The sequence below is a fragment of the Cenococcum geophilum genome (assembly GCF_001692895.1).
Source record: "Cenococcum geophilum 1.58 unplaced genomic scaffold K441scaffold_71, whole genome shotgun sequence".
In the NCBI taxonomy this organism is placed as follows: domain Eukaryota; kingdom Fungi; phylum Ascomycota; class Dothideomycetes; order Gloniales; family Gloniaceae; genus Cenococcum; species Cenococcum geophilum.
This window is the reverse complement of record NW_027137629.1, coordinates 825,818-897,906: the sequence shown is the minus strand read 5'-3', so window position 1 is coordinate 897,906 and position 72,089 is coordinate 825,818. Positions and strand designations below refer to the sequence as shown.

Here is a 72,089-nt window from a genome sequence, read left to right as displayed (position 1 = left end):
TGGGAGCATTAGTGATAGCCGGAGCTGGGGGCTTGATCTGGTATTTACGTTCGCCAGTGTTTTTATCAGTATTGAGTACTGATTACGCTCATTGAAATATTTAATATTCAATATCAATACGATATGTTCAATACTAAAAGATATTAAATATTAAATATTTTTGGAGTTAAGGTTGTAGAAATACGACCAAGGGCTTGGTAAATGACTTTTAAGCCTCTTAATACGTATATATTTTAAATTTAGAATAACCTTATATAAAGTTAAAGTTACTAAATATTAAAGTTAATTCCATATATTATTATATATGGTATCTTTAAAATTTATATTCTTATATTTTATAATTAATACTATATTTTCTTTACTTTCTACTGTTGCTAATAATAATAGAATCTTATCTACCCTCTTTCAGCTTAATTCTAATTAGTTTACTTAGTTTACTAAGGATAATATATTAAGTGACTTTTAACTAAATATATAAGGTAGCACTACTTCCTAAACGCCTCTGCGGAACCCATTGAGATCGGGCAAAATGAATTGTCTGGGGCTGCCCCAAAGGCTGAACTTTCGGCTTGAATATATTTGGAAAAACGGGTGAGACTTGTATTCGTTGAAAAAAGGAAAAAAAAACCTTTTAAGGAAAATTATTAATATTTACTTTCAAAAAGGTTCTAGATTTAGCAGCACGGTCAATGATGATAAAAATAGCTGCTTGTGATAATCGCCATCATCAAACCTAGAGGTGAGATTTAAGAGCGATGGAGATAACAGGATACTAAACTTAGCGTCTTTTCTCTTGATATATACCCCTATACGCTATTTAGTAAGAATGAGTCAATGATCTGAATGATTATCTTGTTTCGTATTACTACTACTCATAATATTAGCTTAAACGGATTGATCGTTCTAGAATTGTTGACGCTGCTTAGAAGCTACACGGCATCTTGGCGCGGGTAAATTATTTAAACACTAGTTTAAGTACGCATAGCTCACATCAAGCAGTTGTTTGCTAAGTCGCAACATATCACTTATTCAAAGCTTGCCAAGCAACTCTAACTCTCTTCAGCTTCGGTACAGTGGCTCTCCCCGCCTTTACCTCGTAATCCTCCTGCCTGAGTGCACGCCCAATTTCCATATAGCTTTCTACTGCCACCCTCATTGCACCTCGAACTTCATCGGGCAAATCTTCGATGGTCCCTCGAGCTTCTTCATATATTTCGAAAGCTCTGTCAAGAAGGCGGGAGCGCAGTTTTTCAATCCGTGTGCCCTGCGGGTTTTTGATGACAGCTTCTAGCGTCAGGCCCTCTCCATGCAACCAAGTGAGAGGTAAGTATGCCCGACCGATCTTTGCGTCTACGCTAATATCTCGAGCAATGTTAACATATTGTAGTGCCACTCCCATGCGGCCACCCGCTTGAAGGAAGAGTTGTTCCTCTTCATTTGAAATGCTACTACGGTAGTGGTAGAATACCAATTCCAAGTAAAGCTCTGCAACCGTTCCAGCGACACGGCGCGCATATAGGTCAAGATCGAACTCTGCCTCGATAGGAGAGATACATCCCCCTATCTGCAATTTGGAGAAAGCTAGGTCCATTTCAAATCCTCTAAGCAAATCATTGAACGGTTCCGGAGAGAGATATTCAGTTGGTAGTTGAAGTAGCGCAGATTGCGCATCCGGTGGAAACTGAGCTTCGACATACTCCTTTGCCACTATCTTCGCCTGTGATGGTTCGTACGAGATGTCAAGAAAATACCGAAATTTTTCAATCCAGATTCTCGCCTCCGCTGCAGATGTAGCATTATCTATTAAGTCATCTGCTACGCGGCAAAATGAGTACCTGTGTGATTTAGCGAAAGGTAAAAAGTCCTGTGCGTTTAGCTTACAGCAAAAGCAGATCAATCCGCAATCTGCCTTGAAATGCTGCACTGGCTAGATAAAAGCTGCGGCTTTTCCGTCTCAACCTATCCACCGCATCCTGCAACCCATTAATCCGCTCTTCATCATATCTAGAGGCAGGATTTATCAGGGCTTTTACGAGCATGAGTGGTGATGGCAAAGACGGAACATTAGGAAACATATCTGGGAAGGCATGGAGAATGGCGCAAGCGTTGTCAAAGGCAACCAAGCCAAACACTATTAACGTGTTCGTGACCAAAAAGAATAAGGCTTCCCTTTAGAGTGTTAGAAAACCAAGGGCTGTGGAAGTTCAATAAACATACTCTATCTCAAGGCCATCCCACAAATGGAAGCCTATCTTCGTGCCGCCCTCTATAACCCATGTGCCCCTTTTTAGTGCAAATGTATCCACAACGCAGAGGTACAGAGTCGGGAGAATTATTGGAATTATGGTGTTAGAGAGTGGAAGACCAATGATGAACTGATATGCAAGGCTCCTGCAGATACGTCAATAAATATCTGGACAGGATTAATTTTATTCGGTAATACCAAAGAAGCATCAAGAACGACCCTGCCCATATCATTATTAGACCCATGTACATAGTTCGTCCTCTTCCTCTTACCATATCAAGGCCAGCCTTGATTATCATGGCCAGTAACAATTGTCCAAGAAGCTTATAAAACCGCCATTGAGCATTCCTGGGGCCCCGGGGGTGAGCTGGCGGCCTCTCAGTTCGTATGTATATTGGATGAAACGTAGGTTTGCTGAATAGCAGGTAGAGCAGCGACGTATTGTAGGTCTGTATGACAAAAAAGAACAGCTCCTCGGCGGGGATATCGAAAAGTTTGGGGCCAATAACAACGTTGGGAGGGTAAGTCCACACTCGATTGCGGATTAAATACGAGTCCCATGGTATAGTTGATACGACAGCAACCTGGCTGTATTAGTACAAGGCCATTCCTCTCTTCGGTACATGCTTACAGTGATAAGGAATGCAATCTTGTAGATATCGAGCTTCGTCGATAGTGGTCTATAAATGAGGGAGAGTATTATCCCGGGCGGTATAGTATATTTTACATGTCTGCGTAGAGTTAGCAGAGTCCCTACTAAGCAGGTCGCAAATAATAGTCGTACACAAGCGCATACTCGAAACCCATTGCGCGCAAGGAGAGAGTGCGGAGTCGCTATAAGCCCATACCACGGTTTCAACTGCCGCGGTTCGTGGTGCTCCAAAAGAGAAAAATAGGGGGCGGTGAGCCGAAGATCGCTAGGTCCAAGTGGACAAGAGGTACCGGGATAAACAGAATCATGGTGTTGAGCAGCGTGGCTGGCATTTTTCGGTCTTGTTCGGTGGGATGGATGATGACGGCAGTTCGACGCGATGTCAAGAAACCATGGCGCGCCACTGCCTAAGTGAGTAATGCACGATCTTATCCCAGCTAGCGTGTGGTAGATGCCGCTTTGACCATTTTACAGATTGCATGGATCCCTCACGTAAACCAACATCATTGCAAACTACGGAGAAGATGGCATGATGGCAATGCCACTTAATCCCATCATGCCAGGCTGTTCTGGTGTTCCCATCCGCGGACGAGAATCTCTTGAATCATCTCCTTCAACTGCCCGCCCGGAGTCTGTCGGCTGACTATTGCTTGATCCAAAACTCTGCTACAATTGCGTCATACGACGTGAAGACAACAATGCCCGGAATTACTTGAGTAGAGTAGTCTTATCGGATGATTCCCAGTTCATACCATAAACCCCAATCTCTGAGATACCCGCCATTTGCCCTTGTGGACGTAAAAGAAAGAGAGGAGACAAACACCCGTATGCAGCTCCTTCTCTAGTGCAAACCTCTTAACTTCTCAACTCTCCAGTCCCTGGATTTCTGGCACCAAGATTGCACGACTTCGGCGTTTCTAGGACTTATACTATTATTATGGATCTTCCGCTATCACTTGACCCTTTCAACTTGATCAAGAACAATCTTGTTGTTTCTTACGATTCTTCGAAACCGTGTTGCTTTGGAGCTTTCCCTCGCCGCGACCCATGTAAAGCTCGCTGGCTCGAGACCTCGGCATGCTGCATCTTTTACACGGCAAACACCTGGGACACGGAAGATGTCTAGGGAAATACAACTGCTGTGAACCTCCTCGCCTGTCGGCTGACGTCAGATTCTCTGGTATTTAGTGCGGGCAACATTCCAGCACCTCCAAGGACCTCGCAGAATTTGAAGGATAAGAGCGAGCCCGTCTCGTTCTTCGCTAAGTACGACTGACGAAACTGAAAACAAAAAACGTTGGCAATGCTGGATCCTCCAGATCTTGACTTGGAAAAGCTTCCTAGCTCAGAACATTCCCCGCTTCTTGCCGTGCCTCAAGTTAACCACCAAGCCTTTCAAATATCTGAAGCGGAAGATCAATGCCGTCTCTACTATTACTGTTTCCTCTTTGAGTCTCCCGCAACGACAATAACTGCGCAATATGCGCTCTCTGCGGTCGCCTTCGAATTCCCCACTGTAAATCCATCCCGCGAGATGTCTTATGCGCGTTACGTCTATGGATGCAGTACAAGTGCGTCCTCTTTTGGCGCTGCCCTTGGTCGTACTGTCAAGATTGATGTTCTTGTTAAGATGAACGTTCATAAATTGATCCAGGGTGGCCAGGATAACCCTCCCAGGAGCGTAACCGGGTGCATTGATCAGCGCAGCGTGGACGAGATCATGATGAGCTCAGATCCAGATGATCCAATAAAGTATTTCAAAATGCCAGAGGGACGGTATGCGCAGGAGGCGCGATTTGTGCAGTGGATCGACGCAACGTATTCCCGTCCCTTTAATCCTTCCGCTAGCGACAGTGAGGATGACGGATTTCTTCTCTTCTACGCTTTCGGTGAGTCGCAGCCTGACGAAGTGTGCAATTGTCCTGAAACAGCTACTTCAGAACTCTGGATTTTGGATGCGGGGAACTTTACAGATGCGTTGGCGAGCGCAATTACCACAATGGGTGCCGTGCGGCTTACACAGAAACTGGTTTTCGGAGATTAAGACTCAAAGGACTGTCCAGGCTTTTCAGACAGCTCCTGAAATGAAGTTTCAAAATCACAGAATTTGGCCTTGGGTAAAAAGGGAGTTTAGTAAAAGCTGTAGGTTGAGTGTATGGCCGTATGAAGCCGGTGAGGAAAGTGTTCCATGAGTTCAAGTTGTCAACTCGAGAGTTTCAAAGCTGGTCCAGGATTCTTGAGAGCCTGAAGAAACAGCTAATTAGTAATAAGCGAATGAACGGCGCCTCATATTTACTTAAGACACGGATGAGGCTTCCCATGTATTGAGTTATCGGGGCTTTTGGCGAGACATTGGCAATGGCTTGCTATATGAATGTAACACAGAATGTAAGATCCAGAAGAACCATAATATGCTTAATTCAGCGACCTAAGCCGCGGTTACTCGCAAGTTGGCCAAACACGAACTTTCCGTCCTTGGAAAGGTCGAAATCACATGCTGTGGGTACTTGCTCTCATTTCGCGGAAGTCTGATGTGACTTCACCTCATCAGTACCTCTGCTTTCATGGGCTCAGCTATCTGCCGTACAATTCAGAATGCTAAATTCCTATGTGTACCCTGAAGTGATGACGGTGCGTAAGATGAACAATGACTAGCGAATGAGCCCACCAGACAAGCAAAAAGATTTTATGGAGTTAACTTTTATTGGTGAGGCGCGAAGGTTTACGTATTTTCTTTTTGATTATTGATGCTTACGGTAAGCAAGTAGATATTCGGCTGCCTTATTTCTTGGCGTGATAGGCTACACTTGCCGGGCGCTCGTTTTTCGCTCGTCCTAGCCTCGCAACAATCACTTCAGCTTCTCCGGCGAGAGCCAATTCGTTAAAAACTTCTGCTTTTAAAGTGAGGCGTGAAACACCCTACCAGAAAATGAGCTGGATGCTATTCTCCGCAAATGCCTGAAGTCTCATTGCCAATGTGGTGGCTTGTGGTTGCCTTGAATTGAGGCAGTGCAATGACTCTAACGCACCCTTCAAGGTTTCTCTCCCAATACTTCTTCAGTGCTTTCTTTCTCAGGGCTACTGAAGATTCATACGTCGCTCAATTGAACACGGCTCCTTTCCAGTCTCCAGCATTATCGAAGCTGGGGGCTCATCTTCCTTCCCTGTCAGCCTTACGAGGCCAATCTTTCAACCGGACCGCGGCATTGCCAATGCTGAAGATATCCAGCTCACCTCACCGCCAAAAATTCGAGAGTCATTCACCACGCGATACACAGGACAATCGTAACTATTGGATAAAATTTCAACCCGGATTCGCGGTATGACATTGGAGTCAGCCAGTGGTCTTAAACTCGTATTCGCATTTCCTATCTGGGGGTGAGCCCAGCCCGGCAAAATGGGCATTATTACGAATAGTACCCATGCTTCCATCAAATCTACCCTCGTTGAGGAAATGCAATGTTACACGCTACCGTACGGGGGTATCGGATTTGTGTTTCATCTCCTCATCTACTGGACGCTTTACCGGCTATCGATAGGGAAATGCCCCTGGCGGTTAACAAGATTGAAGTGTTCTGATCTGGATTTCTGGTTCGCTTTCGCTGGCTTGATCGGTGGTGTCACCCTTGCGATTTACAGTGCGGTTCGCTGCCGTCATCACTGGCCGCTTGTCTTGTTGGCTGTCTGGAGAATCATATTTACTCTGACTCTATGTATCGCCGCTTTGATCACCGCTGACGGTATTCCTAATGCCGCCTTAGAATTTGATGATATCTTTGTTGTTCTCTTGTTCTATTTGCTGGGCATGGTTATCCAGTTTGCTGGACTCGGATTCCTTGCCCGAATATCCTGGGCGGATCGACGAGTTCGTATTATTACGGCTTTCCTAGGTAAGATATTGCTGGAATTATAGTAGCATGTCAATCAATTCTCACTAATTTTGCAGGTGGTGTGCTAATATTTCTCTTCGTCGTGATCCGCTTCTGTGTTCCCTGGGGTCATAGCGATCAATCCTGGCGCAAGAAAGCAAACGATTGGATTTGGTGTGGCCTACTCGCATTTTCCTTGGTGGCTGGCCCGTATAGTGACTGGCTTCTCGGATGCGTAGCCGATAATCTCGGCGGTGTCCCGCAGGGTGACAATATCTTGCCCTATTCTTATTATATGCTTGCAAATCTGTTTACGTTCCTTTCTGCATAGTGTAATAGAGCTCTTGTAAACGAGAAGGAGCACTTTTTTGGGATTTTTTGAGGAAGATCTATTTATTGAAAGGCGCTATTTCGTAGAGTATAATCAGACGCAGGTCTTAGATTATCTCCATCCTAACTATATCAGATCCACAGTATCGCACCCAGTGACCCTCTTGATATCCTCAAACACAAGGCTAATTGGCACCACGTAGCCCCGATCAAGTCCATCTCCCGCATTTAGAAGGCCAACCCACGTCCCTGTCTAATTCTCCTTGGTCTCCTCCTCGTCGAAGACTACTGTAGACTACATCTTGTCAAATGGTAACAACCCTCCAAAACACAGGAAGAAATTCGCTCACATAAATCAGTCTCTCAAGCAATTTTGGAGACCGCGAAACTACAGCGTCACCGGCTTGCGGAGTTGACGGGTGTAGCTGAACCGCCAGTGGACGACCTAACGGCATTAGAAGACGTCCGCGTGGCCGGCTCCTGCGAATGGCTGACGTCCAAGCATCTCTATATCTCCTGGCGGACACCGTAGTCAGTGATGCAATTGGACCGGTTCTATTTTGGATTGGTTCGGTTTTCCAATATTCAAATCTTGAACCGGTTTGGAGCTTTAATTGGTCTAATCTGGATCGGTTTAATCTGGATCGGTTTTGAGCTTTAGCGCGAACCGGTTTAACCAGTAAAACTAGATCTAGAGGTAGTATAGAGCCTTGGTAGTAAGCGGGTGAACGCCACCTAAGGAGCCAAGCCTATTAAATCCGCTATACACTTACCAAGCTGTATATTAAGGATTGTTCTGTGGTGTAGCAACACCCGATTTAATCCGCTGAAGCCTTATAAATAGCCCTTATCGCGTTACCCTTATTATTACCCTTATTACTACCCTCATTGCTACCCTTATGTTTTAATGCCGCCAATTTTATAGAGAGCTCCATTACTATAACCGGCCGAACAACGCGTGGAGGTGGTAGTAGTTATACTAGTAGTAGCCGTGCTACGGGTAAGGCTCCTGCTGTTCCTTAAAAGCGCGTTAGTAAGGCCTCTAGTGGTAGAAAGTAGAAGCGCTAGAAGATAAAGACAAATACAGTTAAACCGGAATCTCTTACCTATTACAAATCTAAATCCGAATCTAAGCCAGAGCCTCTGCTATTACGCCTAGCGACTAAGCCAAAATAAATTAAACTCTATAGCTAGTAGTACCAAAGAACTAATAAAATTGCTAGACAGAAGCGTAGTAAAAAGAAGTCCTCGCATATATAGGGTAAGGGAAAAGGCTTCGCGATTGTTTGTAAGACTATAGGATATTACAGACCTTATATCGGCAGTAGTACGACTACTAAGAATGGACATAAACGGGTTGATTAAGATAGCACGGGAGGCGCTAGAACCGATCAAGCCATAAGACAAGGGGTAGCCGAGTTACGTGGCCAGTCACGTTACAAGTTCGGAACGTGGGAACGTAGGAACATAGGAACTGTTACGGACGCTTTAAGTACAATATTACGACTACTTAAAGAAGAGTCGGCAGAAGCTAGTTAGTTAATTCAGGTACAGTCCAGGATGGAGCCGGTAGAACTATATAACGAGGAATAGTAACTAAGGTCACATAATATAATCTATATAATCTATATAATCTATATAATCCGCAATAGAGCAGGTAGAGTATACGTTTATTATATATAAGAAGGGTTTTATAGGAGTACGGTTATGTATTTAAAGGACTATAGTCCCTACCTAGATAGTTCCTTCCTTATAGTAATTCTTAGAATATAATTAGAGTTAATCTATTAGGTAACCACTCTACTAGTTATTATTACGTTATTAACTTTAACTTACTTTACCTATACACCTAGCCTATTAATAAGCCTATTGTAGTACCTGCTATAAGGTTCTATTATACAATTACTACCTAGTTATAGTAATAAATGTAAAAAGTTAAATAATATGCTACTAAAAACAGCCACTATAATACCATTAACAGTAGCAACTACTTTAAGGTTAGGTAATACTAGTATAGCAAATACTAACTTATAGCAACCTATAATGGTTAGATAGCTATAAGAGATAGTTAACTAGTTAATAGCTAACAATGCAGCAATAGAAGAAAGGATTAATAGGATAGGTGCAGCAAGGATTAAGTTACTATTAATTAAGAGATTTTTAGAAGAGAGATTAAAGCTTAAAGGATTCCTTATATAAATGCACTTTAAAGTCATATAGGAAGGGGTAAAACTACTAATACCTATAGATCGAATAGCCTACGCAGGACTATTCCTATTAAAAAGAGTACTTAAGTAGTTTAAGCCTTACTTTACGGAAATATAGGCAAATAGAATAATAACCACTAATTAAGAGGTGCAATTTATGTTCTTAAGCTAGGAAGGATTTATAAAGTAACTTATATAAATATTTAGAGACCTAGAGGCGGAAACTATAATGGAAAGAAAACTCTAAGACATTACGTAGCGGACCTTAGTAATTAAGTACACTACGTAGTTTTAGACGCTAGTAATATAAGTAGAGTAGAATAATAAGGCGCTTATAGTACAGTATAAATAGGGACTTAAGGCTAAAGTCTAGGACGTAATTATCCTAATAGAAGATGCGGACACCCTAAGAGATTTAATAGATTAAGCAATTAAGATTAATAATTAGATCTACTAAAGGGAACAAGCTAAGAAAGGTTAGGATAGAGTTTTATAGTTATATAAGGCGTAAAGTATACATTAACTAAAGCTAAGTTAAAAACTATAGTATAGCGTAGAGCTAATAGACCTAAGTAGTACTAAAGAAGCCTATAAAAGATAGAGTAAAAAACTATAAAAACCTAGAGGTTAAGGATCTAGTAATTATAGGACTAAGGAGTAGAGGCTAAACTAGGGATCTTAATAGCAGAAGACGTTTAGGCGGACTCTATAGCAAAGTTAATAGTTTAAAGACAGAGCTTATATAAATTATAGAAAATAAGGTTATTTCGCAAAGAATTATAAAGATAGTTAGAGTTACTATATAATAAAGGGAACCTAACTAGTAGAAGATATATATATATAGAGAGATAATAGTATACTATAAGGAACAAAAGAATGTTTAATTAGAAGTTTTGCGTTTTGCTATAACAATATATACCAAATTTATAAAGACGCTAAGTACGGCGTAAGCTATTAGCTATAGGAGCTAAAATTTATAAAGTATAGAGGAACTAATAAACTAGTTCGTAGATCGGATATTAAAGATAATAATTTTAATATAGGCGAAGCATTTTATAACAATAAGGTAATAAAGGCGGCTTACTAAAAGTACGTAGACCTTAGAGATATTATAATAAAGGTAGAGGATAATTCTACTTGTCACGGAGTGAGTATAAGCGACGATAATATATAGCAAGGTAGATATTATTAAGCTATGTACATGAACTGTATAAGGAGGTTAAGATATTGCGTAAGGAAAGAAGGTAGGGAAACGGGAAAAAAGGGCATATATCGTTGACTTGGTTGCTTGGTTAATACGTGCATGGGTAGAATAGGGTTTAGGTCGTGGTCCTGGCAGAACTTAGCAGAATTTAGTAGAACTTAGCAGAATATAGCAGAATGCCGTAAATTGCCGTTAGATTGCCATTAGATTGCCGTTAGATTGCTATTTCGCGGTTAGTCTTTAATTGCTAAGTTAGTAGAAACAGGTAGACGTGTATAAAGTGTTACGGGGGTATCCTATAACAGTACCCCCCCTTTAAACTTAAGCTTCTGCGAGATGGGGCTATAGTAGTTCTAGGTAGAGTTCGTGAAAGTCTTTTACGGCTTATATAAGTCCTATAGAGTTAACGGGTTCCTATAAGGACTTAGTAAAGCCTCTCTATTTTATAAGATATATATATTAGCGTTTCCGTTTATTATACTTAATATTATTAATTCTTTTAATAAAGTACTCGTTCTTACTATCCACTTCGACTAGTAGGGGAGGGTCTTATATTTATCTAGGTAGGGCGTCTAATACGGGGGCAGTAGGGCGGAGGACTAACGTATAAAATATAGGGTGGATTTTAACCGTATTAGGGAGCTTTAATTAGTAGGTATAAGGAGAGATAACCTTTTTAACCTTATAAGGGCCAGCGTTCTTCTAATTAAGTTTCTTAGTAGGTTATTTTATGTTTAGATTTCTTATATCTAGCTAGATAAAATTACTAATTTAGTAAACCGGTGCTAGGGTTTATTTCTTATTCGCTGCGGCTTTATAGACAGATTAAGCCCATATTATCTTATTAGTAAGGAACTATTATAGTTCTTCCATCTTCTCTATAAATTTATTTGCTTCTATAACTTATAAGGCGTAATAAGCGGGGTAAGGAATATTACTAAAGGGTTTAAAACCCATTCGTGGGTACTAGCCGTAATTGGCCAGAAATAGGGAGACTTTTGTGGTTTCCGAGACGGAGTTATTTATAGTAAACTCGGCGAATACGAGCTAGTTAATCTAGTTATCCTATAAATACGACGTGTATATCCGAATATACTGTTCTATTATAGCATTTACGCGTTCTATTTGGCTATCCGTTTCTAGGTAATACGTAGTAGACAATAGTGCTTTAATGTAGAGTTAAGTAGTTAGTTCTTTTTAGAATGCTGAGATAAACTAGCTACCTCTATCGGAGATAATTGTTTTAGGGAGTCTGTAGAGTTTCTATACGTAATCTAGGAATAGTTAGGCGATAGTAGGCGTTAATATATTAGGGCAGGCGATTAAGTATCTTATTTTAGATAGTTGGTCTATAACTACTATAATATTTATATAGCCTCTACTCTTAGGAAGGTTAACAATAAAGTTAATTAAGATATCCTTCTATCTTCGGTCTAAAACAGGCAGCGGCTTTAAAAGACCGTTATACGTCTTATGCGAGGCTTTAGCTCGTCGGTAGGTATAGCAGCTAGAGATATACCTTCGTGTTATATTATATATGTTCGGCTAATAATACTCCTATTAAAGTAGTTCTAGGGTTTTTCCTTAGCCCGGGTAGCTGGCGACAGGTAGATTATATACGTGTTTAAGGAGTTTAAGCTTAAGCTTATTATAATTAGGGATAACTAGACGGTTTTGGTAATATAAGCGGTTTCTATAGGCTTTATATTTATTTAGAGAAATCTTTTTAGAGTGTCTAATGCCATTTTATATTAGCTTAAGCGTTTCTTAGATAAACTCGTTATTTAGGTATTTAATAACTATAATTTGTTCAATTAATTAATTAGTTATTTTAAGGATGTATACTATAAGATCTTTAGTAGGAGGGTTAAATAGTTTAGGGCGAAGTAGGGTCTGATTTTAGTAAGAGCGCGCTTCTTCTAAGGCTAGCGCATCTTGTAAGCGTTGGGTTAAGGCATTAGGCTTTTAGCCTTAAACGCCTAGGTAGTATATAATTAAGAATTGGAAATAAGATAGATATTCTAACCAGCGGGCCTAATAATAACTTAGCTGTTTTGTGGTTGTAAAGTACTGTAGGTTCTTATAGTCGCTAAGGACCTTAATTAGAAATCCAGCGCCTTCTAGTTCGGGTCGCTATTATTTAAAATATTTAATAATAGCTAACAATTCCTTATCGTAGATCTTGTAGTTGCATTCGGCTAAGCTTAGTCGTTTTAAGAAGTATACTATAGGGTGCAATACTCCATCCTCATTATATTAAGACAGGATGCCTCCAATAATATAGTTAGACGAATCGGCTTCTATAACACTTATTTGGTTTAGGTTAAAGTGTTAGAGTATAGGCGCAGTAGTAAATATAACCTTTAGATAGGTAAAGGCCTTCTTATATTCCTTATTAAAGATAAAGACTTTATCCTTTTGGGTTAGAGCTATAAGGGGTAAAACTAGGGCAGAGAAGTTATTAATAAACCGTTAGTAGAAATTAGCAAATCCTATAAAGGCTCTTATGTCCTTAACATTCTTAGGTTCTTACTAGTTTATAATTACTTTAACTTTCTTTAGGTCTATTTATATACCGTTTATAGAAATAAGGAGTCTAAGGTATAGGACTTTTATTTTATAAAACTCGTATTTATCTATATCTAATTATAGACTAGCTCTATACAGGGCTTATAAGACAAGGTCAACGTATTTCTAATATTCGGTTAGGTTATTACTATATATTAGGATATCGTCGATATAAGTAGTATAGAAGATGTCCAGGTAGGGGCGCAGGGTGTTATTCACATAATGTTAAAACGAGCTTAGAGCGTTTATAAGGCCAAAGGGTATTACTAAGTACTCAAATAGTCTATATCGGGTACGAAATGCAGTAAGCTATTTATCCCCTTTTATAATGCGGAGACAGTTAAATACAGAGATAATATTAAGCTTTATGTAGTAACGAGCCTTACTTAGTCGGTTTAGCGTCTCTTATATTAACGGGATTAGATATCGGTTCTTAATAGTAACGGCGTTAAGAGCTCGGTAGTCTATATAGAAGCGCAGACCGCCGCTAGGTTTCTTAATAAAGATTACTAATACGGCTATAGGCGACGAGCTTACTCTAATAAATCCTTTACTTAGGTTCTCATCTAAATACTTTTATAGCACTTAGAGTTTATTTTAGGATATCCCGTATAAGGGTCCAAATCCAGGCTGCTTTCCTTCTTCGAGTATAATTTTATAGTCGTATAGTCGGTGTTCTAGTAGCTTATCGGCTTCCTTTTATAAGAATGCATCTAGGCGATAATAATACTCTATTAGTACCTTCGTAGCAGGGTTAGTATACTTCTTTAGTGCCAAGGCCTTCTTAATATCGGCCATTGTAACAGCGAAGATCGTATACTCAGGTTTTTTAGCAAGTTACGCTAGCGGGGTAGCTCCAATTATGCGGATATCTAGGGTGCCGAGCTTGCTTGGATTGTCCATAGTTTCTTATTTAGGTTTAGGTTTAGTATTAGGTACGGAGTTAGTATTAGATTTAGGTTCGGGTTCTTTAAGAATCCTTTTTATAGTGGAATACCAGTCCTTCTAGTATTTTTGTGTATGGAGCTTTTACTTAGCTCGGGGCGGTATAGTACTTAGTAATAACTTATGGAATTTAGTAGAGTTTTTAGATCCTTAGTGGATGTCAGTAGAATTCTTACGTTAGTGGAATTCAGTAGAATTCCTAGGTTAGTGGATTATAGTAGATTTTTTAGATTTTAGTTCTAGGTCTAAGCAGTAAGTAGTAAGGCACTTCTGCTTATAATAGGAGGCGGTAAATAGAAGCTTAAGGTTATCCTAATTAATAGTTACCTTATATAGCTTTATTTAGGGTTATTTAAGGATCACCAAGTAACCTAGGGTGGTAACGAAAAGTTTAATTAATTCTTTATAGTTTAGGTATTAGAGTCTTAGGAATACTACGTAGGTAATACGGCCTAAGACAGTGCGTTTGCTATTAAATCCAAATACGTTAATATGCCGGTTAAGGAGAGTTAGGGTAAAACCATTATCTTACGCAAAGATCTTATTAATAAATCCTATGCCGCTAGCTCCTATATTAATTAGGATTTAAGTATTAGCCTATTAACTATTCTGCCGAAGACGGCAGTTAATAGTTATGCTATAGTCCTAAGAGTTAGAGTTCGTAACATTAAATGCGTTTAATAAGATCCTATAGTAGAGCCGTCCTGGAGAGCGACTTAGCTCCAGGACCTTCTTTTTAGAGGCAATTAGGGTAGGGTTCTTATAGGACGTCGGCTATAGCTTCGTCCTTATAAATGGTACTTACTAGATGTAGGACTGAAACTAGGTAGAAATCGGGGACGGTAACCGGAAGATCGATGCGGTAAATGGCTGCTAGTGTTAGCTATTTATAATTTATGTTTAGGCATAGGGACAGAGCAGTAGTTGGAGAGGTAAGAGCTACTTCTATATTTAAAGTAGAGGCCTAGCTTAATGCGTCGTTCTCGTTTAGAGGACCCTAGTAGGGCGTACCCTAGGGTCCCAGTGTCAATATCCATAGCGTTAGGGTGCTTAGGCTAAGACGATAACTTAGTAGACATTCGTGGGGTTGCCGTATTATATTGTAGAGTAGGCTTCGGTGTCAGGCGTAGTATATTATTATATCGTTTATTAATAACGTTTACGCAGGCATTAAGGGCTCCCGGTAGGTCTACGCCTATTAGGGAGGTTTTTAATTTAGGGCTTAGAGATTTAATAAGGCTATTAATTAGTGCGGAGTCGTTCTAGCCTGTTTTCTTTACGTAACGGTTAAATTCGGAGAAGTATACTAGGAAACTTTTTGTTCCTTAAGTTATGTAGTTTATCTTTCTTTAAGTAGTAGCTTAACAGTTTAGGTCACTATATATAGCTTTAAGAAGTACAACTAGGCTTTATACTAAGTTTGGCTAAAGCGGTTTAATAAGGTTAGCTACATCTCCTTTTAGTCAACTTAGGGCGTAATAGAGTTGGTTAGCTTTAGTTAGGTAACAGTTAGCGTTACTAGTTAGCTTATTTTTAAGCTAGCTTAAAAATAATTAGAGCTCTTGTTGTTTACTAGTAAATACTAGGGGATTTAGTAGTCGTTTAGATTATTTTAGTGTAGTAGTTGGCTTAGGGTAAGTAGCTATTATAGGTTCGGGGCTCGCGTTCCGCGTGTTTATCTCTAGAGATAGCGTTTAGTCTTAAGGTCCTAGCGTGGGCATCTTAAGGGCGCGGACTTCTTTTTGGAGGTCCTTAATTAATTACTAGTATTATGCTTCTTATTCGGCTTATTATTGGTTTAAAGTGGCTTAGTTCTGTTTAAGGGCGTCTATAAAAGACTTCTATATTCCTACCAATTGTTCTTAGAATGCGGATATAATGCCGGCGGCCGTTATAGGGGCTTCGGGTTCGTTCTGCATGTCGACGGTAGTATAGGTGGTTAATACAACGTAGTATCACGGAGTAAGTATAAGCGACGATAATATATAGCAAGGTAGATATTATTAAGCTATGTATATAAACTATATAAGGAGGTTAAGACGTTACGTAAGGAAAGAAGGTAGGGAAACGGGAAGAAAGGGCATATATTGTTAACTTGGTTGCTTAGTTAATACGTATATAGGTAGAATAGGGTTTAGGTCGTGGTCCTAGCAGAACTTAGCAGAATTTAGTAGAACTTGGCATAATATAGTAGAATACCGTAGATTGCCGTTAGATTGCCATCAGATTGCCGTTAAATTGCCATTTCACGGTTGGTCTTTAATTACTGAGTCGGTAGAAACAGGTAGACGTGTGTAAGGTGTTACAGGGGTGTCCCGTAACACTACTATAAAATAGGGAACATTAGTAGGGATTAAAACCCCACTAGATATAATGTCTATCGCTTTATAAGATATAAGAGAAGTAGAATAATAAACCACTTTGGCACTTAATAAAGGTAAAAGGCTAAAGGCTTAAGATTCTTAAGATGAGATAAGAGATAACTAAGATTCTTAAGACGAGATAAGGTATACCTAAGGACCTATAATAGACAAAAACCGATAAAGTAGGGCAGTAGCTTAGTTTAAAGACATAAAAATAAGCTTAGGATAGAGTTTTCCACAAGCATAAGACTCTTAAGATAAAATAAGTAAGATTTAAGACTTTTAAGACGAGATAAGAACACCTAAGCCTAGTTAGACTAAGGCTAGAGTAAAGCTTAAGTTAGAAGTAAGCTTAAGATTAAAAAATCTAAGGGATTAAGAATTTAGAGTATAAATACGGACACCCCTAAATAGGAAGTAAGGGGCTTTATTACAGATTAAAGAATCTACAATATAAATAGCAGTTAGACTAGGAGATAGATATATAGACCTAGAGGACCTACTAAGAGAACGTAGTGTTTAGCCTAAAGATTAAAGAGTTAATAGCAAGATTAAGAAGTAAGAGGACTTTAAAGATTTAAGCGCAAGGCGCAAACCAAAAAAAACTATAAAAGAATTTAGACAAAGAATTATCGTATGGCAAGATTAGAAACTAAATAAGAGATTTAGCATATTAGGATATATAAGGGACAGAGCACCTATATAAAGAATTACTAATAGGCCTAGGATAGGCATATTAAGAGCTAAGTGGCTTACCGAACTAGAAAATAAAGAGGATTTAGAAATTCCTACTAGGTTTAAAGAACAATATATAAAAGGCTGTCACGACGCAGTAATAACAAGATACTTTCTTATAAATAAACCGTATATACTCTAGCAGCTATACTAAAAGTAGTATAGGCAAAGACATAATAATAAGTAGGAAGATTTCTATATATAGTTAAATAAGAAAGTTATCTAGGACTACCCGATTACGGAAAAAGCGATAAGTCACATTAAGGGAGCCTTAATTATAATATTAAAAAATCTAAAGAAACGATTAGAGGATTAGAGAAGTAAGAGACGTATTTTAGTACCTGTAAATAAAGCTGCAATGTTTAGATTAATACGAGAAAGGTTTAAACTTAAGGATAAAGACAAGCCAAGAGTTAACCTAAAGTATTAAGCATATTATACGCTATTATAGATTACATATATAGATAATACGTACAATATATATAAAGCACTAAAGGATAAATATTAAAAATACCTTATAAGAATATATTGGCTAGCAGAAGAATAAAGGTATTAAAACGCTAAGTATATATATGGCTAGTATCTAATAGAAGTTTAGAAGTTAGGTAACTTAATACTTTAGCTAGAAAAATTTCTTACAGAAGAATGCCTAGATAGATAATAGTGGTAAAAATACCCAGAAAATACGTGTCTATAGTATATTAAAGATAAAAAGCAAACTAAGTATTAGCTAAAGTTAAACTAAGTATAAATAAAATCGAGCAGCTAATAGTTAGGAAAAGTAGAGGCCTATAGGACTAAAGGGAACTAGTAGTAGAGCCTTAAACCCTTAAAGGAATTTAGGGACAATATTTAAATTTACGAGTTAAGTGGTAAAATTAATAGTTTAAAGCACTAATAGATAGTAGAGCAACGAGGAACTATATCTTATTAATAGCAGTTAAAAAAATAGGTTTACCATATAAGAAAAAGGAGTATTCTTACCTATTAGTAATAATTTTAGGGGATCTAATAGCCTATAAAGGAGGCATTATTAATCTTAAAATAGGACCTATTTAGCTAACCATTAAAAGGAGATAAATTAAGATATCTTTTAATATATTACTATTAGGAAATAATAAGGCAGTACTAGAAATGCCTTAGTTACAGAAATATAATCTAAAAATTAATTAGGTTATAGGTTAAGTCAATATTAGAGATACTTAACGCTATAAGTTATAATAATAAGCTAAGTTAGTATAGTACTAAGTTGGAGTAATATATAAAGAAACTAAGTAAGGCTTAAGTTACGTACTAAAGAGATACCATAAATATAGTAAAGAACTATAGTTACCAGAGAGTAAAAAGCTATTAAAGTATATAGCATAGGACTATAAGATAGAATTAGAACTAGGAATAAGTTTAAGGTTTTTTCTAATCTATAAGCTTACTAAAAAAGAAGGTAGAGTATTAAAAGAGTTTGTCTAGGAAAATTTATAAAAAGGATATATTAGATTATTATAGTTATTAGTAAATTATCTAGTACTATTTATACTAAAGAGGAACGGTAAACTAAGGCTATATATTAACTATAGATAGTTAAATAGCATTACTAGGAAGGATAGGTACCCTTTACCCTTTATTAGCGAAATCTAAAATAGGATAGGTAACGCGCAAATCTTTATAAAGATAGATCTAAGATAGGCGTACCATTAAATTAGAATTAAGGAAGGCAATAAATAAAAGACAGCCTTTAGGTTAAAGGAAGGACTATATAAACTATTAGTTATATAATTTAGGCTTATAAACGCACTAGCAATGTTCTAAAAGCGTATTAACAATATATTAGGAGAATACTTAGATAAGTTTATTATAGTATACCTCAACAATATTATTATCTACTTAATAACTAAGGAAGAACACGGGGAACACGTTAAATAGGTCTTAAAGAGACTATAAAAAGAATAAATGCTAATAGCAATTAAGAAATGCGAGTTCTTTACTAAAAAGACCAATTTTATCGGATTTATTATTAAACTAGGCCAACTTAGCATAGATCTAAAAAAGATTAAGGCTATAGTGAATTAGCAAGAACTAGAGAACGTTATATAGTTAAGATTATTTTTAGGGTTTTACAATTACTACAGAAGGTTTATAGCGTAATAGTTAAAGGATATTAAACCATTTACGTAATTAACGAGGAAAGAAGAACTATAGATATAGGGAGAGGAGTAGCGGGAACTCTTTAGAAAAGTTAAAGAGTTATTTACCTAGGAGCCAGTTTTTAAGATCTATTAACTAGGACTAAAGACGGTTATAGAAATAGATATATTAAACTATATACTAGGGGCATGCTTTATATAGAGATATTAAGATAGATGGCACCTAATAGTATACTACAGTCGGAAAATAACACTATTAGAATTAAACTATAACATCTACAATAAGGAGTTGTTAGGTATAGTTATAGCACTAAAGGAATAGAGAGCATTCTTATAAGGCATAGAGAAACTATTTATAATTAAGACGGATTATAAGAACCTAACAGGATTCCTAATAATAAAAGAACTTAATTAAAAATAGGTTAGATGGGCAGAGATACTTATAAAATACCATTTTAAGATTTAATATACTAAAGGTATAGATAATACGCGAGTAGACGCTCTAAGTTAAAAAGCTAAACTACAAAACAATAAGAAGCCATTAGGGGCTTTACTGCGAAAAGATATAAACGGATTAATTAGGTATAATTATCCAAAAATTATAGCAACTTAAGAGGAATTTAAAAAAATTTATAAGTCACTAGAAAGCTTTTAGGTATAAAGAATTCTAAAAGTATAGCTAGAAGACCTATAGACGGATATATATGAAAATTAAGAAGTAAAGTATATCCTAAGAAGTATAGCAGTATAATTTATAGAAGACTTCTATAAGGGAATAACTTAAGGGCATAATAGAGCTATAAGCCTAGTATTAAGACTCTAAAAGGAGTATATTATTAACGGAATCTAGGGCTTAGCATAGAGAGTTATAAGAAAGTGTTTAGATTACTAAAGGAATAAACTAATAAGGTATAAGCTATACAGAGGGCTATAACCTATTAAAATACTAGAGAGACTATAGGAGGTTATATTATAGGACTTTATTATTAAGTCACTAAAGTTAAGAGACCCTATTACCGGATAAGATTATAACGTAATCTTAGTAATAGTAGATAAGCTTATAAAGTGGGGATACTTTATAGCATATATAGAAGAAATATTAATAGAAGATATCGCTAGAATTTATATTAAGGAAGTGTTTATAAAATATAGAGCACTAAGTAAGATTATATCGGATAGAGACCTAAGATTTATAACAGTATTCTAGGAGGTATTTTTAGCGATATAAGGAATTAGGGCAGTAACTTCCACCGCATATTATCCGCAGACAGACGGTTAGATAAAAAGATTAAATTAGACACTAGAGCAGTATCTAAGATATTATATTAATCACGCATAGAATAATTAGGTATTATTATTACTAGTTATATAGTTTATATACAATACAACACCTTAAGAAGGAATAGGCATATTACTATTTAAGGCAAATTATAGATATAAGCTAAGAACATTATTATCACTATAGTAAGTAAAGAAGATAAGTAGTATAGCTAAAGAGAGAATAAAGACGTTAATAAATCTTTATATAGACCTTATAGAATTAGTAAAGAAAGTATAAAAAAGAATAAAAAAGTACTATAACGCTAAGAGATCTAAGGGACCAGATCTTAAGGAGGGAGATAAAGTATAGCTACTATACAAAAATTTTGAAAGTTAACGGCTAAGTAAGAAGTTAAACTACATTAGACTAGGACCTTTTAAAATTATATAAAGAATTTTACCGGTTACATTTAAGTTAAACCTACTAGCTAAGATAAAGATCTACCCTATATAGTACATCGTAATGCTAAAGCTAGTATATAGGAATATTAAGCCACTAGTTTACAAGGCAGACACGTATAGAGGATAAAAAGAGGATAAATGGCAAGTTTTAAGGATTATTAGTTATAAGGATATTAACAATAAAATATAGTATAAGGTTAAGTAGATAAGCTATACTAAGACTACCTAGGAGCCACTAGAAAATTTAAAGAAAGCTATAGGAAAGGTATAGGAGTATTAGAAGAAATTAGGTTAGGCAGCATTAATAAAGAAAAATCGCTAAAAAATAAGTCACCTAAGGGGGACCTAAGAAGAGCAGTTGCTAAACTACTTAGATCTATTTCCTTCTCTATTAAAGAAGAGCCTATTCTTTTATTACTAAGTTCCTATAGACCCTATTTTATAAGTTTTTACTCTTTAAAACGCACCTTTTTATAAACCTTCTTAAGACGGATTAACTAAGTAGACGCAGCAAGATAGGAGTTAAGGGCTCTTTATTAAGCTTTAGCAGCCTCTTATTCCACGTTATAAAAACAGTATAACTCCGCTAAAGTAACAGACAGTTTATTATTTAGTTGCGTAGTAGTAGATTAAATATAAAACCCTAAGACAAATTAATTAGGGAATTAGATAACTATTTAGAGTAATAAGTTACGTATATTTAATATTAAAGATAGAGCGAACGTTATAGGATAAACAAATATTCGCTTTCGTACACTTTAAATAAGAGGACGGTTATTATAAAGATAGGTTTACTAACGCAACATAAACTAACCCCTTTTTCGAGCAGCAAGAACATAGAGACGGTATAATCTCACTAAGAGATAATATTGTAGCAACAGTATAAGCACGATAAGCAGTTAAAGAAGAAGAAATTACTTTAGGTATAATAAGCAATAATATTAACCAAATTAATTAGATAGATATTATACCTCTAGTAAACAACTTAAAGATATCTAGAATCTTTAAGGATAAAGATAGAGAGGAGGGAGATAGTGTTACAGACGCTTTAAGTATAATATTATAACTACTTAAAGAAGAGTCGGCAGAAGCTAATTAGTTAATTTAGGCACGGTCTAGGATAGAGCCGGTAGAACTATATAATAAGGAATAGTAACCGAGGTTATATAATGTAATCTATATAATTTATATAATCTATATAATCCGCAATAAAGTAGGTAGAGTATACGTTTATTATATATAAAAAGGGTTTTATAGGAGTACAGTTATATATTTAAAGGACTACAGTCCCTACCTAAATAGTTCCTTCCTTATAGTAATTCTTAAAATATAATTAGAGTTAATCTATTAGGCAACCACTCCACCAGTTATTATTACGTTGTTAACTTTAACTTACTTTACCTACATACCTAGCCTATTAACGAGCCTATTGTAGTACCTACTACAAGGTTCCATTACAGGAACGCGACGTACTAATATACTAATATACCGACGTACTAAACCCTTTACTATAGAGAGGAGTTATATATTTAAAGATACACGGTCTTTATAAATAGTTTCTCTTTTTTATAGTAAATCTTAAAATATAATTAGAGTTAATTTATTAGGTAACTACTCTACTAGTTATATTTATATTATTAACTATTCTATACTTATATACCTAGCCCATTAATAAGTTTACTATAATATTTCCTATAAGGCTTTATTATATATTTACTACTAAGGTTATAATAAAAAAAGTTAAATAATATACCACTAAAAGTAGCTACTATAATGCCGTTAATAGCAGCAACTACCTCGGAATTAGGTAATGATACTAGTATAATAAATACTAGCTCTTAGCTAGTTACTATTAGATAATTATAGGAAATAGTTAATTAATTAATAGATAATAATAGAATACTTAAAGAAAGGATTAATAGGATTAAAGTAGTAAAGGTTAAGCTACTATCTATTAAGCGATTCTTAGGGGAGAAGTTAAAGCTTAAGGAATTTCTTATATAAATATACTTTAAGGTTATATAAGAAGGGGTAAAACTAGGAACGCTTATAGATTAAGTTACTTACGTAAGATTATTCTTAATAGGGAGAGTATTTAAGTAGTTTAAACCTTACCTTATAGAGGTATAGGAGTATAGTATAACAACTACTAACTAGGAGGTATAGTATATATTTTTAAGTTAAAGCGGGTTTATAGAATGCCTAACGCAAATATTTAAAGGCCTAGAGGTAACTATAATAGTAAAATAAAAACTTTAAAACCTAATATAATAAACCTTAGCAATTAAATATATAATATAGTTTTAAATATTAGTTATATAGGTTAAATGGAATAATAAGGCGCTTATAGCATAGTATAAATAGGGACTTAAGGTAAAAATCTAGGATGTAATTATTCTAATAAAAGATACGGATACTTTTACGGAATTAATTAATTAAGTAATTAAGATTAATAATAGGATCTACTAAAGAGAGCAAACTAAAAAGGGTTAGGATAGAGTTCTATATTTGTATAAGGCGTAGGGCACGTAATAATAAAGTTAAAGTTAGAAACTATAGTATAGCGCAGAGCTAATAGACCTAAGTAGTACTAAAAAACTAAAAATAAAATTAACGACTATAGAAACCTAGGGGATAAGAATTAAGTAATTAAAGGTCTAAAAAGCAGAGGCCGAACTAGGGATCTTAGTAGTAGAAGATATTTAGGCAGACTTTATAGTAAGAAAATTGGTTTAAAAAAGGAGCTTATATAAATTATAGAAAATAAGGTTACTACGTTAAAGACTATAGGAGTAGGTAGAGTTACTATATAGTAAAAGGAATAAGACTAGTAGAAGAGAGATATATATAGAGGGATAATAGTATACTATAAGGAATAAAAGAATGTTTAATTAAGAGTTTTGCGTTTTATTATAATAACGTATACTAGATTTATAAAGACGCTAAGTATAACGTAAGCTATTAGCTATAGGAGCTAAAATTATTAAAGTTTAGAGGAACTAATAAACTATCTTATAGATTGGATATTAAGGACAATAAATTTAATATAGGTAAAATATTTAGTAATAATAAGGTAATAAAGGTAGCTTACTAAGAGTATATAGACCTTAGAGATATTATAAAAGAGGTAGAGGATAATTCTACTATATAATAAGGAATATTAGTAAAGATTAAGACCCTACTAGATATAATATCTATCGCTTTATAAGACGCAAAAAAAGTAGGATAATAAACTACTTCGGTACTTAATAAAGGTAAAAGGCCATAGGCTTAAGATTCTTAAAAAGAAATAAGAGACGCTTAAGATTCCTAAGATAGGATAAGATAAGCTTAAGGACCTATAATAGACGACGACTAATAGAGCAAAGTAACGGCTTAATTTAGTAATATATAAATAGGCTTAGGACGAAGTTTCCTAAAGGCATAAGATTCTTAAGACGAGATAAGTAAGATTTAAGATTCTTAAGATAAGATAAGAATACTGTAAAAGCCTAGTTAAACTAAGGCTGGAGCTAAGCTTAAGAAAAAAGTAAGCTTAGGATTAAGAATCCTATAGGACTAAGATTTTAATATATAAATAAGGACTATTAAATAAACTAAAATTAAGAAGCAGGAAGACTTTAAGGATTTACTTATAAGGCAAAAACTAAAAGAAAACATAAAGGAATTTAGATAGAGAATTCTTATATAGTAAGAATAGAAACTAGACTAGAGATCTAGTATATTAGGTTATATAAGGGATAGAGTACTTATATAAAAAATTACTAATAGGCTTAGAGTAGGCACGCTAAGAGCTAAGTAGCTTACTAAACTGGAAGATAAAAAGAATCTAGAAATCCTAACTAGGTTATAAAAAATAATATATAAAGGGCTATTATAATATAGTAATAAGAAGATACTTCCTTACGGATAAGCTATATATACTCTAGCAGCTATACTAAAAGTGGTATAGGCAGCAATATAATAATAAGTGGGAAGATTTCTATATATAGTTAGATAAGTAAGTTATTTAAAACTACCCTATTACGGAAAAAGCGATAACTTATATTAAGGGAGCCTTAATTATAATATTAAAGGACCTAAAGGAACGATTAGAGGACTAAAGAAGTAAAAGATATATCTTAGTACCTGTAAACAAAGTTATAATATTTAGATTAATATAGTAAAGGTTAAACTTAAAGATAAAAATAAGTTAAGAGTTAACCTAAAGCACCTAGTATATTACACGCTATTATAGATTGCTTATATAGATTGCTTATATAATATATATAAGAATCTAAAAGAAAAGAATTAGAAGTACTTTATAAGGATATATTAGGCGCTAGATAAGTAATAGTATAGAAATACTAAATATATATATAGCTGGTATTTAGTAGAAGTTTAGAAGTTAGGAGACTTAATACTTTAACTAGAAAGATTCCTTAAGGAAAAATGCTTAAATAGATAACAGTAGTAGAAATGCCTAAAGAATATATATTTATAGTATATAGAGGATAAAAAGCGAACTAGGTATTAGCTAAAGAGTAATTTAAGTATAATAGGATTAAGCAGCTAATAGTTAGGAAAAGTAATATCTTAATAATAGTAGATAAGTTAACTAAATAGGGCTACTTTGTAGCATATATAGAAGAAATCTTAGTAGAAGATATTACTAGAATCTATATTAAAGAAATATTTATAAGATATAGAGCACTAAGTAAAATTATATTAGATAGAGATCTAAGATTTATAATAGCATTTTAGGAGGTATTTTTAGCGGAATTAGGAGTTAGAGCAGCAACTTCTACTATATATTATCCGCAGACGGACAGTTAAATAGAAAGATTAAATTAGACACTAGAATAGTATTTAAGACATTATATTAATTACGTATAGAATAATTAGCTATTATTATTACCAGTTATATAGTTTATATATAATATAACACTATAAGAAGGAATAGGTATATTACTATTTAAGGTAAATTATAGATATAAGCTAAGAATATTATTATTACTATAATAAGCAAAAAAAAAACGAGTAGTATAGCTAAGGAAAGAATAAAAATATTAATAAATCTTTATATAAACCTTATTGAATTAGTAAAAAAGGTATAAGAGAGAATAAAAAGTATTATAACGCTAAGGGATTTAAAGGACTAGATCTTAAGGAGGGGGATAAAGTATGGCTACTATATAAAAATTTTAAGAGTTAACGACTAAGCAAAAAGTTAGACTATGTTAGATTAGAACCTTTTAAAATTATATAAAGGATTTTACTAGTTATATTTAAGTTAAACCTACTAGCTAAAATAAAGATCTACCCTATACAGTATATTATAATACTAGAGCCAGTATATAGGAATATTAAGCTACTAATTTATGAAGTAGATATATATAGAGGGTAAGTTTTAAAGATTGTTAGTTATAAGGATATTAATAATAAAACATAGTAAAAGGTTAAGTGGATAAGCTATAATAAGACTACTTAGAAACTACTATAAAATTTAAAAAATGCTATAGGAAAAGTATGGGAGTATTAAAAGAAAATAGGTTAGGTAATATTAAGAAAGAGCTAAAGATAAAGGAATTAGTTAAAGGTAATAAAAGAGCTGGATTATTTAAGGGATCTACTACTAGCGTACGAGCTATTTCCGCCTCTTCTTAAATAGAATCCTTTTTAGCCTCTTTAGCCTTAAGTTTAAATAGACCTTTCTCTACTAAGCGCAGTTCTTTTAAGTGTACCTTTTTATAGACCTTTGCTAGACAGCTTAGGCGAGTATAAGCATTTAGTTAAGCATTTAGAGCTTAAAACGCCTTATTAAAATAACGCTAAACCTTAGTAAGGGCCTCGGCTAGCTTACTTTTTAGTCTTTTAGCTACTACTAATATATATAACCTTAGGATAAATTAGATAAGGAACTAAACGGTTATAAAGGATAATAAAACGTATATACTTAGTATTAGAGACGGATTAAATATTATAGGATAATTACATATTTACTTACGTACACTTAGTATAGAAAGAAGGTTAGCGACTAAATAGAGACGCGATTATAATATATACCAGCTTCTTCTCCATACACTAAAAATAGGACGGTATAACTTTACTAAGTAATAGAATAAATTTTACTAGCCGGTTATAATAATTAGACATAGAAGATCTAATAAGAGGTATTAGAAATAATAAAGGTTATTAAATTAAAGATAGGAATGCTATACTTCTAATAAATGACTTAGAGATAAGAGATATCTTTAAGGACAAAGATAAAGAGGAGGGGGATAGTATTACGGACCTTATATCGGCAGTAGTATAACTACTAAAAATGGATATATATAGGTTAGTTAAGATAGTATAGGAGGCACTAAAACCGATTAAGCTATAAAATAAGGGGTAGCTAAGTTATATAGCTAGTTACGTTATAAGTTTAGAACGTAGAAACGTAGGAATATGGGAACGTAATATACTAACATACTAACGCATTAACGTACTAAACCCTTTACTATAGGGAGGAGTTATATATTTAAAGACACATAGTCTCTATAGATAGTTTCTCTTCTTTATAGTAAATCTTAGAATATAATTAGAGTTAATCTATTAGGTAACCACTCCACTAGTTATATTTACGTTGTTAACTATTCTATACCTATATATGCTCAGCCCATAAACAAGTCTACCGTAGTATTTCCTACAAGGCTTTGCTACATAGGAGTTAAATACTACTATTACTATTAGTATTTAGATAAGAAGAAGGATATAATATATAAGCCGCTTAGTAAGAGAATCCGTTCTCTATACTACTTATTTACTAATTAGTAAATAGCGCTTAATGGTAACTTTGTTATTTTTAGCTATTAAAAACAGGCTTACTAACTTAACAAGAAAGGTAATTTAATTAAGCCTAAAGGAATAATTAAGCAGTATATTAAGCAGTAAGACTATATTTAGAATATGAAGTTTAAAGCTTTTAAGCTTATACTAATTCGCTAGCTAGTATACTGCTATATTACTTACTACCAAATTAAAAATACTTACTTCCTAGAAATGGTTTAGTATATATATAAGGGCCTAGCGAAGTTAATCCCGTTACGTACTATAATTTATAGCTAGATAGTAAGTAAGTTTAGGAAGCGGAAGAGATAGCTATAAGACAATTTATAAGACTCTCGATTAAATATCCACCTATTCTTTAACCTTTAGACGTTACTAAACTACTACGCAATTATTGCGATAGTTGCTTACTATATTAATAAAAACGGCCTCTAACAGATAAAGCTTTTTACTATATAACGCCTTAAGGGCGAATATAGCGGCGTAAACTAAGCCTAGATCGTTCTAGATATAATTAGCAAGTATAAGATTAATAGAAGGATAGGATATTTTATACTTAATAACGCGTCAAGCAATAATACGGCCGTGGATTTAATACTTGGGACGCTCTATCTAAGGATATTAGAAAAGCAGTGGAAACGTTATTAACTGCGGTATCTTAGCTATGTAGTTAACCTATATATAGGCGTTTCTTTTAGGTAAAAAGGCAGACACCATACTAGAGGAGCTTAAGCTAGCTTATAGTAGGCATAACTTTAAGTTAATCGCGAAGATCTAGAGAAAGTAGGGCGCTCTTAGACGTCTATATAATATTATACAGTATATCTAGATATTACTATAACGTTAAAAGGAGTTTCGGAGGATTATAGTTAGAGAGAAGTAGTTAGAATTTAATATGCTTAAGGTAAGTATATAGGCTCTAGATAAGATTTAGCAATCTTCGCCACTTAGTAATATTAAATTATATAGGTTTAATTGGCTATAGCGTTGGATTTTATAATATCCGCCCTATAGTCGCAATATTCTTGCTCTACAGTTATAATATTTAACCTTTTGCTAACTTCTTTACTAGCTTATCTAAAGTAATATAACACAATAGAATTTATATTTTAGCTCTATTATATAAGCTATTAATTATAGGCCCTATATATAACAATTTTATAATAGTTATAAATTATAGAGTAAGTATAAGCGGCAATAATATATAACGAAGTAGATATTATTAAGCTATGTATATAAACTGTGTAATAAGATTAAGACGTTATATAAGGAAAGAAGGTAGGAAAATAGGAAAAAAGGATATATATTATAGACTTAGTTACTTAGTTAATATATACATAGAGCAGAATAGGATTTAAGTAGTAGTTCTAGTAAAACTTAGTAGGATTTAGTAGAACTTAGTGGAATATAGCGGAATGCAGTAGGTTGCCATTAGATTGCCGTAGATTATCGTCTTATAGTTAGTCTTTAATTGCCAAGTTAATAGAAATAGGTAAATGTATATAAGGTGTTTTGAGAGTATCCTATAATAATACCCCCCCTTTAAACTTAAGCTTCTGCGAGATAGGGCTATAGTAGTTTTAAGTAGAGTTTATAAAAGTCTTCTGCGGCTTATATAAGTCCTATTAAGTTAACGGGTTCCTATAAGGGCTTAGTAAAGCCTCTCTATTTTGTAAGATATATATATTAGCGTTTCCGTTTATTATACTTAATATTATTAATTCTTTTAATAAAGTACTTATTCTTACTATCTACTTTAACTAGTAGGGGAGGGTTTTATATCTGTCTGGGTAGGGCATCTAATACTAGAATATTAGGGTAAAGGACTAATTTGTAAAATATAGAGTGGATTTTAACCGTATTATGGAGCTTTAGTTAGTAGGCATAGGAGGAAATAACCTTCTTAACCTTATAAGGGCTAGCGTTCTTCTAATTAAGCTTTTTAGTAAGTTGTTTTATATTTAGATTTCTTATATTAGATAAAGTTACTAATTTAGTAAGCTGGTACTAGGGTTTATTTCTTATTCGCTACGGCGTTATAAACAGATTAAGCCTATATTATTTTACTAATAAGGAACTATTATAGTTCCTCCATTTTCTTTATAAATTTATTTACTTTTATAACTTATAAGGCGTAATAAGAAGGGTAAGGAACGTTACTAAAGGGTTTAAAACCTATTTATAGATACTAGCTATAGTTAGCTAGAAATGGGTGTAATAAAGCCTTATAGTAATAACTATGGTGGACTTATTAATAGGCTAGGTATATAAATAATAACGAAAGTTAATAACTAGTGAAGTGGTTACCTAATAAATTAACTCTAATTATATTTTAAGATTTACTATAAAGAAGAGAACTATCTAGGTAGGAATTGTAGTCCTTTAAATATATAATACTACGCTTAGGAAATACCTAGGTATATTAGTATATTAAATAGCTTAAGTATATAACGTTCTAATAGATCTTATAGATTCTATATTCTAAACTTATAATATAATTAGCCATATAACTTAGCTACCTCTTATTCTATAGCTTAATCGGCTCTAGTGCCTCCTATACTATCTTAACTAACCTATTTATATCTCTTCTTAGTAGCTATACTACTGCTAATATAAGGTCCATAACACTATTCCCCTCCCCTTTATCTTTGTCCTTAAAGATATCTCCTATCTCTAAGTCGTCTATTAGAGATAGAGCATTCCCGTCTTTAATTTAATAACCTTTACTATTTCTAATACCTTTTATTAAATCTTTAGTATTTAAGCGTTGTGCTTATATAATTTCTACAATTCTTTTATTAGGTAAAATTATATCTCCTTATTCTTGTTATATAGAGAAGAAGTTAGTATATATTATAATCGCGGCTCTATTTAGTCACTAACCTTCTTTCTATACTAAGTATACTCGAGCGAATATACAATCGTCTTATAATATTTAATCTGTCTTTAACGCTAAGTATATATATCTTATTAGTTTTTAAAGTCTTTTACTTCCTTATCTAATTTATTATAGGGTTCTATATTTAATTAGCTGCTATAAAGCTTAATAAAGAACTCTCGCTAGCCCTAAATAAACTTTATTATTTTTATAAAGTAAAGTAGAAGGATACAGAAGCTTAATAATAGGCTACTAAGGCTTACCTAGCCGCGTCTATTCGGCTACTTTGTCTTAAAAAGGGTTATAAAAAGGTACGCTTAAAGGAGTTCCGCTTAGTTAAGTAAGGTTTAGCTAAACTTAAGGCTAAAAAGGCTAAAAAGGATTCTGTCGGGAATAGGGCAAGCGGTCGTCACGTGTCATTACGTGTCGCCGCGACACTACCGTAGCGAGGAACCTTAAGTTCCTCGCCCTTCCCCTTTTACAAAAATATAATAACAATCATCATACTATCTACGAACCGTAGCTACGTAATATCCCCTTGTGAGTCCAACACTAATCAGTAGTTAACTTCACAGTTATACTATAGAACAGCTAGGTTTTCACTAAGAAGAGACGAGCCACTATACCAGTGCTACTCGTGCTAGAGGAAGCTATCTTTTAAGGTTAGAACTGGTCCTAAACCTTAAATAGAACTCTTCTATAAATCTAAGGATCTAAAGGCCAGAACTGGTCCTAAGCCTTCCCTAGATTATAGATTCTTGCGTCTATTATATAGAACAATACGCTTTATAAGTCTTCGCGATTTAAGGCCAGAACTGGTTCTAAGCCCTATAATCGCAAATATATGTCACGAACGCGTACTAAACGACAATCCCTATACTACCAATATTCCCTTCCTCTAAAGATATAACTATAGCCACTCCGAATAACTAGAGAGACTCCTTACCATTAGGGGTAGCTATATACGCGAAACTTATTAATAAAGATTAGGACGCATTTACCTTTAATATAATAACCTATACCGCAAAATAAGTTAACGGCTTTCTCCTACACTATATTCTATTCTACTAAGATAGCTACTACGCCGATTTATAGTTATGGGAATACTTTAGGGAGGATTTTATAGGATAGACCGCCGACACCTAGGCACTTGGCAATATTAATATTATTTAGGATTTTTGAGACTCCCTTTAAAGGAATAGGGTGTATATTACTAAGGACGGTAACCCAATTACTAGTAATATTTACGCCGTTCTTACTAATATAGAAGAACTAGTATAGACGGAAGCTAAGATTATATGTTAACTATAGAAACCCAAAACTAACCTATATTCTTTAGAAGGCAACTTTAATTCGGAACGAAACCCCTAAAACGCTACTCTCCCACATAAAGGTACTCTTTCACCTAGAGGTGCTCTTCCTCTACCTCTACTATCTCTAACTCCTCTATTCTAGCTAACCGATAAGCCTCTATTTTAAGAAGTCACGAATCTAATAAAGGTATATTTGGATGAAGAGAAGAAGTTTAGAGGAGAATTATACGATATACTCGGAGCAAAACTATAGGTCTTTTATAACTGCTGCAATAAGGTTAGAATTTAACGCCACTAGTTCCATTATACTTTCTCTATTATATTAAAGGGATAGGCGGTGATGTTCTATTACGACTATATTACAGGTAAAAACTATAGCTTTAATGTAATGCTTTAGCTTACTAGAGCCCACTTTAAAACCGACGAGAACCGCTAACTCTATATGTCCAAATAGCGGGAGACTATATTTTAGAGAGTTATTGCTTCTAACCCAATAACGACTTGCCTAGTGCCTTTAACTACTCTTTAATAAACTTTAGAAAATCTAACGCGGATTTACTAAAACTTACCAAAATAAGAATAGCCTAAGGGACTAGGTTATCTTAGCATGCCGTGGCGTTCCTAAGTGTAACTTGGCGCTATATAAACCTATAAATACGTTTAAAGGAGTATATACTAAGCTACGCTCTGCTATAGGTACTGTAATATAAACACAAGAATCTTAATAGCTTTATACCGAAAGCCCTACCTAACTAAGCGTTCCCGACTAATATAATTATAACTAGACTAATTAAATATATGGCGGCCGTGGTAGGGAATACGGCAAAGGGTATAATTAACGTCGACTATAAAGCAATCGTGGAGGTCCTTATGGAGGTTCATTTTAAAACAACTGTTAGAAGAAGTGCTACGTTTATAAGAAGCCAAATTGCTAGTTAAATAGACACTCTCTTAATAAGCGAAAGGAGGCATATAATAAGTTCCAACAGAGTATAAGAAACGTCAGAAATTATAAGGTTACTACGGCCTACTTTTAAAGCTTTTTGGTCTAATATAAAGGTATAGAAGACCTTAAGGATAAGGTTAATAAGGCCGAATAGCTCCTTATAGATATAGATATTGAGGACTACTCTCCTAACTAATACTTCACTAAGTATGGTAAGGTAAATAGTATATAAACCGTCGCTATCCTTAATAACTAATCTACGTTCTATTCTGTCATAAAGTTAGATATCTTTAATAAGCCAAAGGAAAGTTCTGCGTTCTCCTTTAATAACAGATACTTGGCAAACGTCTTTTATGGTATTATACCAGATACTAGAGCCGCAGGAGTATTTATAGTAGGAGAATCTTAAGTTCGAGCTCTTTAGCAGCTTAATAGCTCTATTTAAATTAACTAATTAACGGCAGGCTAACATATAATTTGCTTCGGTAAGGGTACTATAATCTCTCTCGGCACAATTAAGGTCCAAACCCTGTTAGGATATATTACTTTCCACATTATCCCCGTAAATACCCCGTTTCTATTCTACATCTAAAATATAAATAAATTAGGCGTTAAGCTTGACAACCTTAAGAATATACTCATTTAGGGAGATAATCGGGTGCCTATTATACGCAAGGAGGGTTACCCTTAGTTGCTCCTTTAATAGCCAGAAAGGAGCGTTGCTTAGAGTTACTTAACTAAGCTAGAGCTACGTTAACTACACCGTTGTTTTAGCCACCCATCCGTTTACCGACTGCTTAGGGTTCTTTAGTAAGCAGGTTATAAAGTTAAGGTTAAGACGATTAAGTATCTTATAAAGTACTGCTATTACTACTAAATAAACCAGAAGTCCCCTGGCCGATTTAAGTTTACCCTTAAAGATAACTATAACTTTAACTTCTATATTATTATTAACATTATATACCTTAGCGGTAAGCTAGTACTTTAAGTTATTAACTTCTTAACCTCCTTCTAAGCCGCACGCTTCTTAAAGGATATGTTAGCTAGGAACGCATAGGATACTCTCTAATTATACTAGATTAATATCTACCTAGGACCCCCGGATTAAGTCATTTATAATATAAGAAGGAACTTCTTATTTATAGAGTTTCGGTAATAAGCAAAAGCAATAGTAATTAAGGTTAAGGAAGTCCCTATTAGGGCATATAATAGCGTTAAAAAAGTAGAACGATATTATACGCCACTATACCGAGCGTATAAGATCATTTCTTTAGAACTAGAGGACGCTAGCGAAGAGCTTATCTTATAGATAGCTATTAAGGCTATTAACGACTCCGCTAGTCTAGATAGGCTTATACCCACGTTGCTAGTCTTTAGCGCCTACCCTTAAATAACTAACAATTCTCCACTATCTCCCTCTATTATATAACAAGCCGAGGCTATTTATAAAGTAATGAAAGAGGTATAACGTCTCTACGCTACGCGCTAGGTTAATGACGCACTAGGAATAAGAAATGGCCCAAATACCTCGACTACGCTTAATCTGCCACTTTAATCTAAAGTACGGGTATGGCGTAAAAAGGGAGGATAGTTAGGCCCATATAAACTTATTACAATTAATAGTTAAACTTGTACTCTTTAGATGCCCTATAGACCTACTTAATTCCATTTAACCATTATTAGGCCCTACTATAAAGATAACAGTTCTAAGCCTTTACAGGATGCCCTAGAAGATGCCCTAGAAGATGCCCTAAAGGAGAACTATAATTAACGTGCCCTAAAAGGCGACTATAATCCTAATATAATTATAGTAAACGTGCCGTAACTATAACGCGGTAGAGGTCGCCCGAAGGGATTACGAAATTACTAACATCTCATTAATTTTAAAGAGTAATTCGTTGCTGCTATAGAGAGTAAAGTTAAGTTATTAATGGCCTTTATAATAGCTAAAGAGAAGGCTAACTTTAAGCTCGCAAAATAGCTCTAAAAGGAAGGTCGTATTATAACCTTAGGAGCTCCTTTTTAAGTATCCGACAAGCAGGAGATCAACAGTCTTATTGCAAGAGGAGTCTTTAAATTCAAGAAATATAACCCTACTAAGTTCGATGGAGTTCGCATCTTTAAGTTAAGAATAGTTAATAAGATTAAGGGCAAAGCTACTAACGCCCTATTTAAGAAATTAAGGCTTATTATCTAAGGTTACAACGATAATGGCAAAGAGATAATTCTTATACAATCTCCTACGATTTAACGAGCTAGTTAGTAAGTCATTATTATATTAGCTCCCTCCTTAATAAAGAATGGAATAGCAGTTTATTTATAAGATATCACTTAAGCCTACACCCAATTAGAGACGCACCTTTAGCGCTTAATATTGGCATACCTTTCGGAGCAAATTCGCCACTAGTATCCTAAAGACATAATCATGGTTGTGCTTAAGCCATTATACGGAATTACAGAGGTAGGAACTTATTGGTGGGCTACTTACAGCAAGCACTATAAAGAGAAGCTTTTAATAACTACTTCTATATTTAATCCCTACTTCCTTATTATAACTATAGGAACTCTATTTAGAATCGTTGGTATATAAACTAATAATATAATTATCTTAGGAGACGACCAATTCTTAGCTCTTAAAGAAGATAAGCTAGTAAAGGCAAATCTTATAGTAAAGCTAAAGGAAAGACTTAATTTAATAACACTATTGCTCTTTAATAGATATATCCTTTCTATAAATGAGGATTCCATTGCTTTACGCTAGAAGGGTTAAGGTAAGAAGATTAATATTATTAATATTAATTCTCTAAAATAAGGATATGTGGAATAACGCGCTTATGGGGCTTATATTACTTCTATCTATTAACCTAAGGCTTCCTTTAATCTCTCTATTGCCGCCTAATACCAGGAACTAACTAAGGATGATATTCTTGCTCTAAATAAGCGCCTTTTCTGGCAGATGAATTATCTTAACCAAGGGCTACTCTATATGCCTATTAATCTCCCTACCGCTAAAATCTTTGTGTTTATTAATGGATCGTTTACTAATAATAAAGATTTTAGCTCCTAGTTAGGATATAAGATTATTATCGCGAACAAATCTACTAGAGAGAATAACTTTATAATCTATGGCAACCTTATTTATTAGAGCTTAACTAAGAGTAAATATATTACTTAAAGCGTTCTAGCGTTAGAGATATATAAAATAGTTGGCGGAGTTAATATAGTAATTATAATTAGAACTACCTTTAAGATAATTACGGATTAACTTGAAATTCCTACTATTCTTATAATTGTGTACACCGACTTATACTCCCTCTATAAGTATTTAGTCAAGCTTGGCACTATAAAGGAAAAGCGCCTTATAATTAATATTATGGCACTTTAGCAATCCTATAAGTATTAAAAACTCTTTAAGATTTAATAGATTAATAGCTAAGATAACCCAGTAGATATAATAATAAAGGTAAACCTAAATAAGGCACTAGAGACATTTATTAATATAAATACTCTATATATATAAGTTAAAGGTTAGGTTAAGAGGGAAATTTAAAGAAGTTAAGATCTTATAGAACTTTAACCGCCGATTAAAGTTGTCTAATTAGTTAGATTTTTGCTAAGAGTGCCACGCCTAATTAATTTAGGTGGCGGTGTGGAGTTCTGCCGACGCCATTCGTTGATCTAGCCAATTAGGATTTTCTATGCCCGGCATAGAAAATCGCCATTGGCTTGCTTACCACTAGCGCCTTAGTGGCCCCTTTGTATTTACGTTAACCCTAATATTCTTCCTCCCCTTTTTCTTCTCCTTAGCTTTATATCCTTATATAGTGGCAATTTATAAGTGTATATAGATGGTAACCATAAAAGAAGAGTTGCTAGTATTGGGAATAGGGCAAGCGGTCGTTACGTGTTATTATATATTGCCGCGACACTACCGTAGCGAGGAACCTTAAGTTCCTCGCCCTTCCCCTTTTACAAAAATACAATAATAATTATCATACTATCTACGAACCGTAGCTACGTGATATCCCCTTATGAGTCCAATAGATTCTAATTAAGAAGAGGCGGAAATAACTAATACGCTAGTAGTAGATCCTTTAGATAATCCAGCTCGTCTATTACCTTTAACTAATCCCTTTATCTTTAGCTCCTTCTTAATATTACCTAACCTATTCTCCTTTAATACTCCTATACCTTTCTTATAGCGTTTTTTAGGTTCTATAGTAGCTCCTAGGTAGTCTTATATAGCCTATCCACTTTACTTTATACTATATTTTATTATTAATATCCTTATAACTAATAATCTTTAAAACTTACTATTAATTTTCTTCTTATCCTCTATATATATCTACTTTATAAACTAGTAAGTTTATATCTCTATATACTAGCTCTAGTATTATAATATACTATATAGGGTAGATCTTTATTTTCGCTAGTAAGTTAAGTCTATATATAACTTCTAAAATCTTAGCTATAATTTTAAATAGTCTTAGTCTAATATAGTCTAACTTCTTACTTAGTTATTGTTAGGTAAAAACCTAAGTATATAGTTATATAGCTGCGAGGTATAGGCGATTTGCATATAACTTACCTATAAGGCACGTGCAGAGCACATGCCTCTAGGGAAACCCCTTCCTTACCTTATACCTTAGACGACTCCTTCTCCCTTAAGGATTTATCTACTTATATAATATACCCTATTATTCTATTATTGGACTCCCTATCTATATCCTTACCTTATATTTAAATCCTTACTAATCTCTTTAGGAGGATAGCCGGTTTAATCTTTTTACGATGCCTCTAAAGATAAGATTGACGCCTATACTTAACGGCAATATGCCTATAATACGACGGCAGAACGCTTTAGGGTCTAGTGCTAAAAGCACATTAGCAGAATCTACGCGACCTTCCAAATCTTAAGACAATTAGATATCTATAAACGCTAAAGACTAGTTTAACTTATATACCTAGGCTTAATAGGAGCTTAATAAGGTTACTAGCGTCCTACCAAATACTACTAACCTAAAGGAGCTAGATAAGCTGGCTAATAAAATAGCTAACTTATAAAGCATTATTAATTTAATAAAGCCCTCCCATTGCCTCTTTAGTGAAGAGTTATATAGCGAATATATATAATAAACAAATCTCGACACCCTAGTTAAGAAGTCACTACCTAATATTAGCGGCACTACTTAACAGAGGTTTAACTGGTAGATTACCGCGGTTAAGAATTAATTTAAGATCTACGACACTGATTATAACTACGAGCGACATACGCGCTAGGCTATTAAAGGTCTTATAAAAGAGAAGATAGTCGCCTAACTAGTATATTACCATCTAGGCTCTAAGGATAAAAGTCCTCTACTATAGAATAAACTTAAGACTATAGTCTAAGACTAGATTAAGAACCCTATAGTAAGATACTTTAAAAATACTACTATATACTATATAACTATAATAAAGGAGAACTAGAAGTTTAACACCTTCTTAGCCTATATATACAGCTTAGAGGACCTCTTCTTATATACCCCTTTTATTAACCCTAATTAAGAGGTAGACTTTTAGTTTTTATACCTTCTAACCTACTTATAAGCAGAGCTCTTCCGCTAGAACTTCGCTATATGGGTAAAAACCGCTAAAGACCTCTTTACAGAAATCCGCTATATAGAGTAACTACTCTATACTATAAAGCTCGCGGAAGACCGCGCAGCCAGTAGCGGTAAATCCTTACATTTAAAGCGTAGTTGTAGTATAGGCTCTATAAAGTCAGTTTTAGAGGACAGAACGCTAAAAAGGCGACGCTTTCCCAACTAAGCTCTAGGGGAGACTACTTAATAGCTAGATAGCTTAGAGGATCCTCTAAACGCTAGTAATACGCCTATGTATCGCAAGATAAACGTAGGTAGTAACTATAAAGAACACTAGTGGTAAATCACTATAAATAATACCTAACTATTAGGTAGTAGGTGTAATGGCTTATATAAATGCTTCTAAACCAAAGCTTGTAGAATACTATCTTATAAAGATACTAAGCTAAAGAGAAGGAAAAGGGGCCGCTAGGACCGATGTAAACAAATATATAAGGTGAGCCGCTAAGGCGCTAGCTTTGGGCGGGCCAATTATAGGTCGGCAGAATATAGCAGAATTTAGTAGGTGACGCGCGATAGCGCCGTTATATCACCCCCCTCTTTAAAAGAAAGCCTGTCCTTAGGCTTAGTTAGAAATAGGGTAGTATTAGGCTTATAAACGTAGGATTATAAAATATAAGATAAGGAGATAAAGGGGATATAAGTACGTTAAGACTAAGTATAAAGGGCAATTGTAGGCTAAGTGGAAACGCTAGGCTAGAAAGAGTAGCTACTAAAAGTCTTAGTACGGATCTAACCAATTAGACAACTTTAACCGGCGGTCGAAGTTCCTAAACATCTGAAATTTTATAGTACTAGTAGAAAACGGCAGAATATGGCAGAATTTGGTAGACAGCTATATTAGGGCTTTAGGGCGTTTTTGTCCCTATATTTTTCCGGTAACTTATTATCTTTATTATACTAGCATTCTATCTATTTATCTAGGTACTTTGGGGGTCTAGGCGTATTAGGGTATTAATTATAAAATTCTTTAAGCTTCTAAGGGCAGCCTATAAAGTTTTACATAGGGTACTAGGTTGGGTTAGGATTGTAGCCCTTCTATTAGATACGGTATTTTAGCGTTCCCCATACTATCTTATAGGCCAATATTTTATTAACCTTCTATTTATTGTCACCGTTTACTTAAACTAGTAGGGGAGGCTTATTCTTTTGTCTAGGCAATAGGTTATTTACAGCTTTCCGTAACTTATTTAGTAAGAAGATAGGGTAAACCCTGATTAAATTTGGGAGCTTTATCTTATATAAGTTGCCTATCTTCTTAAGAACCTTATATAGTCCTGCTATCTGGTAGTCTAGCTTACGGCTAGGTCGTTTGGTCTTCTAATTCCTTATTATAACCTAGATTATATCGCTAGGGGTAAAATTAGGCTCTTAATAGTGTTTGTTCGCCTACTGCTTTATTGACCTTTAAGCTTTTTTTAGGTTCTTATAGGCTACTATCTAAGCTTCCTCTAATCGTTTGGCGTACTGTTAGGCCTTAGTATAGGATAGCTTCTCTTATATAGTTTAGGGTTTTTCTAGCCTTTTTTAGTTAAAGCTTATATAGGGTAAGTATCCTATTTCTAGCTAAATTAGGGTAAACCCTGTGGAGTTATAGGGTAGGGTTACTTGCGCGTAGTCTATTAAGGGTAGTAGTTCGGACTAGTTATCTTAGAAATAGTTAATAAAGGGCCTAAGCCTCTAGTTTAGGTACTAATTTATAATCTCTGTCTAACTGTTTGTCTAGGGGTAATAAGCCGTAGAAAGCTTTAGCTTAATGCCTAGGATCCGGGTAAACTTATTCTAAAAGGCTGATATAAACTGCGGCCTATAATTAGATATAATAGTATCTAGTAGTCTATAGATTTAGTAGACGTAATGGATATATAGCTAGGCTGCCTCTTTAGCATTAATATTTTTATAATAGGGAATTAAGAACGGGCGTTTACTAAAGCGGTTAACTATAACTATAACTATATCGTATCCGTTACGGTCCCTAGGTAGTTTATAAAAGTTTATAAAGATATACTACTAAGGGCGCTCTAGTATTAGGAGTGGCTTAAGTAGTCCTAGGGTCTTATCCCGTGGGATTATAGCTCTTTAGTAGTCTTCGTAGTTCCGTATATATTGATTAATATTTATAACTATTCTTAGCTAGTAATAGTGGTAGTTAATAATTTTACGGGTCTTGTTCTTGCTAGGGTATACTATAGAGACTTAGCAATAAGCTTCGCGGATTAGTTTAGTCTATAGATTGTTAACGTTAGGGATTATAAGCCGCTTCTAGTATAGGAGCAATCCTTCCTTTGTTTTAAAATTGGGGTCTCCTTTCACGGCTTATTTATAGAGGGCCCTTAAGGCGTTAGCCGTGCGGTTTATAGTTAGGAGGTGGTTAATTAGCCCTATTAGCTTATTTAAGGACTTCTCCATTAGTGCTAGCTTGTTTTGCTAGGAGTTTAGCTCCTTAAGGATCCGTGGGTCAAGCTATTTTAGATAGAGGATGGCGCGCATCTAATATTAGGTCTTTAGCTTATCCTAGGGTCCTATATCTTGTTCTCTTTAGGTTAGGGCATTAGCCTTAAAGTTTTACTTACTAGAATAATATATAATTATAAAGAAGAATTAGGAGAGTATTTTAGCCTATTAGGCTTATTATTTAGTAAGCTGCTTTATAGTTATAAAGTACTCTAGGGCTTTATAATCTGTATATATTTTAATCCGGGAGTTTATACCTTTAAGCTCTACGCGCTATTAGAAGAGTAATTAAATAATAGCTAGCATTTCTTTATTATATACTTTATAGTTATACTTAGCCGGGTTTATTGTCTTTAAGAAGAAAGCTATAAGGTATTATTTTCTGTCTAGGTATAACTATAATAGGATTCCCACTATAACCCTATTAGAGGCGTCCATTTCTAGTATTAATTTAAGGTCTAAGTTATAGTAATAAAGGATTAGGGAAGAGATAAGCCGATTCTTTATCTCTTTAAAGGCTTTTATATAGCTATTGTTAAAAATAAAGGGCGTGTCCTTCCTAGTTAGTTGTATAAGAGGTTTAACTATAATTCCGTAGTTACGGATAAACTAGTAGTAGAAGTTATAAAAGCTAAGGAAGGATTAGATTTCTTTTACTATATAAGGGGGCTTCTAGTTACTAATTGCCTTTACCTTCTTAGGGTTAACCTTAATTCCTTCTATATTTATAATAAACCCGAGGTATTTTATACGTTTTACCCTAAACTTATATTTCTTAATAGGTCCTCGAAATCGGACTCTGCACCTGTACGTGGTGAGGCCTACGAACCTACTGGTCTTCGGACTCAGTAGAGCCAACGCAGAGACGTCGCACAGCTGCGGGTAGGACCTGGTGGTGGTTATAAGCGTTATGGGCGGTGGTGAAAAATTTTCAGATGGTGAGATCTCGAAAACTACTACTGTTGGCCCTTTATAATTTAGCTACTACACTATTCTCCTATTCTAACCCTGTGTAATCCTCGCGGATATATATAGAATTTAACGTCCCTCGACCCCCAATTGAAAGCATTGACGACCTTATATTGACGGACAAGCAACGCGAACGAACGAGCGAACGAGCAAATATACGGCCCCTTTTAACCCCCAGGGCGATCGCCCGCGGAGTATGCGGTTACTCGCCGCCTTACTACCGTACTAACTAGCAGCTGGATCACAAGATATGGTTTTCCTCGTCTCCTCTTAACGGAGTGGTAACCCTTAGAGAGGGCCTAGCAACTAGGGCCTAGGCATAAAAGATACCCGGAGTATACACACACACATCCCGCTCGCCGTTTAGTATTAGGTGGTTAGAACGGATGAATTCCCCTTACGCCTTTAATAGGCCCTAGGGGGGGGGGAGGTATGGCGTATATGGCAATAGTTAATAAGAGAGAGCATATAGGGGACGGTTAAGATATGGGAGAAATAATAAGTACACAGCGATTGATCGGTAAGGCCTAGCTGGGACGTAGTGAACCCCAGCTTTGGATAAGCTGGAGAAGGAAGTAGTAGTTCCTAAGGAGTTCAAACAATCCAAGGAGGGCGGTACAGGACGTAGCCGTAGGCCCGCAGGGCCGCTGCTACGTGCGGACATGGCAAATTGGGGTTTTTTATCCGACTAAGGTAGCTTATAGGGTTTTTCCTCCCCCAAACTGCAGGGTTTTCTTCCTGTAAATATATAAGTTTTCCCCCTGTGACGGAGTAGTCTGCGTGGGCCTAGATAGGATCCGTATCAGACGTTAATCAAAGAACTACTACTATATTTCTTAATATTAACTTATAAGCCCGCGTTTTGTAGTCTCTCTAGGACCTTCTTAATATAAACTTAATGCTTAAGTTCGTTATCTAAGTATATAAAAATGTCGTCTAGGTATACTGTGTAGAATTTGTTAAGGTAATTAAAAAGAACGTTATTTATATACCTTTAGTACGTAGCTAGTCCGTTTATTAGTTTAAAAGGAAAAACTTTATATTTATAGGAACCATAACGGGTACAGAACGTTGTTAAATCTTTAGATATAGGATTTATCCTAATTTAGTAGAAAGCTTAGCGGATATTAAGTTTAGTAAAGATCTTTGCCTGGCTTAGATGTGTAAGGGTTTTATTAATTAAAGGAATAGGATACTAGTCCTTTTAAGTAATAGCGTTTAGCTTTTAATAGTNNATATAAAAANAAAGGCNTNTATTAGGCTTTTTTACNAATAGNATANGGNAAGTAAAAGGGGCTTAACTTAGCTCGATAAACCCTTTATCTAGGTTATTAATTAAGTACTGCTTTATTACTTTTAGCTTATCTATTAATTAATAGTAGAGGGGGCTATAGCCTAGCGAGTTATTAGCTTTTAATTAAATCTTATAATTATATGTCTGGTGGGGGGGGGGGGTAACTTATCTAAGGCCGCCTTTAAGAATGTATCCTTATAGCCTGTATAAATAGTAAAAAAAAGGCGTTTAACTAGTTCCTTATTAGTTTCCTTAGCTAGCCTTTCCTCTCTATTATTAATAATTTGGTTAATCTTATATAGGCTTATTATAAAGACCTTATTTTCCTTTTAGTATATATTAAAGTAAAACGCTATAGCGCTAATTGCGGTAATATTTACGGTGGGGAGGTTGCCTAATAATAGGGGCGTATGTAACTTTAGGGACTTTTAGGGTACTAGCATTATTATTACTCCTTTTAGCTCCTGTTGTATCTTTTAAAGGCCATCCCTTATATCCTATTAATACGTTCTTTTCTATACCGGTTAAATTAGTGCGATTTAAACGTCGTCTATATTACTATTTATCCCGCTTCTATATATAGAGTCCTTTTTAAATATAGCGCTTTAGGAGAGTATTTTTATCGGTATAGAGTTCTTTCTAGCTTTGCGGCGGGCGTCTTTTTAGGTAAAGGCTAGGTTACGGGCCCGGATATCCTACTAATAGGTAGGATCGGCCCTTACGGCTAGTGTCTTGTGGTTAGTTTAAATCTCCCTAATAAAGGAGGGTAACCTTAGTCTATCCTCTAGCTAGACAAACTGTCTTTATTATACGTTTAACCAAATATTAAAATAGGATATCTATTTTCGTCTAAGGATTATATTATAGGACCCTAGGTTTAGGATGTAAAAGGGGATGCTATATTAGCGTCGTCCGTTAAGAGCGATATATAACTTTAAGACGTAGGTAATGGGCCGACTGGCTTAGCTATTATAGCCTTTTACCTAAATAGGCTTCTCTAGTCGGATGGCTTCTATATTTAGAAACTTAGCAACATTATTTATATAGGTAGTATTTATAAAGGCGAAGCTATTTACTCTAGTGTTAATAAGGGCGGTTATATTAACTCTATATCCATTTTAAGATACTATATATAGAACCGTAAAATACTTTCTACCTATTAACTAACTAAGATTAATCTCTTTAAGATCGATAGGGTACCTTAGGGGGAAGTCTTTCCCTATGGTTCTTTTTTTCCTAACTTATTGGACGTTTCTCCTTCCTCTATCTCCTTAATATTGCCTATATCCTTTAACTCCGGGCAAGACGAGGTAAAGTAACCCTACTTATTGCAGTTGTAGCATATAGCTAAGGCAGGGTTAATTAGAGTATTATAGCGAATACTAGTTAATAGCGTGGTACGTAACTAGTCGGGCGTGGCTTACTAGTGCGTAGTTATAACCGCCTTTAGTGTAAAAGTAGTTATAACTTATCTTCCTACTCTAGCTCCTATAGGTATAGCTAGCGAGTTTTAATTATTACGGAGTTGCTTCTGCTAATTAGGGCGGGCGTTAATCTGCTTTAGTTCTAAGTCTAATAATAGGCAACGAGCTGTGAGTCTTTTGTAGGTTGGTAGGTTATTTAAGGTTACAGCGATCTTTTTTTATAGCTAGATTGTTAGCTTATCGTATAGGTCTAATTAGTAGTTCTTAAGGGGAACCTAGCCTTCTCCTATAAGGTATAGGAATTAAGTCTAGAATTTAGTAAAGGGTTAGTTTAGTTTTATTATTAGGTAATTATAGTTATAACAGGCATCCCGTACTTTATTTGGGTTAACATAAATAGCCGCTAGGTGCCGTATTATCTTATTAATAGATATAAATTAGATAGGGGAGTCGTCCTTAAACTTGGCTTAAAGGTGCTATTAGGCGTCCCCAGTGGTTCGACTAAAGAGGTAGAGCATTTTAGCTTCTTTAGAAAGGAAATAGTTGTGGTTAACATAAAGCTTTCCTTATACTTAAATTACTTTATTATTATATCCGTACTCCCTAGTGTATTACATTTAGTAGAGTAAACAGGTCGGCTAAGGCTTTAAGAAGGGGAAGCCAGGCTATTTTATAGGGCCGTAAGGCTTTCTAGGATCTCTTATAGGGTCTCTTATATATTTCTCGCTTTAAGATAATTGGCTTCCTAGCTAGCTATAAGGGCGCGAACCTGCTCGCGTACGTCTATAACATTATTATTATCTTTAATTTCTAATCCTAATTAGATCTCTGGTTCCTCTTAGGTAAAGGCAACTCTCTTAAATAAGCTTGCTTTAGGTGCTATTATTAGCTTCCTAAGGTTTATTAGTATTATATACTTTGGTTTTGATTCCGGGGGTATAGGTCTAGTCCTGTCTAGCTTATAAGGTAGGATATTATTTAGGCCTTCCTAGGTAATATAGAGTTGTTTTAGTGTCTAAGTATAGCGCGTTAATGCGTTGTTGCAGATAAAGTTTCTTTAGGGTGGGATATTATTAAGGCCTTCCTAGGCAAGGTAGGGTGAGCTTAGTATAATATAACGGCTTATATAAATGCTTCTGAACCAAAGCTTATAGAATGCTATCTTATAAAGATACTAAGCTAAAGAGAAGAAAAAGGGGTTGCTAGGACCGATGTAAATAAATATATAGGGTGAGCCGCTAAGGCGCTAGCTTTAGGCGGGCCAATTATAGGTCGGTAGAATATGGCAGAATTTGGCAGGTAACGCGCGATAGCGCTGTTATAGTAGGTCTATCTATAACTAAGGTCCTTTAACTAAGGTCTTTTAACTAGGGTTTATAACCTATTAGTAACCTACTAGTAGTAACCTATACTAATAGCTTATATATTATTCTATGTAGAGTATTTAGTAAGTATACTAGATACTATATAAGACTAGGATAATATATACCCTAAATATATATTATACGTAGGATATTATAACCTAATATTAGATGTTAAGACTAGGATACTATATACCCTAAATATATATTATACGCAGGATATTATAACCTAATATTAGATTTAGATACCGTATACCCCTAAATATATACTTTATATAGGCGTATTGCGACCTAATACTATATAGGGAGAAAAGGAACGTATTGTGGTATATATTACGGTAGATATACTATAAGCTTTGCAGTGTGTGGGAATTGAACGAGCAACTTTATTGTAAATCTATGGAAATCAAGTGGTATAAATACATGAAAGTAGACCCCTGAACTCCGGAGCCCATAACTTATATTAAACGTATCCGAGACATATAAGGGTAGTGCTGACGCAGGTAAAACAGGGTAATATATAAGGTCCGGTAGTCGGTTACATATACCCTAGGGCGAAGTCCGCCTATATACTTAATATAATAATGGGTGCTAAATTAACCCTTAACGCTATATAAAAGTTACGGGTTATAGACCTTATAGGCGGTCCTAGTATTACTATATTAATAACCTAGCACCGGCAGACTAAAGTATCCTACTATTTTTATTAAGACTTTAACTAACCTAATAGCGCTAGACCCTTAGCCTAGGTAACGGTCCCTTATAATAACCCTATAAGCTACTTTACTAGTACTAACTTTATGCAGAGTCTTATACTATAGTAATAGTAGTAGTAGCTACCTTAGCTAAAACGGCTTATAGAATACCCTTAAGTTACTAGTCCATCTATAGAGTATAAGGGACGCCTTTATACGCTCTATATATAACTACCTAAGGATAAGTTCCTACTAGCAATACTTAAGGACTTCTAAGGTATAATAAGGTCTAGCCTTACTAAGGACCTCTACAAATACCTATTAACGCTTAAATTGCACCGCTATATACCTTATAGTAAGCTATAGCCCTTAAGGCCCCTATATAAGCCTAGCGGTATTACTTACTTAACTTTATTACGGATCTCCCTAAATTTAAAACACCTCCTTATCCTTATAAACCGTTTTATAAAGCTAGTATACTATTACTTAGCCTTATAGCTAAAGCGTAAACAAAAGGTAAGCGCTATTACTACTAAGATATAGCCTATATTAAAGAAAGGCAGAGGATATCCTAAGGGATTAAGGAATAAGCTAATGCTTATAGTAAGAGTTGCGGTATATATATAGGGTGAAGCTTAATTCATTAATATCCTATATAAGCTACACTCTACTATAACCCAGCGACTTATAGGCGAGGTTATAGCGCAATACTAGTAATAAAGTAATTAAAAAGTACTTTCCTAGGCCTAGACCTAGTCCGTTACTCTATATTACCTTTATAGACTATTTATATATTAGGTAATAGGTTTATTTAAGACCGGGGTCCTTTAACCGGGGTTTATAACCTACTAGTAACCTATTAGTAGTAACTTATACTAATAACTTATACTAGATAGGTCTATTTATAACTAAGGTCCTTTAACTAGGGTCTTTAACCCGCTAGTAACCTACTAGTAGTAACCTATACTAACGACTTATATTGTCCTATACCTATTTATAACTAGGGTTCTTTAACTAGGGTCTACAACCTATTAATAACCTATTAGTAGTAACCTATATAGATAACTTATACACTATTCTATATATATACTATATAGATAACGTATAAGGCTAAAGCAAGGGTTAGCGGCGGATTTAATAGGTATATAGCCTTACCGTCCTAATCTGGCTGTATATAAGTAACCTATAACCTACCCATAAAGTATATATAGTGCTACGCCGGTATAGCGCAAGGCTAAAGTAAGGGTTAGCGGTGGGTTTAATAGGTATATAGCCTTACCGTTTATAAATCTGGCTATATATAAGTAACCTATAATCTACCTATAAGGTACTAGCAACCTACCTATATTAGCGAGCTTTTAGAATATTTTATATCTACTAAATTCGGGCGATAGCATTAAGCTATTAGCTCTACCTATTAAACGGACTAATTAGGATTTTCCATACCGGGTATATAAAATCGCTATTAGCTTAGTAAAATATAGGGAAATCTTAGCAAGCTAAATCTAACCAATTAGACAACTTTAACTGGCGGTTAAAGTTCCTTAATATCTTCGCGCAAGTATACTACCTATCTCTCTATATATAAAATTAGGACGCTCTTTCCCTTTTAATTTTTTCCTTATTAAAGTTTTTATAGGGTTTTATTAAGGCCTAAGTATATAAAGGATTAGGGACGACCCTTTTTAAAGGGGGGGCATTATTAGATAAAAACCTAAGTATATAGTTATATAGCTGCGAGGTATAGGCGACTTGTATATAACTTACTTATAAGGTATATATAGAGCATATACCCCTAGGGAAACCCCTTCCTTACCTCGCACCTTAGACGACTCCTTCTTCCTTAAGGATTTGTCTACTTATACAATATACCCTATTGTTCTATTATTGGACTCCCTATCTACATCCTTACCTTATAGTTGTTAACTTGTAAATTTTTTATATAATAGCTATATTTTATCCCCCTCCTTAAGATCTAGTTCCTTAAATCTCTTAACATTATAGTACCTTTTTATTTTTTATACTAATTTTATTATAAAATAGAGGTCCTTATAAAGATTTATTAGAGTTTCTATTCTCTATTTTATTATACCGCTTATTTTTTTCACTTATCCTAGTAACAATAATATTTTAGGCCTATATCTATAATTTGCCTAAAATAGTAATATCTTTATACTTTTCTATAGTATTACATTATATATAAACTATATAACTAGTAATAACAATACCTAATTGTTCTATACGTAATTAATATAGTGTTTTAGATACTGCTCTAGCGTCTAATTTAATCTTTCTGTTTATTTATCTGTCTATAGATAATATATAGTAAAAGTTACTACTCTAACTCCTTATTTTGCTAAAAATACCTCCTAGAATACTACTATAAATTTTAAATCTCTATCCAATATAATCTTATTTAGTGCTCCGTATCTTATAAATACTTCTTTAATATAAATTCTAGCGATATTCTCTACTAAGATTTCTTCTATACATGCTATAAAGTAGCTCTATTTAGTTAACTTATCCACTATTATAAGGATTACATTATACTCCTATCCGGTAATAGGATCTTTTAACTTTAGTAACTTTATAATAAAGTTCTATAATATTATCTCCTATAGATATTCTAGTACTTTAATAGGCTATAGCTTTCTATACGGCTTATGCCTTATTAGCTTATATCTTTAACAATCTAAACACTCCTTTATACCTTTTTTTGCTAAGCCCTAGATTCTATAAATAATATACTCCTTTTAAAGTCTTAATACTAAGCCTATAGCTCCATTATATCCCTATATTATTCCCTTATAAAAATCCTTAATAAATCCCTTTACTATTCCCCTTAGGATATATGTGTTTATTCTTTATTTATACTAGTCCGTTTCTAGGTCCTTAAATTACGCCTTTTAAATTCTTCTTATTTAATCGCTTTCCAATAGCTTATACTCTTAAATTACTATAATTTTAGGATAATTATATCTAATTAATCTATTACTATCTCTGCGTAGTATTGCTCCTAATAGCTTCTTATTATTTTATAGTTTAGCTTTTCTACTTAATATATCTACCCTTATCCATGGAGCTCCTGGATTTGAGAGGTGCAAAATGGCTCTGGAGTGGATTTGGGTGTCAAATCCACTCCAATCCAATCCAAAAAGATCACTGACAGAAGCTGTATCATATTACCCGCACCGCGAAGAACTTACGAGCATACTTAATGCGCCGGTTAAAATACCCGACACCCCTCTCTTTTCCAAAAATTAGTCTGGAACTTGGATCAATGACCTAATTAGGCTGAGTGCGAAGTTCCGGACAAGCCTCACTATTTCGCCGTCATCGATCCATACCTTGACCCTGGCACTGTGCCCATCAGAATCTATTATTTCAAAGACCTATGCGTCTCGACAGCGGGGACTACTAGTCAAAGGCTTAACAGACAAAACTTGGGACGACTGTTTGGCCAGGATTGAATACCCAGCTCATCAGACCAGCGCAGTTGCCCATGGCGACCGATATTTGGTGGTAGCAGTATCCGATGGTACAATATTCCTTTACTATCGGGACTCGATGCAAGCAAAATTCGCGTTAAGCCATGGCAAAAGGGCCAAGACTCTGGTATTCAGCTGTGAAGACCGGTACCTGGCCTCGGGTGGCCTGCGGGAGGTAAAAGTCTGGAACTTGGAAAGCAGAACGCAAGTTTGGGCTTTTGATACCACTCACCAGGCTCTTACACTTCTCTTCATAAACGAAAGTACTGCTCTAGCTGCCGCTACCCAAGCAAACTATACGGTCACCTGGGATATACAGGAGGGGCTCGAGGAAAAACGATGGCAGTGGACTAACAGCAACCACGGGAACGCTGACCAGCAGAGACCACGCCAACCACCAGGAAAGGCTTTGTTTTCTCCGGATTACACTACTCTAGCCGTCAGCTATCGGGGATTACCCATATATTTATTCGACACAGAGGCCGAGTTATATATTGGATGTTGTAGCAGGGAGACCAGCACACTTTCAGAAGGCGCGGAAAACCACTACGTTGTTGACTCAATAGCCTTTAATCCAAGTCCAGAGATCAATATTCTCATTGCGTCATACGGTGATGGAGAGCTTGCAGTTTACGACTTGTGGTCGACTGAGCTCCGCTATCGGATTCGAGATGTCTATGCTCATAGCCTAGCATGTTCGCTAAATGGACGGACACTCGCGAGGCACGATACAAATCTTCGAATTTGCCGGCTCTGAGGGGGAGAACCTGTCGCTTATATACCGGATCAACGCGTACGAGGATGGCATCCGAGGTGCCGCATTCAGCAGTGACAGTCTCCGCTTTGCCGACATCCGCGGGTCCCAATGCCGCATCCGGGAGCCCGCCGTGCTTGTTTACAACGATCTGGATGAGGGTAGTCAAAGCGAATTGAGCCAGGCCATTCCGCTGGGGCCAAAGTCGGTCGGCATGCTAGAGGGTCCCCCAGAGGCAGAAATAACAACGATATGCTGCCACTCTAGTGGGGATTTAGTCTTCTGTGGGAAGCAGGATGGCTCCGTCGCCTATTTTGAGACGCATAACGCCACTCAATGTGGCGTTCTTTACCAGCATGCTGCGAACATTGGAATTACCTGCATTGCCTACAGCGAGCAGAGATGTCTGCTAATTACTGCAGACGAGTCTGGCCATGTAATGTTGTATAAAGTTATGGCATCTCTGCCTCTAGCCCTTCCGCCCCGCCTGTGCCTCTTCCCGGCATTGACAACCTTGCGAACAAAGTACATCAGATCATCACCGCAAGAGGCGGCCTACTCCTGTTTCTTGATACGGATCTCTGGGTGTGCAGCCTCGATTTGACGTCGTTCACTTTGTCTAGGCACGGGACTAAGCGGCATTTCTTCGTACTTTCAGAGTGGCGGGGCAGCGGTAGAGGTTTCATCATTGAGTACGCCCCCGCAAGGCGTGGATTCCTAGTCGCGAAGAAACATAGGATATTGGTTGTAAGAAGGGGCTTGGATTTTGCGGAGCCATGGTTCACCTCGTAATTTATGTATCAGCAGTCTTACCTCATACAGCCTCGAGAAATTACAGAAATGGACTCTCGGGACACGATCCACACTCTAAGCATAGAAGAACCAGCTACTGGGCCAAAGAGAGAAAAGGCCATCCATTAGTTATATTATGTAGATATTACTGTCAGAACGCAGAGCTTCAAGCTAGAGCTACGATCTACGTACAAAACGTGGCTTAAGGAAAAGGCAAGGGACGACGTGCCTAAATAGGGTGTGAGCCTCAGCAGAGGCTCAAGCAGAGTTACGAGAGCCCTGAGAGCTGTGTCGGGAACAATTCAATCTAGATTCATTTAATGTTCTTTTTATTACATTTTCAAATACTATTTTGTTTATTACTTATTTGCTAGCTTATTATAACACAAATTTTAAGCCTATGTTTGCGAGGTTCTATAACTTATTGAGCTACTAGGTATGGTAAAGCCTGGGAATTCAACACGCTTACCGATACGAGGTTCGTCAAGGGAACGTTCGGTTGTAAAATTTGGCTCCAGATTGGTTTGATTCTAATTCTGATGCGATCGTTCCTCTTACCGCCAAAAAAACACGCTAAAACTAGGCGCACTTTATCATATATAGAATCTAAACCGGGGTCTTGGCGTTAATTTAAATAAGCAGCTCGAGCTCCTTAGGGGTCGTTCGGTTGCAAAAGCGCCAAGTTGAATCTGAACTGAAAGTCCGGCAGAAAGAACGCGTTCCTTCCCTATTTGACATGCGTCTGTGGCTCTACGGGTTGCACGGACGTGTGCAACCTGAAGCCTTTAGATTCAAATGAGGAGCTTAAGGCTCCTCATTTGAACTGACGCCAAGACCTTAGTTTAGATACTATACAAGGGGGTAACACGAACGGGTCAGACGGCCAGTGGGCTAGCAGAATAATACAGCCCAACCATGTTGCAAACGTTCGCTTATTTTGATAACATACTAGCAGGGAGGGCCGTCTGACCCATTCATTGTACAAGGGGGTNACATGAATTGCTCAGACGCCCCCCCTGCTAGTATGGTACACAAAATAACCTAGCCCTGCTATACTACTTGGGGCTCGCTTACTTTCCTCTCCATACTAGCAGGGGGAGCGTCTGAGGCATTGATGTTACCCCCTTGTATATGGTAAAGTGCGCCTACCTGTTTTAGCGTATTTTTTAGGCGGTCAAAGGAGCAATCAAAAATTTGTGGCTAAAGTCAAGTTGAACTGGAATTCAACCGAACGGTCGCCTCGGAATCAGATTAGAGCTCTAGATCAACTCTATTCTAAAGCCCTCATTCTGATCTGAACTTGCAACCGAACGACCCTTATTTGAATCTGAAGGCTTCAGGTTGCACACGTCCGTGCAACCCGTAGAGCCACGGACGCGTGTCAATCGGGAAGGAAGGCGTTCCTTCCGCCGGACCTAATATAATTGATAAATTTAGGTGAGAGTCCGTGCACGCGAGAGCTCGACCGGGTGGCTCGACTAGGTGGCTAAACTAGGTGGCTAGAACGTTATTTAGACCGATCAAAACCATGTACTCGAGGAGCCAAACCTAAACTTGTGTTTTGTCGTACCTCGTTGTACTGAAACGTCCATATCACCCAATTTAAAGACTGGCATTTCGTTGATAGGAAAACTTGAGGCTCCTCTTGCCCCTTGACGGAAAAAGCTCGCATGTTAGCGCCCTCCATTACATTCGGTGGCTTAGCGCCCGCACCGCCCGCACCTCCCGACAGCCCGCCCCTCACTCAATCAAGCCCCCCCCCCGCTATTGCGCGGCAGCATGGCCAGCTTACGCGTCCTGATAAAGTGTGATAATAACCGCAGCTTCGACTTAATTTTCTCATCCTACCCTCAAGCCTCCATGAGTTGCTGCAGAGCTCCTTCAGCTCTAAAGTAAACTCATGGAGCTGTGTGCGCGACTCCAAATTGGTTGGATAAACAATGAGAAGGATCTTGTTCTATGTGAATCCCTCACCTCCAATTCTGGCTCTCTCACCTAGTTCAGGCATTCAGTCACTAGACACAACGGTTGCATTGATGTTTTAGCAAAATGGCTTGAAAGAGGGATGAAATCTACACTTCCAGAGTCGATTTCGATAGTTAGTTCGGTATATTTTACGGATGCTATAAGAATAGAAAATATTACCTCTTTCCTTCAACACGAGAGGCTTCAGTTTGACAAATGAGCGGGTGGAAAGCGATGGTTGCAATGTGTTGCACTCCTCGTTTCAACCCCTGCAGGCTGGCTTTTACTCAGCTACCTCGCCAAATCCCTTTAAGCCAACCAAGTTATGAGTCTCTGGTCTTTACTCAACGAAGAGTTCGCCTCAGCCGCTTCCATGGGGCGGTGCACATCCCACGGCGTTAAGCTATATTTTCTTTTTATTCCGTTCCCTTCTTTCCATCCCCTTTCCTTCTTTTCCCCTTCTCCCATTCTTACATCAATATATGTTTAGAAACTTAAAGACTTCACAATGATATGAAAAGTCGGTTGATATCACTTACGCCAAGACTTGATACTTAACTCTGCCCACCATGGACTCGGCAAGCACCGGGCTAGGAGTGCCAGTCGGTCCTTGGGAAATCGCAAAGGCCCGTTTTATGACAGACCTGACAGATAGTGAAAAAGCAATATTTCAAAAAGCTTCTTTAGAAAACCTTTTTTATGCAAGTAGCGTTGCCTGCAAGGACTATGACGCCAATAGCAAGCTGCCCAAATTTTCGAAGAAGCTTCAACCGATGATAGAGTGCATCGACGCCTACGGCAAGGCCTTAGATGTCTTTTCTAATGCCTCACCCATATTCCTCTGCCCGATATGGGGAAGCATACGAGTGGTGCTTCATGTGAGTAAGCTCTAAGAAGCATGTCCTACAGGTAGACGTTTGGTGCTGACAAGCGTCGGCTTAGATTGCCCAAAAGTACCGTACGTCCCTCGATAAACTGCTTGAAATGTTCGCCCAAATCGGAGATGCCTTGCCACGTTTCCGAGAGTACGAAATACTATTCCCAGGCCACGAGCGGCTTCGCCAAACACTTTGTAATGCATATCTTATTATTCTTGAATTCTGTATCGACGCCAAATCAGTGTTTGTTGATGCCCGAAAGAAACCAAGTATGTATTCTCGTCAACTGCTGTGTTATTGCGGTCATTGTAGATATTTTTCCGGCCAGAAACATTCTTCACATAACGCAAGGCACATCTTTAAGTTCCTGGCAAGCACTTAAGTTGTGCTATTTTTACTTCTTGCAATACCAAAATCTCTACACCCCCTCGTACACCTTGACTGACTCTTAAGAAATCGCAGTTGGCCGGGTAACTTTTAAGGGCGTTTGGAAAACCTTTACAAAAGACTTTGATAGAACTTATTTGGCAAAGTTCCGAAGTTGTCAATCGATTTTAGAAAAAGAAGCGGAGTTGTGTCATATGGTGGAATGGAAGCAAGCCCAAGCCCTACAGGAACAGAATAAGAGAGCAAAGAAGCGACGAAAACTACTTGCCCTACTGTCTGGAATAGACTATGTAGGTCAGCATGGCAAATTACAAAAGCTTCGCCATCACGGTACGGGATCCTGGCTCGCGGAAGTACAAGCTTTCAGTCATTGGCAGAAAAGCCAAGTTTCTGGCTGTCTTGGCTGCTTCGGTATTCCTGGCTCTGGCAAGACGGTCCTCGCTTCCAGTGTTGTTGACTCAATATCTTCGTCCTACGTAGAAGTGGGTTCGGCAATCTGCTACTATTACTGTCACTATGCAAACACTTCGACATTGGACATTTCGTCACTAGTAGGGACAATAACCAGACAACTCCTCGAGCGGATAGAAATCCCTGAGGATGTTGCTGAAGATATCAATCGTTTGTTTAGACAAGGGTCCACAAATCCCCTTCCGGAGGATCTGATTGACCTCTTTATTAAAGTTCTCAGTCACTTCAACAGGGCTATGATCATAATAGATGGGATTGATGAGCTCGCTAAACATGGGCAGACTGTTGTCCTTGAAGCACTTCGCCGTCTTATGCAGCTTCAAGATACTACGGTGAAGGCCATGATATTCAGCAGACGCGAAGAAAAACTGATCCGCCAAGCGTTTAAGGATGATAATTCCATTGATATCTCAGTGGAACTTGTTCGTGACGATATTGCTAGGTATGTTTCAGACAGTGTTGATCTGAAATTAAAGAACGATGAGCTCAAAATTCGAGACCCGGGTCTTCGGCAAGTTATCATTGACACTCTTGTAGATAGAGCAAAAGATATGTGAGTCTCTAATATAGGCGTATATTCAGTATCATGCGGAGTCGCCATAACTGACTCATTGCGCAGGTTTCTCTGGGTCAAATTCCAACTCGAGGAAATTTGTGAAGCAATAACGGACGATGCAATCCGTGAAACGCTCCAAAACTTACCGAAAAATCTCGCAGAAACATTTGCCCGCATTTTAAAAAGAATCTGTACATCTACTGGTTCAGAAGTAAAGATCACGATCATGCGAAAGATGTTTCCTTGGCTAGCCTGCGCCAAACGACCTCTTACGATTGAAGAGCTTAATGAAGCCTACGCTATCAACGTAGCAGACCAATATCTTAATAGGAGTAAAATTCCAACAGATTACATGCGCATACTTCAAGCTTGTGGAAGCTTAATTATTTTTGATAGAGATGACAGAACCGTCACGTTTGCACACCACACCGTCAAGCAATTCCTTCTCGGCTCAACCTACCCGTCACCATTTGTTGATCCGATTAGATTCACGCTACAAGAGGCGGACTTCAGTATCGGCGAAGCATGTGTTACGTACCTCTGCTTCTCGGATTTTGAGACTCAGATCTTGAAGAAGGAATCCACAAAGGTCTCCGTGAAGTCTGAATTGACACAGGGCCTAGTATGGAGCCATATACCTTTTGGAAATGTGCTCAGCAGATTTGTCTCCACAATACATGGGAGTATCAATCATAGAACGCCAAATCCGGTATCGTTTGATGTACCTCTTCTCGGTCCTCCATCAGAAGACCTGGAACGAGCCTATCATCTATTAAAATATGTGGCTCTCAATTGGCATTCCCACACCACCCAGTTTACCCCTACAAAAGAAACCTCTTGGGCGAAATTCAGATATCTTACCTTCGAACGCCAGCTCTCGTTTAATGCGCAACCATGGTCAGCTTCAAACTGGCGATTGCCATCCGCAGAACCTGTTTTGCCCCATATCAATCTCTTTCGCTGGGCTGTTGACCAGAATCTTGTGGCATTCTTAAACTTGCTACTGGAACTAGTATCGAGTGGAAACTACGAAGATATGCTTGCATACATCGATTATGAGTTAGTCAACGGGAGAGATCCTTTGAAAATTGCCTGTCAGAAAGGTTCCGCTGCGAGTCTACGTTTTCTTCTAGATCAAGGTTCACAGAACGTGCAGGATTCTAGTCTGATACTCGAGGCGGCAAAGGAAGGGCATGAGGACGTGGTCAGGCTTCTACTCGGGAGAATGGATGCCTACCCTGATTCAAAGGACAATAAGGGCCGAACGCCCCTCTCGTGGGCGGCCGGAAACGGGCATGAGCTTGTGGTCAAGCTGCTAATCGAGCAAAGCAATATCAATGTCAATTCCAGAGACTACATGTCAGGTCACACGCCGCTAACATGGGCAGCAAAGAACGGGCATGTTGAGGTTGTCAAGATCTTAGCAGAAAGGGGTGACGTTGAACTCGACCCAAAAGATAATGAGGGCTGGACACCGCTCTCTTGGGCGGCTACTAATGGCCACAAGGCAGTAGTTCAGCTATTGGTTGAACGAGGTGACATCAATGCTAATTCAAGAGACTCAACTGGTAGGACACCGCTATCATGGGCGGCTGGGAATGGTCACAAGTCTGTGGTTGAATTCCTTGTTGGACGGACCGATGTTGACACCAACTCGGAAGATAATGCCAGCCAGACACCGCTGTCGTGGGCGGTTAAGGAAGGGAACGAGGCTGTAGTTAGAGTACTTGGCGGAGCAAATTAGATCTTTCATATTGAGCCCATATAGCCATGTTTCCGATAGCTTGGATGATATGCCACCTATCAGAGGATGTGTCTAAGGTTCAATGGTGTTGTCGACCAAAATCGGGTTGTCCTACCACCCTGTTGCAGTTGCCTGTTACCCTGTCTTAGTTGCCTACTCCTCTCCTGTTACCTACACCTTCCTTATGTATATATAGAGGCCCTAGAGCCACATTTAATAGACAGAGTCTTCATTCTTTATCTTCCGATTGACAGGTGTGTAGGGTAAGAGGATGTTACTCCACTTTACTGTCAAAACCAAACCCATACCTAACTTAATCTAAGGATGAACTGTTCAAAAGCATGAGCTTTGATGGCTACAACATCGGTGCAACGTGCGAAACTGCTGGGTCATGGCACCTGCATACGTTGCTTCCCAAGGGTCTCGACTTCTTCATTCCACCCTTATGTGCCTCTAGCTTGGTCGGGTTACGCAAGCAGGCCTACTACGCTACTCTGAGTACCTATGAGGGTACGATTACACGCTTCAGTATCTCCCGCGGCGAGAAAGCATTGTTATTAGACCTTAATGCCACTACTGCCTGGAAAGGCCCTAATAATATCCCACTTTATAGGCCATACTATACTTAACCTGCCCCTATAAAAGAACCCTAAAATTAAAACCAAATTATATAATTCTAATAAACCCTAAGAAGCTAATAATAGTACCTAATGTAAGCTTATTTAAAAGAACTGCCTCCGCCTAAGAGGGACCTAAGGTCTAGTTAGGATTAAAAATTAAAGATATTAATAACGCTATAGATATACGTAAGTAGATTCGCGCCCTTGTAGCTAGCTAGAAAGCCAAATATCTTAAAGCAAGAAATATATAAAAGACTCTATAAGAGATTCTAGATAGCCTTATAGCCTTATAAAATAGCCTAGCTTCCCCCTTTTAAAGCCCTAACTAACCTATTTACTTTACTAAATATGATATACTAGGGAGTACAGATATAATAACAAAGTAATTAAAGTCCGTTAAGCTCCCTAATCCCTAACTACTATCTAATAAAATAGACCCTACTTTTAAAAACTAGAGGATTTAAGTATAAGGAAAACTCCGCGTTAGTAATAACTATTTCCTCTCTAAAGGGGCTAGAATGCTTTACCTCTTTAGTTAAACTACTAGGAGTACCTAGCGTTGCTTTTAAGCTAGGTTTAAGGATAACTTTTCTACTTAGTTTGTGTTTACTAGCGAGATACTATAATATTTAACTATTATTTATATTAACCTAAATAAAGTATAGGATACCTAGTATAACTATAACTACTTAATAATAAAACTAAATTAACCCTTTACTAAATTCTAAACTTTAATTCTTATACCTTATAGGAGAAGGCTATATCCCCCTTAAAAACTACTAATTAGATCTATATAATAAACTAATAATTAGGCTATAAAAGAGAATTGCTATAATTTTAGATAACCTACTAACCTATAAAAGACTCGCAGCTTATTGCCTATTATTAGATTTAAATCTAAAGCGAATTAACGCCTATTTTAATTGGTAGAAGCGACTTTATAGTAATTAAAACGTATTAGTTATACCTTTAGGAGCTAGAGCAGAATAATAGGCTATAACTACTCTTATACTAAAACTAGTTATAACTATAAACTTATAAGTATTACGGCACCGTAACGGATCTAGTTAGGGGGTTCGCTTAAGCCTTAGCATATATATATAGATATATCCTTTTCTACCTTCTATATAAGGTAAGGATATAAATAGGGAGTCTAATAATAGAATAATAAGGTATATTGTATAGACACAGGCAAATCCTTAAGGGAAAAGGAGAAGTCTATATATAAGGTAGGAAGGGTTTTCCCTAGATATATATAGCGTACGTACCTTATAGGCAAGTTACCCCTAGGTTACCCTAGGGTCGCCTATACCTTATAGCTATATAACTATCTACTTAGGTTTTACCTAATAATGCCCCCCCCCCTTTAGAAAGGGTTGTCCCCAATCCTTTATATACTTAAGCCTTAATAAAACCCCATAAAAAACCTTAGTAAGGAAAAAATTTAGAGGGGAAAGAGTATTTTAATTTTATATATAGAGAGATAGGTAGTATATATACGCGGCGCAAAGATATTAAGGAACTTTAATCAGCGGTTAAAGTTATCTAATTAGTTAGATTTACCTTACTAAGACTCCCCTATATTTAACTAAGCTAATAGCGATTTTCTATCCCTAGAATAGAAAATCCTAATTAGTCTATTTAACGCCTACCTGGCGCTTTTAACCCCCCTTTTGTGGAGGGGGGCCGCCACCTTAAACGCACTATATGCTTAAGCGCACTAAATAGTGTATTATTAAATTATTAACCACTCTTTCTATACCTTGGTGTCTTAATTCCGAAGGCCTTATTAGCCTGCCTTATTGCTCGCCTATAAGTAATAGTAATAGCGTATTCTGCCTTCTGATGCTTTTTAATAGCCTTTATACGCTAGGCTTCGAGCGCAGCCTTAGCCTCCTCTAAAGTTTTATTAGCTTGTTTTATAAGTATACGCCTAGCAGTACCTACGTAAAGCGGCCTAATATAATTGAGTTGCTACTATGCACGCATTGCATTCTAGACCTTAACCTCTTCTTTTACATAGTAGGAGAGCATGGTTGTAGTTAATAATTTAATAATACACTATTTGGTGCGTTTAAGCATATAGTACGTCTAAGGTGGCGGCCCCCCTCCTACGGAGGGGGGTTGAAAGCGCTGGGTAGAGCCTATAGCTTAATATTATTACCTAAATTTAGTAAACTATTAGAAGTATTCTAAAGCTTACTTATATAGGTAGGTCGCTAATACCTTATAGGTAGGTTGTAGGTTATTTATATATAGCCAGATTTATAGACAGTAAGGCTATATACTTATTAAATCCGCTACTAACCCTACTTTAGCCTTATACTATACCGGTATAGCGCTATATATACTTTGTAGGTAGGTTATAGATTACTTATATATAGCTAGATTTATAAACAGTAAGGCTATATACCTATTAAATTCGCTACTAACCTATACTTTAGCCTTGCGCGTTATCTATATAGTATATACGTGAAATAGTATATAAGTTATTAGTATAGGTTACTACTAGCGGGTTACTAGCTTTAGTTAAATAAATCCCGGTTATAAATAAGCCTATTTTTTAATATAAATAATCTATTAAGCTAGTATAGAGTAACGGACTAGGTTTAGGAAGGATGCTTTTTAAATTAAGCTTCGTTACTAGCGTACGCCGTAACCTCACCTATAAGTCGCTTATAAGTTGCCTATAGGTTACTAGTATAGGTAGGTTGCGTTAGAGTATAGCTTATATAGGATACTAATAAATTAAAACTTTACCCTATATATATGCCGTAGTTCTTACCACAAGCGTTACTTATTCTTTAATCCCTTAAAATATTCTCTACTTCGCTTTAATATAGATTATATTTTAATAGCAGCGCTTACTTTTTGCTTACGCTTTAACTATAAGGCTAAGGTATTCCGCTTATAGTACTTATCTAACAGTTATTAATGATTTTTAAGTTCTATCTCGTATTTTTATTTATTATACTTATTTAGCCATTCTAGCTATTTAATAAGGTACTACGGTTATCTAGCATAATTTTAATAGGTAATAATTACTTTTACTTCCTAGCTGCCTTTCTTAAGCTCTTTTACTACTAGGGGTTAAAACCTAGGGCGTAACCTATAAGGCTTTAATAGGGAGATATAAAAGACTAGGTAGAGCTATACTATAGTAGGTAGAAGCTCTAGCTTATATACTTACTACCCTATACACTTTAGGATTTAAAACGGTCCTATAAACTTATAGTTAAGCTTTTTATAGGGATGTTTTATGCGGATGTTCTTAGAGGAGAGTAGGACTTGTTTATTAACGGCGAAGTGCTTAACTAGGTGGTAACGATTATAGTATTTTACCTAAAGCTTTTAGGCGTATATTATTAACGCTACCGCTACCTTATATATAAGGTATATATTACGGCACTAGCAGAACTTAGCAGAACTATATACCGGTAAGTTGCTACAGATTGCCGTATATTGCGGTTACGTAACGTAAAGACCTTATAAAACATTAAACGGCGCTGCTCTTTTTCTCCTTTCCTTTCCCTAGCTTTAGATTCTCGTTTATAGATAATCCAATTATATAGGCTTGCGCGTCCCCTTTGCCGTACCTATGTCTTAATTAACCGAGTCACTAATATTATCTAAAGCTCACTCTACTCTCTCTTCCTAAGAAGGAACTTAAATATATCTATAAGACTATAAATAGGATAAGAATATAGAATAGGACTTTAAGACATTACTAGGACCATAAGGATAGGACCTAAAAGAAAAGAAAAGAACCCTAAGGAAAGGACCTATAAGACATATATAAACCAAAACCCCTAAAGAAATTACCTAGAATTACCTAATACCCCTACCATTATGCCACGAACTACAGTAGTAGGTAAAGTAGCTGTAGGACCCTTAAATACTTTAGACGAAGAAATAATTAACGTTTTAACCCCCTAGGCGGAGCTTATAGCTACTAATACTGAAATTAAATAACTATAAGAGCTGCTTAAAGCTAGAGATACCCCTATATCTAATAATAAGTTATTATTAAACAATTAAAGACTTACTATAGTCCTTTAGGCCCTATCCTAGCGCCTTAGTGGACCTATTAAGGCCTATATAGCACTGAAGTGGTTAGTAAAGGTTGCGGACCCCCCGCTACTTATAGACGGAACCAACCCTATATTTAATAATTAGAAGCCTTAACTACGGAATAAGCTTAAAGTTAATATAGACTACTTCCCTAGCGCCCAAGCTAAAATAGCTTATATTTTTAGCTGTACTAATAGAGACGCCCAGACGTATTTACGCCTGCGATATACTAAAGACTTAGTAGACCCCTTTATCTCTAAAGAAGAAATAATTAAATACTTATCTTCTATTTATAAAGACCCTTTTAAAGTATAAAACGCCTGCCTTAGCTATAAAAGCCTAAATATAAAAATAACGGAGACCTTTTTGGCCTTTTAAACCCGCTTTTTATACCTAGCTAGATAGGCCTAAATCCCCTAGGAAGACCTACTGCTAAACCTCTTTAATAAGCTTACCCTAGACTTATAGCGGGCCGTATTACTAGCTTATACTATAGTATAGATATTAAAGGAACTTATAGACTATTGCCTAGCTATTAACTAAGGCCTTTATTAAATTAAGGCACGCGCTAATTGGCTAAAAATTAAAAACCTTATAAACTAGGCCGTAAGTACTATAAGTACGGCCCATAGTGCCCTGGTATAATTGGCAACCCCTATAATTAACTTAGTAGCTAGCCGCGCAGCTACCCCTACTACGGGCCTAGTGTACACCTAGCCTATATATAGCGACCCCTATATATAGGCCCTTAGCGATTAAGGAGCTTACTTTTTATATGATTAAATAGGCTACCCTATAAGGAACTACTTAATAAAGGTAAAGATAAATAAGGTCCTATTAATTTAGGAGGATAATGCGGAGCTAAAAAAAGAGGAACCTTAGAGAAAGACTTCTCTCTAGGGTTAAAAGGGATTAATATATTATATATTAATCTAGGTTAGCTAGTTAGTAGAAGAAGCTACACTATCCTTTATACTTTATTTCGCAATAGATATTAAGTTTTAACCTCTGCTTTAGCTAACTTAGGAGTAAATACCTTTACCTTAATTAATATAAAGTGCGTTATAAAACTGGCTAACTTTTTAAATATACCCTTTAAAGAACTGCCTAAACTAATCCCTATTTGCGGTTATAATAGACGGATAGGGCTACCTATTATAACTATCTTGCGGATCTACCTCCGCGTTAATAAATAAAGGTAATATAATATCCCCTTCCTTATTACGGACCTTAGAAGCTATAATATAATTTTAAGGAGAAAATAGCTAGCCTATTTAGGCTTATAGCTTAATATATAGAATAGGCAGCTTATTTAGCCCAAAATTATACCCCTAACGCCTTCCTTTATAAAAGAGATTAGTATTATAATAGAAAACCTTATACGGCTATAGATAGACACCGTTTACTAGGCTAATGCGACGCGTAAAGACTAGGCTTTTAAGAAGGATATATAGCTTAATCTATAACAGATTTGTATATTATACCGCCTCTAAACTACCTATGTTACACTACCCGCACTAAAGATTTAGGAAGTTAGTAGTAGCCTAGCTAAGTCCCTAATAGAGAACTAAGGCCCTATATAGCTATAAAGGAAGGCTAGGGATATTAGACGATATACTAAACTAATAAACTAAAAGGATAACTTATAGAAAATAGAACGTAAGCTAAGGAAGACTATAAACTCTATACCGCAAAATACGGCCTAATAAATATCCGTAAAGAAGCCCACGGACCTCCTACTAGTTAATATCTGCTATATTAGCGCTATAGGATTCTACTAGAACCTAGTTTAGCTTAATACCGTTACCTTTATAACTAGCTTATACAAAATTAATTAAATAATTAAAGAGAAAGAAGCCCTAGCTTAAGAGAAAGATAAGCTTATAGATAAGGAGCTAGTAGAACGGAAACTGCCCTATTAATACTAGAAATTTAAAGATACCTTCTTTAAAGTAGCGTCTAATATACTTCCGCCTTACCGACTATATAACTATAAGATTAAAATTAAGCCGGATAAGGTAGTTACCCTTAGCTATAGCCCCCTTTAACAGTAATCTATTGCCGAATTATAGGCTATAAAGTAGTATCTTATTAATAACCTAGATAAGGGCTTTATTAAGCCTAGTTAAGCCCCTTTTAACTTACCTATTCTCTTTACTAAAAAGCTAAATAGAGGACTTTATTTCTATATCGACTACTATAAGCTTAATAATTTAACCCTTAAAGACCGCTACCCACTGCCTTTACTTAATAAGACTTTAGCCCAAATAAGTAGAGCTAAGATCTTTACGAAGCTTAATATCCGTTAGGCTTTTTACTAAATTAGGATAAACCCTAAATTAGAAAACCTTATTATATTTTAGACCCGTTACGGAACGTATAAATATAAAGTATTACCTTTTAGACTAACTAACGGACTGGCTATATACTAACAATATATAAATAATGTACTATTTAACTACCTTAATGACTTCTATATAGTATACCTAGATAATATTATAATCTATTCTAAAAATAAACTAGAATATAAAGAGTATATCTATAAAGTCCTATAATGGCTTTAGGAAGCTAGCCTCTAAGCCAATATTAAGAAGTTAGAATTTAGTGTTAAGCGTATAAAGTATCTAGGGTTTATTATTAGTATAAATGGAATTAAGGCAGACCTAGAAAAGATAGCTATAATTAACTAATAAGTACCCTTAAGGACTATAAAGGGGGTATAGTTATTTTTAGGGTTCTATAACTTCTACTAACGCTATATTAAGAACTATAGTAGGATTACTTAGCTACTAAGCCTACTTACCTATAAGGACTGGCCCTTTTACTTTAATACTGTATATAGGCAGGCCTTTAACGAGCTAAGAAACGACTAGTCTTGGCTCCCTTACTTACCCACTTTAACCTAAAACGGCCCTTAATGCTAGAAACTGATGCCTTAGATAGTGTTATAGCTAGCGTTTACTCCTAAAAGCAAACAGATAGAGAATAGCACCCTATTACTTACTATTTAAAGACTATAGTAAATATTAAGCTAAACTACCCGATTTATAATAAAGAAATACTGGCTATTATCTTTAGCTTTTAGCACTAGCGAGCCTAACTAGAAGGCACCCCTAAGTCTATTTAGGTAGTTTTCAATTATAAGGCCTTAGAATATTTTATAATAATAAAGGCCCTTACGGCCTAATAGGCGCGCTAGGCGGATACCCTATTTTAGTTTAACTTCCTAATTATATATAGGCTAGGCGCCACTAACTATATAGACGCTCTTATAAGGCGTAAATAGGATATAAATAACTAGATAGCTATAAAGATCTTATTACGGACCTAAGCGCTACTAGAACTAGAGTACTTTAACTTTTAGATACGGGCAGAACTAAATATAGACTCTTTAGATGCCCTATTAACTCTATAGAACTAGACCTTATTAATAAACTGCTGTAGGTAAACTATATAGCCCCTTCTCCATAGAAGTACTGTAAAAAGGTAAAGAGCGTTTCTAGCCTATAGTCCCTTAAAAGTGGACTGCTTAAGCACCGTAAACGGCTAGTAGTAGTAGAGGAATAGAACTTACGGACTTAGCTTATTGCTGAAGTATATACCTAGGTCTCTACGGCTTACCCTAAAAAAAATAAGACCTATAGAATTATTGGCGACCGCTATTACTAGCCCAGAATAATTATAAATATTAACCGCTATATACGGAACTATAATAACTGCTATAGGTCTATAATTCTATAAGATAAGACCCTAGGATTATTAAAACCCCTCCTAATACCCGACCGCCCCTAGTAATATATCTCTATAGACTTTTATAAGCTACCTCTAGACCGTAACGGATATAATATGGTTATAATCCTAGTTAACCGCTTTAGTAAACGCCTATTCTTAATTCCCTATTATAAAAATATTAATGTAAAAGAAGCGGCCTAACTGTATATCTACTATATCTACTAAATTTATAGACTACTAAATACTATTATATCTAACTATGGGCTATAGTTTATATTAGCCTTTTAGAATAAGTTTACCTAAATCCTAGGTATTAAGCTAAAGCTTTCTATAGCATATTACCCCCAGATAGATAGTTAAACGGAGATTATAAATTAATACTTAGACTAGAGACTCTAGCCTTTTATTAACTACTTCTAGGATAACTAGGCTAAACTATTGCCCTTAATAGACTACGCCTAAGCTACCTTACCCTATAACTCTACTAAATTTGCCCCTATTTAACTAAAAATGGGTTACCTACCCTATATAAGTTTTGACTGGGAAAGACTAAAAGGGCCCTAGACTATACGCGAAAAACTATCTTATAAGGAAGCCTAGTAGTACGCTAAGCGCTTAAAAGAAGCTTAAAAAGTAGCCTATATAAACCTAGAAAAGGCCTAGAAATTAATAAAATAGTAGGTAAATAAGTATAGGCGCGAGCCTGACTTTACTATAGGTGATATAGTCTAGGTTATAATAAAGAACTAGAAAATAGAACGGCCTAGCTATAAGCTAGACTATAAGATAGTAGAACTGTATAAGATTCTTAATAAAATAGATAACTTATACAAAGTTAAGCTCCTAAACTTAATTAAAGTTTACCCTATTTTTGTTACGGACGCTTTAAGTATAATGTTATAACTATTTAAAAAAGAATTAGAAGAAGCTAGTTGGTTAATTTAGGCATAGTCTAGAATAAAGCCGATAGAGCTATATAACGAGGAATGGTAACTAAGGTTATATAGGGTGATTTATATAATCTATATAATTTATATAATCCGTAATAGAGTAGATAGAGTACGCGTATATTATGTACAAGAAGGGTTTTATAGGAGTACGGTTATATATTTAAAGGACCACAGTCCCTACCTAGATAGTTCCTTTCTTGTAGTAATTCTTAGAATATAATTAGAGTTAATCTATTAGGCAACTACTCTACTAGTTATTATTATGTTATTAACTTTAACTTGCTTACCTATACACCTAGCCTAATAACGAGCCTATTATAGTTCCTGCTATAAGGTTCCGTTATATAATTACTACCTAGTTATAGTTATAAGTGCAGAAAGTCAAACAATATGCTACTAAAGATAGCCACTATAACGCCATTAACGGCGGCAACTACTTCGAGGTTAGGAAACGACACTAGTATAGCAGACACTAACTTACAGTAACCTATAACGGTTAGATAACTATAAGAGGTAATTAACTAGTTAATAGCTAATAATATAGCGTTAGAAAAGAGGGTTAATAGGATTGGAACAGTAAAGGTTAAGCTACTATTAATTAAGAGGTACTTAGGAGAAAGATTAAAGCTTAAAGGATTTCTTATATAAATGCACTTTAAAGTTATATAGGAAGGGGTAAAGCTACTAATACTTATAGATCGAATAGCATATATAGGACTATTCCTATTAGGAAGAGTACTTAAATAGTTTAAGCCTTATTTTATAGAAATATAGATAAATAGAATAATAACTACTAATTAGGAGGTATAATTTATGTTCTTAAGCTAGGAAGGGTTTGTAGAATGACTTATATAAATATTTAGAGACCTAGAGGCAGTAACTATAGCGGAAAGAAAACTCTAAGATATTACGTAATAAACCTTAGCAATTAAGTATACAATATAGTTCTAGACGTTAGTAATATAAATAGAGTGGAATAATAAGACGCTTATAGTACAGTATAAGCAAGGACTTAAGGCTAAAGTTTAGAACGTAATTATCCTAATGGAAGATATGGATACCCTAAGGGATTTAATAGACTAAGTAATTAAGATTAATAATTGGATCTACTAAAGGGAGCAGGCTAAGAGAGGNTAGGATAGAGTTTTATAGTTATATAAGGCGTAGAGTACGTAATAACTAAAGCTAAGTTAGAAATTATGGTATGGCGCAGAGCTAATAGACCTAAGTAGTACTAAAGAAGCCTATAAGAGATAGAGTAAAAAACTATAGAAATTTAGAGGTTAAGGATTTAGTAATTATAGGACTAAGGAGTAGAAGCTAAACTAGGGATCTTAGTAGTAGAAGACGTTTAGGCGGACTCTATAGCAAAGTTAATAGTTTAAAGACGAAGCTTATATAAATTGCGGAAAATAGGGTTACTTCGCAAGGGATTATAAAGATAGTTAGAGTTACTATGCAATAAAGGGAACTAGACTAACGGTAGAAGATATATACATATAGAGGGATAATAGTGTACTGCAAGGAACAAAAGAATGTTTAATTAGAAGTTTTGCGTTTTGTTATAATAACGCATGCTAAATTTATAAAGACGCTAAGTATAGCGTAAGCTATTAGCTATAGGAGTTAAAATCTATAAAGTATAGAGGAACTAATGAACCAGTTCGTAGATCGGACATTAAGGACGATAAATTTAACGTAGGCAAAACATTCCGTAATAATAAGGCAATAAAGGCGGCTTACTAGGAGTATATAAACCTTAGAGATATTATAATAGAGGTAAAGAATAATTCCACTATAAAATAAGGAATATTAGTAGGGATTAAGACCCCGCTAGATACGATATCTATTACTTTATAAGATGTAAGAGAAGTAAAACAGCAAACTACTTCGGCACTTAATAAAGGTAAGAGGCTAAAGGCTTAAGATTTTTAAGATAAGATAAGGTAGACCTAAGGACCTATAATAGATAGCAACTAATAGAGTAGGGTAGTAGCTTAGTTTAAAGATATATAAATAAGCTTAGGATAGAGTTTTCTACAGGTATAAGATTCTTAAGACGAGATAAGTAAGATTTAAGACTTTTAAGATAAGATAAGAACACCTAATAAGCCTAGTTAAACTAAAATAGGAGTAAAGCTTAAGTTAGAAGCAAGCTTAAGATTAAAAATTCTATAGAACTAAGACTTTAAGATATAAATAAGGACTATTAATTAGATTAGAGAATCTGCAGTATAAATAGTAACTAGACTAGAAGATAGATATATAGACCTAAAGGACTTACTAGGGGAATATAGTGTTTAGCCTAAAGATTAAAAAGTTAATACCAAGATTAAGAAGTAAGAAGACTTTAAGAATCCACTTATAAGACGCAAAAAGAAAGAAACCATAGAGGAATTTAGAGTAAGGATTACCTTATAGTAAGAACAGAAGCTAGATAAGAGAGCTAGTATATTAAGATATATAAGGGACAGAGTACCTATATAAAGAATTACTAATAGGCTTAGGGCAGGCATACTAAGAGCTAAGTAGCTTACTAAACTAGAATAAGAAGAGGATCTAGGGATTTTAACTAGGTTTAAAGAATAATATACTAAAGGCTATTACGATATAGTAATAAAAAGATACTTTTTTACGGACAAGCCGTATACACTTTAGTAGCTGTACTAAAAGTGGTATAGGTAAAGGCATAATAATAAGTGGGAAGATTTTTATATATAGTTAGATAAGAAAGTTATCTAAGACTACCTAATTACAGAAAAAGCAATAAGTTATATTAAGGGGGCCTTAATTATAATATTAAAAGATCTAAAAAAGTATTTAGAGAACTAGAGAAGCGAGAGACGTATCTTAGTACCTATAAATAAAGTTGTAACGTTTAGATTAATATAATAGAAGTTTAAATTTAAGGATAAAGATAAACTAAGAGTTAACCTAAAACACCTAGTATATTATATATTAACATGGATTACGTATATAGATAATACGTATAATATTATAAGGGATATTATTACGGACACCTTGGGTTACCCTTAGGACAACCCCTGGACGCCCCTTGGATGGTCGCCGGTCACATGCCGAAGGCACGTGCCTATAGTATATAGTCTCCACAATCCTAGAGGCCTTACCTCCTTAAGGATTCGTCTCTCTTACTAATCTATTCTATTCCAATCGTGTCCTTATAGCCCCCTGTCTACAAGATCCCCTTACATTTAAATCCTTCCTACTCTTTTTTAGAAGGGTAGTCGGCTTTAAGGACCAGATTGTTTGTTTATATCTTTTATTAATAACTACTATTCTTCCTTAAAAATCTTGTAATAACCTAAATAGAAACTCCACGAATACCTTATAGAAAGCCGTCGCGTAAAGGTAGGAAGGTCCCTCTAATAGCAAGAGATTGTAATAATATAACCCTCTGGGTAAGACGGCTAAATAAGCCCTAATACTTAGATGCTCTAGGAGCTTAAAGACTCTTATACACCTATAGTTACCGCTAAGGAAAACGCAGACACCCTTTATAACGGTTATAACGCTGCTAGAAAGCAACCGGAACCCCTCTAGCCCTACCTAGGCCAATTAGAAGATTAAGCGCTAGAGGTAACTCTAAGATCTTCCCCTAAGCTAGAAATGCTAGAGGAATATATTAACGCGTCTAACTAGGGAACCAACCGGAACCCTCCCGGAAGACCACCGGCCTATAATTGGTATAGTAGCGGTATATAGACTGCTTACGAGCTAAGCGGGCCTACCCCTTTAGGTAATCCAAGCTAATTACTAACTTAGGACCCGAGCCTCGTTGGGAAGCCTATACTAGCTACTAGTACTAATACTACCTCTATAGCAGAAGCCTCTCTAGGCCTAAGTTTAGAAGGTTAAGAGCCCTATACTAATCTCCTTTAAGATGGATATTAGGAAGCTGTTGTAAGGCTCTCGGAAGCCATATGGGAGGAAGCTACTAATAAATATATTAGAACCCTTTAAGGGCAAATCTAGATCTAGTAGGGTCTAATCTAAGCTAGGCAAATTCTTTTATAACCTAGTTAAGGCTAAGGGCTTTTTAGGAGCTACTTAGTACTTACCTAAGGAGGTATAGAAGACTTAGAGAGTTATCTACGTTATAAACGGAAAAAGGATATAGACTGACTAGCTAAGGCCTTTAGTAGTCTAGAACTTCGCTATAGACCTAACGCCCAATAGTTGGACGATTAGGTTTATAAGGTAGATAACTTCTTTAAAATATTAATAATATGAGATAATACTAAAGAGCGTATACGCTGGATTATTAGCAAGATTAAAAACCGATTACTAAACTAGATCACACTTAATTAGCTTAATAAAGAGTAAATTACTATATAGCCACAGCTGTAAACCTTTCTAAAGAAATGGACTTAAGATCTATATATTATATAATACGATAATATAGAGCTATTCTAGAATGGGATATAGCTAAACCGCCACGACTTCCGCCAGTTTATAAACTTTATGGAAACTTATGCTTAATAGATAGATTTAGAGCCCTTTAAAAATAAGGACGGTAGCATCTATAAGAAGAAGAAGATTAGGTTTATCTAGGCTAGAATTAAGCTAGTAATTCGTAATAAAATAAAGCGCGTAGGAGCCCTATTATGGATTACTATATATACGGATTTTAAATGAGCAGTTCTAAATGCTAAAGACGCGGTAAGGAACTAGACCTCTTCCGGTAGGAAGCTAGGGGGTTACTAAAAGCGCGGGCACTTTAGTAGTAATATAGGGCAGACCCAACCTTTAAAGAAGCTGTTCTTAAAGAGAACTTTAAAAGGGTTAAAGTTAGGAACCTTAAATAACGGGAAAGACTCCTAGGGCCAACCTAATACCTATTTAGCACCTTTACGGGAACACTTTAAGAAGTTAAGAAAAAACTCTAGAGAT

At 35.8% G+C, this 72,089-nt stretch overlaps 7 protein-coding genes across 7 annotated transcripts in view; 6 read left to right on the top strand and 1 right to left on the bottom strand.

The window, feature by feature from the left end:
- The window catches only part of K441DRAFT_669512 (uncharacterized protein), a 940-nt gene extending 830 nt beyond the window's left edge, over nucleotides 1-110 (top strand). The window contains exon 2 of the mRNA XM_067650152.1: nucleotides 1-110. This exon is cut by the window's left edge and continues 285 nt beyond it. Coding sequence (XP_067497720.1) covers nucleotides 1-95 — 95 coding nt within the window. The 3' untranslated portion in view covers nucleotides 96-110.
- A 900-nt stretch (nucleotides 111-1,010) lies between these two features.
- On the bottom strand, nucleotides 1,011-3,246 carry K441DRAFT_621678 (Lycopene beta-cyclase). Its single transcript, XM_067645974.1, has 6 exons — nucleotides 3,030-3,246; nucleotides 2,877-2,976; nucleotides 2,444-2,829; nucleotides 2,218-2,391; nucleotides 1,882-2,169; nucleotides 1,011-1,835 (listed from the first exon to the last, which is right to left on the bottom strand). The coding sequence occupies exons 1-6, from the start codon at nucleotides 3,050-3,052 to the stop codon at nucleotides 1,022-1,024; spliced, it is 1,785 nt and encodes a 594-aa protein (XP_067497719.1). The 5' UTR covers nucleotides 3,053-3,246; the 3' UTR covers nucleotides 1,011-1,021.
- Nucleotides 3,247-4,200: 954 nt separating this feature from the next.
- Nucleotides 4,201-4,941, top strand: K441DRAFT_682030 (uncharacterized protein; the record flags this gene model as incomplete). The annotated part of the gene is made up of 1 exon (XM_067651529.1): nucleotides 4,201-4,941. One exon carries the CDS (start codon nucleotides 4,201-4,203, stop codon nucleotides 4,939-4,941), a length of 741 nt encoding a protein of 246 aa, XP_067497718.1.
- A 1,053-nt stretch (nucleotides 4,942-5,994) lies between these two features.
- On the top strand, nucleotides 5,995-7,514 carry K441DRAFT_325857 (uncharacterized protein). The gene is made up of 4 exons (XM_067641201.1): nucleotides 5,995-6,787; nucleotides 6,844-7,239; nucleotides 7,300-7,408; nucleotides 7,456-7,514. Exons 1-2 carry the CDS (start codon nucleotides 6,295-6,297, stop codon nucleotides 7,095-7,097), a joined length of 747 nt encoding a protein of 248 aa, XP_067497717.1. The 5' UTR covers nucleotides 5,995-6,294; the 3' UTR covers nucleotides 7,098-7,239; nucleotides 7,300-7,408; nucleotides 7,456-7,514.
- Nucleotides 7,515-50,333: 42,819 nt separating this feature from the next.
- Nucleotides 50,334-51,469, top strand: K441DRAFT_739483 (uncharacterized protein). The gene has a single exon (XM_067654356.1). It carries the CDS (start codon nucleotides 50,338-50,340, stop codon nucleotides 51,013-51,015), a length of 678 nt encoding a protein of 225 aa, XP_067497716.1. The 5' UTR covers nucleotides 50,334-50,337; the 3' UTR covers nucleotides 51,016-51,469.
- A 2,869-nt stretch (nucleotides 51,470-54,338) lies between these two features.
- Nucleotides 54,339-57,225, top strand: K441DRAFT_682027 (uncharacterized protein; the record flags this gene model as incomplete). The annotated part of the gene is made up of 5 exons (XM_067651528.1): nucleotides 54,339-54,647; nucleotides 54,712-54,916; nucleotides 55,110-56,058; nucleotides 56,125-57,120; nucleotides 57,195-57,225. The coding sequence occupies 5 exons, from the start codon at nucleotides 54,339-54,341 to the stop codon at nucleotides 57,223-57,225; spliced, it is 2,490 nt and encodes an 829-aa protein (XP_067497715.1).
- Nucleotides 57,226-57,286: 61 nt separating this feature from the next.
- K441DRAFT_590048 (ankyrin) lies at nucleotides 57,287-57,805 on the top strand (the record flags this gene model as incomplete). The annotated part of the gene is made up of 1 exon (XM_067644790.1): nucleotides 57,287-57,805. The coding sequence occupies one exon, from the start codon at nucleotides 57,287-57,289 to the stop codon at nucleotides 57,803-57,805; it is 519 nt and encodes a 172-aa protein (XP_067497714.1).
- Between the last annotated feature and the right edge of the window lie 14,284 nt (nucleotides 57,806-72,089).

Bases quoted from the DNA above. Each gene is read 5' to 3' on its own strand.
- K441DRAFT_621678 (XM_067645974.1), bottom strand. From the start codon at position 3,052: ATGGGTTTCGAGTATGCGCTTGT. The intron at 2,830-2,876 runs GTAAGCATGTAC...TAATACAGCCAG, and splicing joins AGATTGCATTCCTTATCACT to GTTGCTGTCGTATCAACTAT. The intron at 2,392-2,443 runs GTATTACCGAAT...ACGTATCTGCAG, and splicing joins TCGTTCTTGATGCTTCTTTG to GAGCCTTGCATATCAGTTCA.
- K441DRAFT_325857 (XM_067641201.1), top strand. From the start codon at position 6,295: ATGGGCATTATTACGAATAGTACCCATGCTTCCATCAAATCTACCCTC. The intron at 6,788-6,843 runs GTAAGATATTGC...CTAATTTTGCAG, and splicing joins TATTATTACGGCTTTCCTAG to GTGGTGTGCTAATATTTCTC.
- K441DRAFT_739483 (XM_067654356.1), top strand. From the start codon at position 50,338: ATGCAAGCAAAATTCGCGTTAAGCCATGGCAAAAGGGCCAAGACTCTG.